Below are 62,228 nucleotides of genomic sequence, written 5' to 3' on the forward strand. Positions count from 1 at the left end.
CAAAAGGGCACAGAAATAACACGGTCGGTTATTTGTTGGCCGGATTCAGAGGAGTCTACGAACTGGGACAGCCTTCGTCGCATCGCTGTCATGTAATCAGTCTACAAATGTGTCCTCAGGAGGATGCCTATGTTTTGGGACACAGCTTATACCATGTCTGATGCCATACAGCAAATGCATGCAATTGATTTGATTGCTAATGGGTAATTGCATTAAACATTTTACGCATTTAAATTTAAATAGATGTCAACCTATATAGCCCTCCACCCTTCCATTTAATATTACTCCAGATCCATGCCAGTTATAGAGTTTAAAAATAAAGAAGTACCAGTTTTGTTATGCCTTACTGTTTATTGTGCCAGTTTTTTATCCTTATTTGTCCTTTGGTATCAATAGGGTATTTCTCATGTGACCTAGTTACTGCAAACCAACACTGATATTTGTTAGTACAATACACACGATACACACTTCTACACTTTTACCACACTTTCATAAACTGAATGATTCTCTTTTTGAAGCACTTGATGTGATGTTTTAGGAAACACTTATTTAATTCACTTCTTCACCAAGAACAAGAAATGGACTTGAATAAAGTTCCTGTCCTCAGAGGACACTAAAAACATTTGTCCATGCAGTATGACCTTGTGGAGGAAGTCACCACACCTCCCTCTGCTGGCTGGATTTATTACACCCATTCGTGGGCTGTCATTAACCATTTGTTGGCAGCTTTCTGCAGTCAGTGTTGCTAAAGGTCACCTAAAAAGTAAAACCTAAAAGGGCACCGACAGCTTGTCACGATTTCTAATGAAAACACATCATGCAGTACACAAATATCAACAAAATATTTTACCAGTATGCAAATGAATGGGGCCAAAAGACACTAATTAAATAACCACAGCGCTTTCTTACTTTATGTACACAGTATTTTGTTGGTTTAATTTTCATTACCATCAACCAAACTTTGTCACTCACACGTTAGTCAACACCACAGCTGAAGCTGCAGTAAATCTGGTGATTTTCTTTTTCTCTCTTTAAAAAGTTGTGAAAAGAATCAGTTCAGTGTATTATGATGTATTCCACTATTAATGTTCATGCTCAGAGCTTAAATAGCATAACTGCAGCATTTTCTTTTCTGCGTCACATACACAGTAAAAAACCAAGTGTAAATTTTACACTTAGGGAGTTAATTTCAACTCTGCTTCAGATAACATTTGGTCCCACTCAAAATTAGAGTTAAATTTACTCTATGGCCAGTGTTAACTTTTCAGTGTTAATTGTACTCAATTTAGTGTCAAAATTAACAACAAAATGTGTAAAAATATTTAACACTGAGGGTTATTCACACTGTTCAGAGTAATTTGATTACACTTTATAGAGCTATTTTTACTCCAAATTTAGTTTAATAATAACACTCTGATGTGTATATATCATTTTTATTTCTCTGTAGTGTGATTTTTTTCATATTCATCTTATGATGCTATATTACTAAATAACTGTGATCTATCCTACATTATGGAAATAACAAATATACAGGTTAAAGTAACAGCATTTATTATGTTTCTCATTTCAGTGTCATTTAATTAACGTAACAAACCTTTACAATTCACAGTTCTATGATGCTCACTAGAGAAAGCAATATGACATTTCCCCAATGTCGTAGTTGCAGAAAAGTAAAAAAGTTCGTCAGGGATGAACTGTATGATGTACCAAAGACATAATGGGCCCTAAAGAGTTCATCAGGGGCTCCTACAGAACCTGTCGCATTACATGGAAGTGCATGCTTCTCAATCACAATGAAGGTGTGAATGCTGCTTCTTGTGGATCCCTGAGTAAGAAGGTAGGGCTGACTGCTTCGGGTGATGTTGTCTAGATGCTGCTGTACACTGGTTCCAGCCTACAACAACACATTAAACAACAGTATTAAGTGACTATCCTCTGACAGTAGATTAGCTCAACTCACTGTCCATGAAAATAGAGGTGATGGAAAGTATATTTTAAACAACATACCTTTGGGAATTTGATGAGGTTATTGACAGCTTGAGATGCAGACATCTTTCCTGGTCTCTTTCGCCCTTGTGCAGATGGTGGTAGCAGATGTAGCAGCAGCAAGATAGTAGACAAGTCACTGTCCCAGCCTACAGACGAATAAATAAAGAATTATTCCAAAAATACATTGAATTGACAGAATTACCTATATAACCAACAATGGCAAATAAAAACAGTCACAATCATACCATTCTCAACTTCAGTACCTGACTCAGCATTGCACATTAACTCCAAGAGCTCTGAGGTGGGGACAAGTCCATGACTTTTCTTTACAACCTTTGCTTTGAGATTGGTGAGCCACCTCTCCAAGAATTTGCTCCCAGTGACCTCACAAAACAGGAGTCGGAAATCTTGTTCTATCAGTACATCAGTATCATTTAAATGATAAGTGAACTTACTTTTGGGAGATTTGCAAACTGAGACGCTTCTTTCCTCCACAGCTTTTCGTTGAATGGTCTTCAACCGCCATGCAATGTATCCTGAACTGTTCTCTGGATCGTAGTAATGTTTCTATGTAATTAAATAAATGAAGAAGGACTATGTTATCAACATTTCTGAGGGCAATTATGTATTTAATGTTGAAAAGTTCCCTTTACTTACATATCCATGTTGTGAATATGGGTCTTCCAGATATGGAGACAGAGCAACAATGCCCTGCGCATACATCACTCTTACGCTTTTAGGGGGAGATGTCCTAGTGTATAAATTCAATAATTGGCATTAAACATCACAATTAAAAATAATACAATGTTTAAAATGTTTCTTTATATCTTACATTTTTGATTCTTACCCATGTTATTCTGTCATCTCAGCCTCAAGTATGTTTCTCATCCGTCTTCTGGTTGCATCTCTCAGAGATTTGGTTTTTGCGTACTCTTAAACCTTTCTATAAAATAGAAACATTACTTAATATTACTAAACATGTCATTAACATTGCTATCAGTTAATTTACACAAAATACATATTTCTTACTAAATAATGAGCAAAACTCTAAAGTAGTGTATGCCTTTGGCATTTGCTTAAAATAATATAAACCAGTAAAGTTAACTTTATGGTAATGTTACCCACTTTTTCTGAAAGTATGTTCACTTATGTAAGCTAATTAGCGATTATTAGCTTACTGATAAACGGCAATTTAGTTGTTCAAACTGTGCGATTTGACATGTGACAATGATATTATTTAGACAGCATTTAGAAGAAATACATAGTTAAAATGTTTTAGGTTTATATTAACGCAGTGAGAAGATAACAAACATCTAAACTTTTAGCAACTGCTAGCATGTAGCTACTGGAATGCCATTAAAGCACAGCGTCTTACCAGTAGTTTTCTTGGTGACTGTGGTACCTACTACTTTCTGATCATTAAGAAGCTCTTAGCTTCTCACCAAGCTTCTTAATGATGGTATTGTAGTCCATTTCAGCCAAGTTTAAAGTCCCTGACAGCCAATCGTGGAACTCAGAATTCTGGCTGGGTTGTAGGGGATCAAACTCCTGATTTCACTCAGTGACATGCAGGTCAGTTTATACCTTTTCTTTAATGTGTTTTTTTTTTTTTGTTCTGGATTTTTGGTTGCTATTCTGTCTCTCTTCATTATAATTATACAATAAAAAAAGAGAGGCTTTATTTCCATTTGTTTGGAAGTGAGCAAGCTTATAAATTCATAAATAAATTCAGCAGGGGATAAACAATAATTCCCAATTTATCACAGCATAAACCAAACCCACTAAAATCCCCAAACCAACTTTTGCCACAGAGCTCCTCTGTTATCCATGCATGATTAAGGCCATGCCAAAACGGACTAGCTGACATTCTCCTTCATTATAATGAACATGACACATTCACCATCATGCTGCCAGAGAAAAAACCTCACCAGAATATCAAATATGTATTAATCCATGACCAAAAATAGTCCTTCAAATGTCCTTTTTCTTTGTTTTTCTTTCTTTTCTTCTTAAAAACTGCAGCACCCAGCTGTTACAGGAAGGCTTTCAATGCTAATACAGGTTAAAAAATAAAGTGTGGACTCTGATTTGCGCTGTAACTTTGCATGCATGAGTGTTTTGCACAGAAAAAAATAATTTATATACAGTATTATGTACTAAAGTAGTCTTCAGGAGTCGTTCTCCAGATGTCTTGAAAAAGCCCACCTTTGAAAGATGGCTGTTCTATTTTCTGTCAAAATGATCCCACACTGCTTCAATAATGTCGTTCCAACGAGCAACACCTGCAGTTGTGTGCTTTGTGTTTACATTTAAATAAGTGTATTTATGTCAATTCTCTTGGTAAGATTATCGTGGTAGTGCTTCTTTGGACATATCTGGTTGTTTGTCATGTTGGCCTTGTCTCACTTTGACATCAATTTATGCTCCTCTATTTGTAAAAATGTTGTTAAAAATAAATACATTTTATCTCAGGTTGTTCTTCTGTTTGCTTGGGACTTGTGGCCGATGGATGCCTTTAATGATGTTTCTTGGTCACCTCTAGAGGGGGCATAACACAAACAACTGTAAGATTTGTCAGTGGAGTCAGTCAAGAATCACATATTTGCTTGGCCTTGATTATTCTTCCTTTGGCTGAGATTTCTGAGGTTTAGTTATGATATAGATTTTGCTGTGTGAGCAATGACAGAAACCTACTTTTTCTTTAAACTTACACTACATAAAAGTCTGTGGGATGGCTGTCTGTATACATTACCTGACTTTACAGGGTTTGAGACAGAAAATATGGGATGAGCTTGTAAAATGTGCAAGAGAAGCATTAATGAATTAAAAATGCTCTCAAACCATTTGTGTGTTCCTTAGTTAACTTACAAAATGGTAAAACTCTGCCTATATTAGCTGTTAAACCAGTTTAAATTTACACATAGTAAATTTAAACAAGTACAGCGGTCCCTCGTTTATCGCGAGAGTTACGTTCTAAAAATAACCCGCGATAGGTGAAATATACGAAGTAGCCAGCTTTATTTTTTAGAGTTATTATAGATGTTTTAAGGCTGTAAAACCTCTCACTACACATTTTATACAATTTTCTCAGACAGGCATGAACATTTTCACACTTTTCTCTCTTGTTTAAACTCTCAAAGTTCAAACCTTCGCAGAAAAATAAGTCCAGTATTATAGAATGAAACCAAAGATCAAACCCTGTTTTAGGTCCAGAACATGGGAATAGAGCAGCTGCCAGAGAATTCAACATTAGTTAATCAATGGTACGAAAGTAGAGGAAGCTGAGTAAAGTTTGACTTATCTGACTGTTTTGTTTCGCTTAATGCACCTTATAATCCCGAAAAGTAACTTCTACCTTCCTTTAGCATGTCCAGAAGTCCAACTTTTTGTGCGATGGTTATCATCTTCCTCTGCCTTTTGGGAGCTACCGCAGGCGCCTTTGACGGTGCAAAATGTTTCGTCGACATTGTTGTGTTTGTTGGGGAGAAAACTGACAAACATACAGTGCAGCACTTCAGAGTCACACTGCTAGCGATCAAAGAGTTATGTACATTTGACAAGCTGAACGCATTCTGTACTGAACAGAAGACATGGCAGTAGACTGATTGACTATGGTTGTCAGTTTTGGCCGGCGGTCATAGGTTCTGTCCAATAATATGACGCGAGACTGGAGTAAAAGACATCCATGGTTTGGCACTTTATTAAAGAAGGAGCATGATAACAGCACAAACACTAACCACAACTAAACAAAATGGCTTCCTTTTATACTCTACCTTTTCCAGGTGAGCATCCGGAATAGCCCAAGTATGGGGGTTAACTAATCAAAATGAACACATAACCCTCCACACAAACAAACATACAATAACATTAAAGCACATCACAAACATATACATATTTCCAACACATACTATAAACAAACCAATAACATAAGCTTCACCCATTTCTATCTAAATTAAAACCCTCTTTATCCATACTCCCTAACCTGGCACACTGGTCTGCCCCAAGAGCTCTTAAACAGGTGATTGAGCCGCTTTCACTCTTTTGCTCCACATCCTGCAAGAAGCAACTAGGACAGGTGAGTACCTTTACAAGTTCTCATTTCGCATATATTTAGGTTATTGATAAATGATTAACTGCAAGCAGCTCTAACTTTGGCTCTTCTCCGACACAGGTAGGATGGCCAGTCCCACTGTCTCTTTTCTGTTACAAGCTGTCAATTTAATCGTATGTCAAATAACCTAATAAAAGACTCCATAAGAACTAATGTGTTTTCTTTATTACCCCATTTTAAATTCCCAATCCAACAATTTATTATTAACAATACCAACCAGGTAATGGAACCCCTGGTCTCCATTACAATGGTCTACAGCCAATCAGGACTCAGAAAACAATGCGCTGTTAAAAAAAACAAAAAACAAGCAAAGTTGCACAAAAAAATCCACGAAACAGCGAGGCCGCGAAAGGTGAACCGTGTTATAGCGAAGGACCGCTGTAGGTGTTTAAGAAAACTGCATGTAATCTTCTGCAAAATCCACAGTCACACATTGAGGCATCTAGAGGTCTGTACACGTGACAGAGAAAACAATGATTTTGATATAGCTCGCAGCTTTTGCCAAACATGAAAGACTTTTGAAAATAAGCATTTTGATAGTTTTCAAAGCGCTCAAGAAGCAAAACTGGTAAAAACCACTGTTAGATCATTCAAAGCTTCCCCCTCTGAAGCCTCTGAAATATTTAGCTCAAAATGGACACACAAAGTGTTTTGTGAGGTTTTGGATAAGGCCAGAATGGTGCAGCACTGGGGACAGTTTATTTGCTTTTCATAAAGTCAGAATCAAATCTAAAGTCTCCACTGGTTCAACGTTGTATTTGAAACCACCATAATTGAAGTTTATGTTTATGTTACTTTAAATAAGGGTCCATGATTAGTGTTTTCATGTCGTCTGGTGATCTCTGGTAAGAAAACAGACTGCAGGGCCCAGAGCTAAAGTTGTTGTGTAATCCCTGGAGAGCTGAGTAATGAGCATGGACTTCAGTCAGCCTTTAGTTCTGTTGCTCCTGAAACACTGACTGCAACAATAGCCTGTATATCACAAATGGATGCACGTTTTAGATGTTAACTAAAATGAAGTTGTGTAGTTTAAAAGTTTAAAATATTTAATTGCTATACTTACCGTAGCTATATCACAAATTGAATTTCTTCAACAGGTTTAGCCTTGTGCTGCCTCCTGGTCTCTCTAATCCCCAGTCACAGACGGCTGGCTACCACAGTCTGAAATAGGATAAGATGCTGGTATTATAGAAAACACGCTGTCTAGTTCCTATACCAAACATGCTGACACCATCTGAGTTTAAGAAACTATCAATCAGTTACTCTCACATTGTATGTGATCAAAGTGCTGGAGAGACTCCAGGTGAAAACATCTCCTGAACCCTTCTCATTTTTTTATACAGAGCAAATCGGTGAATGAATGAAGCAGCCATCCTGCAGAGAGCTTATGCTTATTTATTTTAGGTAGTAACAGCTGCACGATCCAGGTCACCTTCTTTGAGTTCTTAAGTGTATTTTACTAGGTGGGACCACATCCTCGTTTTAAAGTTGACAGTATTTGTAGTAGCTAATGGCTGATGGCATGAGTATGAATTGCAGTTGCGGTTTGAGGAAGGCCTCAGAGGGGAATGGTGATGGCTCCTGGCTAAACTATCTCCAATTAACACAAGAGAGAGAAGCAGCAGGAAACATCAGGAAACACATGGATGAACCATCTCATGGATCACTGACTACCAGACAGACAGACTGCACTGTGTGAGATTGGGCTGTTTGATTTGGTGATGTGCAGTTCAGGAGCTACACGGGGAACTGTGGTGTCTCCATTCCTGTTCACCTTGCACACCTCAGACTTTAAGACTCGTACCACTGACAGAAATGAGCAAGGCACTAGTGTGGTTGACGAGTTGACAATGACATTGTTTTTTTTTTTTTTTTTATCTGTAACGTTATTAGCTCATCCAGCAGGCATGTCCATCTTTTAGATACAGTCTGTGGTTTAAAACTACAGAGAATGTGAAAAGCTAGATGAATTAATGACATAAACTGAAGTTATACACACGCCGTTTTTAATCGATCCTTTCCCCCCTTTTTGTTCCGATTTGATCTAAAATTGTGCTTTAGTTTGTTTTCACGTGTTTTTACACACTTATTACGAATTTTAATTTCATGCACAGAAAAATAAGATATTCATCCAACAATTAACTTGTGTAAGTTATAAATCAACAAATCCATTTTTGGATCACATATTTAAATGTGTTCATTCTATGTAAAATCCCATGTGGAAAAGGAACAACGGAGGTTTGTGTTTCATGTGTTTTATATCCTCTTGCATTTAAATGACCTGAGAACAAGTAGATGAATGGATGGATGAATAGATGGATGGATGGATGGGTGAATTTAGTGTTACAGGTAACGGGGCTCTTGATATATTTTCTGGAATGGATAACCCATCATTTGACCAAATGCACTGAATGATGCACTTGGCTCATTTTTAGGTATTCTCTCTCAGTGCCCCATCCAATGACCTCTGGCTGCTTATGGACTTTGAAAATATAATGAGCACCCTCTCGAGCAAACTAAATGCCAGGATCACCTGAGCTGCACTTTAGATTCATTTAATTTGCCGTGGAAAAAATGCACAAAGATGAATTAAAATGACCCCAAAATTGAAAGTAATAAATGTAATGAGAAAATGCCCAAAGAAAAGCAGAACAGAAAAATTCTGTTAAGTTCACAGAATAGAGCCATATCTGTACTTTGAACAAAACTAATTATGATGTGACTGGTTGCATAAAGGTAACATGTTGCTGTTTGGCAGGTTTGGTTTTTGATCATTTGATTATAGACGAAGGCATGAAATTGACAATGTCTCATTGCAGCTTGAAGAGACGACTGATGAAATCACTTGAGATAATCTCTCGAAACATTTAGAAGAAGAACATGCAAAACCTGCAAAAATTGAAAAAGGAATGTTTTTCATTATTCATTGCATCTTTAAAGTTTCATTGAGCTTTTGCTGTTAAATGTCATCTTTACACGTGCCAAGTCAGTGCTACCATATGTAGAAGCGTCACTGTGCTCCTTTCAGATTAATCCTGTGGATTGAGGTCAAATGACCCAGATCGGGTGTGTTTGATGTCGGCCGTTTTGTACACACAAGAACATTTTAGAGAAAGACTAAAACCCTCACATCACAGAAAAAACAAAGGTCCCTGTATGCAGTAAATCAACCCTCCACTAATTTCAAATTTCAACTTGAGTTATTTAGTCATGTCTTACGTTCTTCTTTTTAGAATAATGGAATTCCACAAAAAACTATATATTATTTGATATAAACTTTTACAGATTATTCATAAACTGACATTTTTGGATTCCTTCCTCAGATTTTGGGTATATTTTTGAGGCTTTTCATCAGTACCAACACTTCCACTCCCCTCAGTAGTGACAGATATCAGCTTCTTCAGACACTGCCATTTTTAATGCCCATTGACTCTGGAACTGTTTTTCTATTGTCTCTTCAATTTGATCCACTAGTGTTGCTGATTTCAAGACCTTTGCATGCAAATTTTCTGCAGTGAGCATACTTTTGTAACGTTTTGGGATTTTGTAAGATTGTCTCTCTTACAGGCTGCACAGAAAAATGAAGGGAACACTAAAACAGCTTCTAGGAGCCTGGTGAAAGCAATGTTAAAGTTAAAATTTTTTACTGATACAGAGCAAAATGTTTTAACAAAAGTTCAAATCTGAAATCACAGACCAAGCCTGTTCAGTTGTGTTCATATATGCCTGACAGCCCCTGAGCATGTTTCTGATGAGACAGTGGACGGTGTCCTGGGGAATCTCCCAGAATATTTGGCAGGGTTGACACACTGAGGCCTTTCCCTTAGAGAGAGAGCAAAGAGTTCAGTCATTTGGGAGGGTTTTAGAGTAGAGCCGTTATTGGTCCACATTGAAAGGAGGAACCATCTCAACTACCCCTGCGATCTGGCCCCCGGATAAGAGCAAGAAACTCCGGTCACACGAGGCCAGGCATTGCCCTTTGTCGGGAATCCAGGGCCCACTGCATCAGCATAAACTCTCGATGATGGATTCCATCCCAGCACCGTCGAGTACTTTACGGTGGCACCGACCTGTGAGCACTAAATGCCACCCTCATGGATTCTGTATCTGACAGTTTATTTGAATCAGGCACCTGAGTAGCCTGCTGGAGGCCATATTGTAGGTCTCTGGCAGTGCTCCCCCTGTTCCCCCCACAGTTATTACAGTTTGAAAATGTTAAGCTTTAGTTTAGCGTCTATTAGTTTGAGTCTTAGTTTTAGGCTTTAATGATTATTTTTGTATGCAGGGAATATATCAGAGGCAAAATAGTACAGGTATTACAATAAAAACACACAACCTTTTGAACGCAGTTGACTCAAAGTGTTGCAGACGTCCAAAGTCTCAATAAATATATCTGTCAAAGCCTCACCAGGCAAGTTTTAATACATGTTTTATTTATGTATTTATTTATACCAAATTAATTAAATCATTTCAGTCCAAAATTCAAAATTTTATTTGTATTTTAGTTAACAATTTTAAAAAATATATATAATTTTAGTTTTTAGTTTAGTTGTAGTTAACTGTAATAACCTTGGCTCCTCCTCACACCAAAGAGCAGAGAATGGTCCTGCTGGTGGTGACAGTAGGACAATAATGGTACATCTGATCAAACATCTTCCAGTTTCAAACTACCTGCAGGAACACAGCATTTAAACACACATCTGTGATGTATTTTATTTGTCTGCTAATTTGAAATCCAAAGGTTTGTACATATGTTTAATTATCTGTGTGTGCACTGCACTGAGCAGAGGGTGAGGACTTGGCAGTGCCTGCAAGACTGTTGGGCACATGACTGCCACCTCCCTTATCACGGCCACCACAGACTGCTTTTCTTTACAATCCTTCAAAGGGCCAGAAACTTAGTCAGTTGACAGTTCTCAAAGAAGATCAGCCATAGAGTCAATTGGAATCTATTTGTTCTAGATGTTAGTAAAACTATACAAATCTAACAAATTAACTTTTCAATCATCACTATTTCTGAATACCAGTATGTGCATCATAGGTTAGTACTTACTGTGCTATATCATCATTTTCGAATGCTTGCTTACAGTCAGCTTAAGTTGTATCAGGTAACATCAGGTAGTTTTAAATGTTAAACCATACAGTGGTAAATGGTAAGATAATGAACTGTGCTCATTTGTGTCTTTTTTAAATGATCTGTTCCCAAACTTTCTGTCAGGTCCCTTTCATCACTGCAATTTTTAAAAAAGCCAACCAAACCTAAAAACCACTGTATGCTGTAACTTCTGTTATTGGCTCTACAGTTCACCTGTTGTCATTTTCATTTGCACCTTCATTCAAATGGACATGCATGAGCTTTCTTTTTTAAAATTTTATTTTTAGGATGTAGAGCTCTTCTCTTCCTCATTCCATGTCTCCTCCATCAAAGTGACCTTTAGACTGACACAATCTGTAAGTCTTAAGAAGTCAAAGTCCCAATTCCTAAAATGCGTCTGAAGGAAAGAGGGCGCACTGGTGTTATCCTTAGCAAAACTCTTTTCAGCACTACCAGTTATAAAAGAGGCGTGACTTGCAAATGTAAATGTATAAGTAATAATTATATAAAATGATTTAACATTTCTGTTACCGGTGGTAGAACAATCCAAATATCGATAGTAGCAATACTGATGGTGTTGGTGTTGAATTGATCCAAGCACGATAGGATCAATACTTTGTTTCTGTCCCACTGAATTGTGTTAAGTAAATTATTTTAGGGGGAATTAAAAAATATACCTCACGCATTCATTCTGAAAAATGCCGCCTGCATCTTTTTGTGATGTCATGTCTATTTTATTTGTAGCCTGTAGCAGTTTGAACAACAGAGGTTCACCCGAAGTGTTTTAGAGACATGTACATTTACATTCCAGAGCTTCAAAGAAACAAAACCCTGTTTTAGAATACATGAATAACTGGAAGGAGTGTTTTATTCTTTGTTGTGTTGTCTATTGTGGATTTAGTGGTCATTAAAATGTGTTCAGAAACTGATGACAACTCATGTAATAAGTCCTGCCACTCTGATCTCCCCAACACAAGCTGCTTATGATGGTTATCAGTATTGGTACTGGCAATACTTACTTCAGTACTTGGCATAGATCATGCCAATATTTGCAGTAACCCACAGCACTACTCTTATCCTTCTTTGTGTGTGTGTTTGTAATAAACACACAAAAATGTATAACATCCTCATTTTTTCCTTACATTACAAAGAGGAAATATAATTAAAGCTAAATTCATAACAATGCCAAGCTCATCTGACAGAGATTAAAGTGCAGCAGTAGACCAGACAGACATTTTCAGAAGCAATCCATATGAATTTAATATAATTAAATTATAACTAATTATTAATTATAATTAATTATTAAAATATTATATAACTATTAAATTATTATATTAAAGACATGTACTTTGTTTAAACGCTTAAAACGCCAGAATCTATTGTCTTTTTCTCCGCTGTGGTGTTTCCACGCCACTCCAAATCAGGGTCTAGGGATGGTGACAAAAAACAAAAAAGCTGGGCTGCTCGGATCACGATCTAAAACGGAGACGGGGCAGGCAGCGCCGCCCTCTGTGGTGCGCAACAGCTCAACGTCAGGCAGCGGCTCACTCAGGAAATTCAAATAGCGATCTGTCCACAACACAGCCGCACGCATCTTTATGCTCCAAGGTCATCGCAGCCGGCAGCCCGCGGAGGACACGCACGCACAGCCTCCTTCAGAAGGTAAAGTAACATCCAGTGGCCGGTTGTCATTGACTGCAGTGAAGGACGCGCCGACGTTGCCGGTGAGCCCGAGGATTAACCGAGCGATGCAGGGATGCGTGTGCGCTGCGGTGAATGAGCGCTGTAGCCTGTCAAGACAGCGGCTTGCGGCGCTGCAAGTGTCCCAGTCGGATGGGTGACCGCATTTTATGATGCGTTCAGGAGCCTTTGAAGAGAGGAGAGAAGGGAAACCCATCTGCCGCTTTTCTGTCAGTTGTCGCAGGTGGAAGAGCTGAGGTGCACAGTCCTAAAATATATTTGCACTGATTTTTGGGCTGTTTTGAAGCATCCGGTTTAGCAGGCCGTGAGCATTAAGACTGGCTTCATCCGGTCAATATCCGGTCTCAATCAGCAGCATCATATGATTAGGCTGCAGTGCTGAGGAATCACTCTCCGGTTCCTGCGCCTTTCCAGCTATAGGCATTTATGATCGAGTCGAACTTTGAAAGAGAAAAAAGTATATTATTATCTTAGGATGTCACAAGTATTTATGTCCACGTCAGGTCTGGTTCACTCCTGCTCAGTTGGTGATCTGTATGAATAACTTCACATTCTGCATGTGATGAATACCCTATGTGTATTTAGCTTAAATGGCAAAAAGCTTACACGACCCTAGTTTTAGGTTTGAGTAGAAGTGAAAAAATGAAGTCTGTAGTTTGTAATCTATGATCCTGTCGTGCAAGTTGGCTGTGACAGAGCATCTTAGCAGGTTATCAAATATGTGGTTGTAACAGCGCCCTCCGTGGTGAGATGCTAAAATGCTAAAGCACAGGCAGAGTTGTAAACTGAAGATCATTAAGTTCTAGGTGGCTTACAGTAGCTAGTATAAACCGGATTTATCAAACCACTTGTGGCCATAGGAGCAGAACTGAAATGTTCTGAGTCGAGTTTCAGTGTGTTAAATGTCTCATGAGTACAACTTTTCAGTCACAATTTGTTATTAAAAAGTAACGTCATTTTAATGACATTTTGCTAGCAGATGAAAAGGTCTTTTGCATCCATTATTTATTTGCATTAGATTTACATGGGACTATGCATAAACTTTAAAAAAAAAAAAAACTTTAAAAAGCTCACAATTTTTGGAAATACTGTTTTTAACTTTCTTGCTGAGAGTCTGATAATAATATTGTTACCCGCACCAAAAAAATGAAACTACCATCAGCAGCTAGTTAGCTTAGTATAGCATATAAACTGGTCAGCAGCTAGCTTGCTTTGTACCAAAGGAAAGAAAAATAAAACATGCTTCAGCTCCTCCAAAGCTCACCAGTTAACATGTCAAATCTGTACATCTGTGTTGTTTTATGAGGAGATGTGTGGGACAGTTTTTTGACCAGGTGCAAGCACGGCTAACCAGCGAAAACTTATAATTGCTATAAAGTAATACGTGTGATATTAGTCATCTGTGCTCCTTTAACTTACTTTACTGATATGTCCGGAATTTTCTTATGATTAGAATTTCCATTTTAGCTTTTTTTTAATATCCCAAGTTTGTCATATCATGCCCTTCCATCAGAAACGAAGTTAGCATTTTTCTCTATTTAGTCTCCGTCCTATTTTTGTTGCTTTTAATGTTGTCTTGTCTGTAGATTTAACCTAAACAGTCTGCAGTTGACAATGTCCACACTGTTTGTTTCTCCGAAAGCAGTGACCTTTCTGACCATGTGGGCAGAAATCTTAAAATGTGTGTTGTTGTTTGTTTTTAACTAAGTTACTCTTTGGCTAGCATTTATGTCTTTGCCCGAGGAGATTGTTGTTGTAAATGTTATACTTACAGTTGTGGTCAGAAGTTTACATTCACTCTTCATGAGCATGAATGTCATGGTAATTTATTTGAACTTTTTTGCTGGGTGGAATGATTGTACAGCATATATCTTTAATGTCTTTTAAGAAAAACAAGAATCAGGTGAACAAATTTGAATTCATTTTATATTTGTCTCTAATGCACACAGGGCCAGTATTCATAAAGACTCAAATATATAGATTCATTTAAATCAATTAATAATTGAATTGGTTCTAGGGCTAGGTTTCAAAGGCTTATTCAGTTTATCTTTGCGAGCATAAAACGTATTTGTTTGACAGCATTCCAATACTCAAAACAATGGGGAAGTCCAGCTAACTCCACAATTTTCAAACTGACACAAATTAGGAAAGTCTCTTGAGGTTCATAAGTACAAGTTGTTTTTATGTGTCATCACTTTTCCAAAATCTGCATGAAGAGCTAAACCGTCAATCTAAGGTGAGAGGAAATTGGTTAGGAGAACCAGAAACAATCCAGGAATCACCACGGCTCCGGCTTGCCATGAATTGAAAAGTGCTGAAACCCCACCATAACTGTCCACGTAGAAGTGAGTTTTAGATGGACATGGGCCAAGGGTGCTAACCAGCAAAAGAAACCCTTGCTCCAAAATACACAACTTCAAGCTCAATTGAAATTTGCAGCTATACACATAAAAAACAAAATGCCTATTATAGCTTTTTTTTTTTTTGGTCACATTAACAAGAGGTACAGTATGTTTGAATGGAGTTAAGGTGAGGCTGTCAAACCTGAGAACACTGTTCCAACTGGGATGATCTGATATCCTCGTGTCGATGTTGTTCCCAAATCATCATAATAAATGTTGTTCCAGGTTCAACATTGCAAGTGACCAATCACATTGTTGTGACGTCCCCCTTTTGTGCCTTTGAAAAATACCGCCTTAAAAAAATCTACTTCACTTGTGACAAGAGAAACCGCTTCTGTCCGCCGATCCAGGAACTTGAATTCTTTGCATTTCAGGATACTTTCCTTTAATAAACGGTAAGCATTATACATATTGTCCTTACAGAGGCGGTTTCTCTTCCCGCAAGTGAAGTAGATTTTTTGAAGGCGTTTGTTTTTTTTCGAGGTCGCGGATGACGTCAGCAGAAGGTCACTTGCAATGCTGAACTTGGAACAACATTATTTATGATGACGAGGGAACAACACGAACACGAGGATATCAGATCGTCCGTACCAACTGTCAGGCACGGTGGTGGTATCATCATGCTCTGGGCCTGTTTTGCACAGTGGATGGAATAATGAAGAAGGACCACCTTCAAATTATTTAACTTCACTTCACATCAACAGCTGGATGATAGAAACTTGGACACAACTGGGTTTTCTAACAGGACAGGACTGTTTTGGAAACCTGCTAAACCTCTGGATTAGGTTTCATTAGTATGACCTCATGAACACTAAACATGGCGTATACTCCACACTGAGAAAATATGTTACTTACTTACTGTTAATCACTTAACATCCAGAATAGTCAAACTACAGCCAGGCCTTGGGTTTCAGCATTGTTATTTTGTCATGTAAAACCCATGTAACTGCACTCTGACAGCAGCTGCCTCCTCAACAGTGTACTGCAAATCACGAAAACACAACAGTTAAGAATAAGTAAGAGGGTCAAAGATTCCAAGTACGGAGCAAGCCTCCAGACTCCACAGATCAGCTCGATAAAACGTCCACAGGATGTCCCTAAACATGGCCTATCCAGAAGCTTAACCCACAAGACCCAAAGGATCTGGTACCACAGGTCACCCTCAGAAGTTCCATACCTTGATGGATCAGCAGTACAGTTGCAAGGGTTTGAAAAATAGTGATAGTTCACAAATGAAAAAAAGTTAGCTCCCTACATTAAAAAGAGAAAAGAAAGAGCAAAGAGCAGACTCAAACTGATTCTACCTGATTCTTATTTGAAAGATGGAAATCATGCCAGATGTGAACCCACCCATGACACACCATCACAGAACCACTCGGCACTGATCAAAAACTACAAAAACAGTTTCTTTGGACTCTTATGATGGCTAGTTAAGTTTTTTTTGTACCCTATTCGTCAAGTAATAAGGTACAAAAAGTACAAATATTCTGAGCAACAGAATTAGTATCATTACATAACATTAGTATCCTTCCCCCCATACACATTTCTAGACATGACTAACGTTTGCTGTCTGACTACTAAATATAACATGATTACAGTTCTGTGACCTTCATGACATGGTCAGAGGTGTGTAGCGGAGAGCGAGCTCAGGATTGGATGTTTAATGTGGGTGTTGGCAGCCCATATGGAAAAGTGAATAAGCCTCCCAGCATGCTCTTGTGTCCACACATGAAATTTATTTTCTAAATCAAGGCATCCCGGAGTTAGTAAAAGGCCAGAAGCTGAGGAGAAAGGGAACTACAGTGTTAGTGTACTTTATGGGGAGACCCTCTGCCTGATGGCCTTTTTAATCAGAAAGCAGATTTTAAAGGAATTATTTCTTTGTGAAAGAATATGGGCGAGTGTGTTTGCCTGACTGCTGAAGTGAGATTAGATTGTTGTTGTGATGATAAGAAGATGGCATGTGTGCTTTAGTCAACATTTAGAGAGGTGTTTATTGGGTTAATAATGAACTTCTATTTTAACAATGGGTGTACTGTTACTTGGAGGTTACCTTAGAGCTAATCTTCCATTGCCATAACTTCAAGTCCCAGCATGAGGCTTTGGCGGAGTCAGGAGGAGGCGGGGGGCATGCTGGCAAGCTGAGTGTAGAGGTCAAGTTTCCTTTTGTACTTACAGGATATGTTCACCTGAATAGCTTTTAAGTGAAGCTTTTGAGTATTTCTTCTGTTCAAGGTCTTCACAAATACAGACAAATCCTACGCTTTAATTTATCTCCTCCAGGTAAAACCGGTGTCCTCTTGCTCCGTAACTCTGATTTAGTTAACCTTCTGTTGTCCTTCATTACAATTCAAGTCTTACAAGGCTCCACAAAAGCCCATTAAAAAACATTAGTAATTGACCACTGCTCAACCTTCCACTATCAGTAAAAGTGGAAAAAGTACTTCAACATATAAGAATTCAAAGAAAACTTTTAATTAGATGTGAACATGAAAATGTGGAATTGTTGCTCTTCTGAAGGATGTCTTTGCTGTTCTTTTCATCCTCCTTTAATGGCCCCTGAAGGCTACCTTTAAAAGGTGTCTGCAATATCTCTCTCAGGAAACTATAATTAACCTCCATCTAAAAATAATAACTGGATGTTGAAGTTGTGTTGGCAGAGTTTGAGAATCATGATTCCCTTAAGGAGATATTAAAGTTTAAACCTGTGGTAATCAGTGTTTTTGTAATAACAATAAATCAAGTTCTCAATGTGTTTTGTACAAGGAGTTGTTGCACTTACTGTTTTAGAGTCTTTAAGCTTTTGTAATGTGATTTTTTATGGCCTCTAGCTTTACTGCAGAGCCGATATAGGATATTTAAGCCTGATACAGATATCAATATTAGGTAATCTGATATAGGGGCATTGGTACACTTTTATTTACAAAGCTATGCTTGGATTGCTGCCTCCTTATATTTGTACTTTGGTCACAAGGACAAATAGTGGTTCTTACTCCTTGTGCTCAAATGATCAGCTGCTGTTGTCTGTTCCCCTTGTCCGCACAGAGCTGGGTAAGAAAGCCTTTGTCCACTCTGCGCCTTTTTCATGGAACATGTTACAGAAAGACTGGAAACTAACTGAATTGTTGTCTTTAAATGTTTTTAAAACTAAACTCAAAGGCCTACAGGCTGCCTCAATAATGTGTAATTGTTTTGTGTAATTTTAACTTTGTTTGTTCGTATGTATTTGTCTTGAAATGTGCTGCCTCTTGGCCAGGACTCCCTTGAAAAAGAGGTCTTTGATCTCAACGGGACATTCCTGGTTAAATAAAGGTTAAATAAAAAAAAATAAAATATGAGACAATATTATTTATTTTTGAGATACATCAAATAAACAGTTTTCACTTCAATTTGTTATGTTTAGTTATTTATTTACTCATTTTAGCTCTGCACCATTCTGCCCGGATCATCTGGTTGTTGTGTTTTTGGTGTGGATGACAAAGTTTTCAATGTCAACACACGTGACGTGGCTGGAGGATGTTTCTCTCGTCTCGTCTGCTTCTTCATCATTCAGTTATCGGGTGTTATAAATTCAGATACTAATAGATTGGCAGAATGCTAATGTCAGATTTGGATCTACACATGATCATATGTAGTCATTGATTTGCTGCTACTACCGTTAGCAGGAAATGCAGTAGGTCTGGTGTGCCAACTCAAAGAGGGCAAAGTTCATTTATTCCTCTTTACTGACATGAAATCCAACACTGAGTCTCAGCTTTGTCCTTGTTGTGAATGAAACCTGACATTCTTCTTCATGTCTTGGCTTCCTACCAAGGCACTAAGTGATGTCTTTCTAGGACACACACATACACATTCACACAAAAACACAAACACACAGATGTGAGCAGACCTGTTTGCACGGAGAACATTTCTTGTCATAATGCACAGTTACTGTAACCTTAACCTGTCACGACTAACCAAACTCTAACCTTACCCTACAAACAAAGACTTGTAGCTCAAACAGCACACACATTCTGTCCAGTATGTAACCCAGCTTTTGCCAGTTCTATGATTTGATTATAGAAACTCTATTTTGGTTTCTGCTCCCCTTGCCGTGTCCTTGCTGCCCCCTCCACTGAGCTCTGTTGTCCGGATAAGACTCATCAAGGTGAAGTCAGGTGGTCAATTCAAGTGCACTGAGATCACACAGGCCCAAAAAAACTCAGTCTGTTCAGCTTGAGCGACTCTGTGCATGGCTCCACACTTGTTGAGAAATGCGGTTTCACAGTCGCTCTGTAGAACACTTTCTAACATGGTGACTTGTGATGGATTCTTTGGGGGATTTATTATGATGCTTGAAAAATGCGGTTAATCCAAATCAGTGCCAGTTGGCCAATCCTTCCTCTTGGGTCAGAGTGAGATATCTTTAAAAATACTTGGCAGATATTACTGGAAAATAATGAATTCAGCTCATTTTGACTTGTCTTCTATTGCCGTCTTCCAATCAAGATTTCTGTTTACGTTGGTTTCTGCCAAAACACAAAGTAAGCTTCATGTATCCTTTGTGTTATTATTAGATAGCTGTTTCATGTCACTGAGCTAATGCTAGGTAGATAACATAGCAGTCATATATATATATAAAAAGCAAAAGAAGAAAAGTGCTAATATGTTTCCTAATCATGTTTCCTGAACTCAGTGGAAAACATTGCTAGGCCAAGGAAACATGCTAAAAAAACATATAATAAGAAGACATAAGAACTTCAGGAAAGATTGTGATTGAATCTTAATTCACTGACACTGGACCACTAAATAATATGACTGTGGATCTTTCTGACATGGTTCTGCTAGAAAATGGACAATGGGCTTTTCATAGGTTTGGGCTAAATGATCGATGACCCAGTGAATGTATACGCAGATGGAGGACAGAAGCTGCTCTGTGTCTAACATGCTGCTTTGGAAAGACTTCACAGCTACAGTCATATTTTATGACCACTGTAAACGAGCCCTTATTTATTATGTGAAACATACAAATACTCACCATGGCAATCAGCCCATCAGTGCTGGTACTTAGTCAAACTAGCATACTGGTCTGTAACTGCTGACCTCTGTGGAAGACAAATCTGAAAAAAATTCCAGACAGGAGTCAATAAAGTTTTATTAGCACCTTGACAATGAATTATGTTTGGTTGGTGAGTTGGAATGTTTTATTCTAAAAGTGGTCTTTCAAGTGGGTGTGGTTGTACAGTCCTGTTGTTGTCACCTGACTTGTTCCTTGGCACTGTTTTATAACCCACCAGCTTTGACCCAAGGTGCAGTCAGGGCTGTAGTAGCTGCTCTCATGATCACTGGTGTGAAGGGCACAGGGGAGACGGCACATGACACTGATCTGGAAGGAAGTAAGTGTTGACTTTGTAACGACCGAACAGTGACTTTACTTTGTTTGACTTCTTGTGTACTTATATGGTTGATCATAAACCAGATCCATCAAGCTTGTGCGGACAATTCCCTTTTTTTACCTACTAGATCTTTTATGACCAATCTGTTTGGAGCTTCATATTAACAGCCATCAATTTATAAGCTGCTTATGGGTTCTGAGGATCCTTCGTGCACTGTTGTCACGTTCAATCAATCAAAACTAGTATTTCCACCAATTGCCGCTCTGGACAGTCTGTAATCTGATTAGCACGGATTAGACCTACTATATGAAACTCCGGGAAGAAAGACTAATCTTTAACTTTGATTAAAGGGGCAATACAAGATATATATATAGAGGACAGTTTTTAGCACAAGTGATGTTTTGCTTAAATCATTCACTTATTTAAAACACAGTTCCACAACTATTGAATTCCAAAATAAAAGCAAATTTAATCATTCCCCTTTGGCTTTTAATTATTATTATCTGAACTATACAGGATTTTTAAGACCAGTACCAATACGATATCAGTTTGGATATCCAATATATCTGCCAATATGGTAAAGGAAAAACAGACAAAAGGAAGGAAAAACACAATATTCCTTTTGCTTGCTAGCCAGGTAGAGTCATTCATCCATCAACACAGTGCCTGTTTTTTATCACTTGAACACAGTGATGCACATTGAAACTAGTCAGTGCCTGTGTGGCTCATTTAGTCACAAAAGTCCATACAACATTGTTAGTATAGTTTACTTGTTATATGAGTTGAAAATCTACTTGGAGGAACTGTTCTAGTTGGCTAAAAGCGAAATGCATCTACTACACAAAATCTCTACAGACTTGCTACAGCCGCACGTCTCAGGGCCCCTGAAGTTTCTTATTTACTGGTGCGTTCCAGTTGAAGTGGAAAGTTAGAAATCCATAGACATCCAAGTCGAAATTCCCAAATGAAACACCGCTCCGATTCAGATTTCTTTCTGTGAACTTTTTAAGCACAGAACAGCAGGTATTGTGCTGTCATGCCAATAATGCACGGATGGCTCTACATTGCTAAGAAACAGAACAAATCCTGTTTGAACTTGCTTTTCCAACTTTGCTACTGTAGTTCGTTCGTTTTAAAGCCTTAAAAGTGTTCATTGTGATGTCACTCTCTGGCCTCCTGCCAAGAAATAATCTTGTCTTTTATTTCCTGCTTCCTGACTTTCTTTAGCTTTTCAAAATTATTGACAGTAGCAAATGTACGAGTCTCCACAACAATGCAGTCTGCTCATACCTGAGCTGGAACAAGGAAGCAGAGTGACATCATTTATTTACACTGGTCTTTACGAGTCATTGATGCACTCGGACAGGAGAACCATATGTTTCCTGGTTAAATCCTTTGATGTTCTTAAATGAAACTTGCTCTGGTAAGATGTCGACTCAGGGCCGGTACGTTTGGATCAGCCAGCTGAATATTTTCATGTAAAAGTTAAAAACAATGATGTTGTATTTCACTTAAAGTTGTGGTTTGAATTTTCCAGTGGTTGCCTGTTGTGTTGTAGAGGAAACTGTCAGAGCTGATGGTCGAGTCGCTTGATCAGATACAAAGCTGGATAGTGAGGTTTCGTATGATGTTTATGTTTAGTCAATTTTCTGCTTGATCAGTCAACTGGCACGGGGAAGATGTTATCATTAAGCGCACAGACAGGTGAAACTTGATATGCACTGTGCCGGTCTGAGTTTTAATCGTGACCATTGTTTTTTTTCTAAATAAATAATAAAACACTGACAATTATTTAGATGTCTGAGAAATAGCGGGTGACGGCTACCCCAGCAGCAATCTCTTCCCCTAAACAATGAATCAAATGCAGAATGCAAAAAACTGCAGTTCCTTTAATGGCCACTGGAGTCTGACTCCAAAAAGAACTCCATCCCCATAAATGCCCAACTTCAGCCACAGTCTACAACAAGAAACATTTTAGCCCTCGGTCAGAGAGGCCTAGAAACTGTCGCTAGGTAAAAATGTGGATTTCTTGGTGTGCAGCTGCTGGAGGTTGCTGGCAGATACCTGTACTGAATGGAAACTCTCTGCCTTATGCAGCATGCTTCAAAACTTGTAAACCTTACCTTGAAGCATGCTGTCCATTTTTGGTTTTGCAGCTTCACTACCACTGGACTGTAGATGGCCATGGGTGCCAAAATGAATTAGCTAAATACATAATTAAATAATGGATTAAATTACAAATAAAAGTAGAAAATAATTAATAAAATATTAATTAATTAAATTTAAAACATTTAATAATTATGTATTTATTTTAATTGTAATTCATTATTGACACATTTAATTAATTAATTCCTTCCAGTTTGAAAGAATTATAGACACGTTTTATGGTCTATTCATGACAAGTAGCTGGTAAGTATTAGCAGTACGCAACCAAAGTGCAGCACCACATAGCTCTTTGCAACCAGTTACACCTGCCAGCAACTTCCAGCAACCGCTCACCACATGTAGGAATGCAGCTTCCTCCCTAGAGACTGGTGGTTGCCAAAGGGACGCCGACCGTACTCTCGGCTTGTATGACTGAGACCTGAGGTCTTTATAGCTAATTTCCCCCTTACTAACAACTTCATGGTGGATTTAAACGCTTGGATTGTCTTTAAGCTTACAATGACTGTTCTGACTGGCAGGTATTCTAGCAACCAGCTATTGCTGATACCTGTCTGCTAGGAACAGGTCATCATTAAGCGATCAACAGGGAACCAGTTTGACTTTTAAACCTTAAAATGGGTCTCGCTCTCTAATGAAAACATAATAACACAAAGCTGAAGTGAAATCAGCGGTGCCAATTATTTCAGACTCGTACCCGGTAATCCGAGTCTGGCTGTGTTAATCTCAATAATTACTCACTTGTGATTCTGCACCGCTGACATGAGCAAACATGTTGACTCTTCGACAGGTTGCTCATTTCTGTGACGCCACACTAGCTGCCATCATCTCAGTGGGTGCCTCAAATTAATTATACAGCTGTAAATTATACAGCCTCACCTCTGACTGATGACAGAGGTGAGGCTAATGAGCTTACACAGAGCTAAAAACATAGCAGCTGGCCTTTTTGGTTTATCACGTGTCCGTGAATATAAGTGCATCTTTCTTTACTTGACTTGTAGCATCAGTACAGCGATGTGTGGCAGTAGATAGTTTCCATACTTGTTTTTTTTTTTTCCCTTACGTATAATTAGGTCAGGTTTACTCTGTATACACACCACGTGATTTTAAACTGCCACCACACTTCTGTAAGTCAAGCTCTACCCTTGTTTCATTAATGCCTGTGGGAAGGAGGTGTGCTCACGGTGAGCAGTGGGCGGGGGAGATCTGGCCTCTCAGGTATAATGAGTGCATGCCCTCTGGAATCTCGTGATCCTGTGTTTGCCCACACCCTATAAAGGATAAGGGCCTCTGGCATGTCCTCCTTGCTCTTGTGTCACATTACTGTTTGCAGCTGCGCATCTGAAAAACAGAGAGAACAAACATTTGAACCTCTTTTGTCATCCCACAGGTGTCTGTATACTGTCAATATGAGCTACAGCTTGTGATTTATCTACAGGATATACTACCCCTAATGATCGATGACATTTTCCTAGAAACAGAACTTCTCGGGTCATTTTTTCCGTAACCTTAAAGTTCTCTGTGAGTTTTGATATCCTCCTTTCTTTTTCCAGCGTTCAGCAAATCTGCATTGAGTTGGGCCAGTGATGCCAACCCCAGCCACAAGTCCTGCTGTGCCCCCACCAGATGGTGGGTGGGGGTGGGCTGTGGTACTTGGATCTTTCATCTCCATAGGATTCTCATACGCTTTCCCGAAAGCCATCACAGTCTTCTTCAAAGAAATCCAGAACATTTTCGGCGCCTCCTACAGTCAGGTCGCATGGATCTCCTCCATCATGCTCGCCGTCATGTATGCTGCAGGTAAATAACTGGTTAAAACAAAGGAAAAGCTAAATGAAATTTTTCTAACATAGTTAAACCTGTTCATGTTTCGAAAGCCTCTAATAATAATTTGGTATTCTAGAGTGGGGTTGTCATGGGTTGTTGCTACAGCAACTACACGACGTAAAACATAGATCATTTAATTATTGCATAAAAGTATTATGGAAAAGTTACAAATGAATTTTGTATAAGGCGTCATATTAGTTATGCTAAAGAAGACATAAAAACAGACCTCCCACTATGAAACTGATTGAACCGGTCTCTGTCTGCATTTTCAAACTTTAACCCAGAGAACGTTTAATTAAATCATTGTTAAAGTAGAAAAGAACAGGCTTGTTCTCCATATGTCCATAATCTGCTTTATCGTGGCTGCCTGCAATAACTATTTCTCTTGGATCTAACTAAAGTCCACTTGCTGCTCCGTTAACAATAACTGATGGCTAACACAGCTATGGGTTAATTGCTAATTGTTAAACAGCGAACGTCAACATGTCTGCCAGCCAGATTAAAATTTATGATAACTGTTTAATACTTTACTGCTGTTGAAACGAGAGCTTTACTGACTTCTGAAGTTCTTTCTAAAGTGTTGTTCAGTGTAAACTAGCAGCTGTTAGCTAGCAGCCTTGCTTTGGGTTGTTGTGTGTGAGCTGACGGAGGCAAAGATGCTATTGTTGGTATTGATACAGTTGCAAATTAGTATTTTTATTCAGTAATAATTTGTTATTAATTAATATCTGAGTACTTGTGTTTTTGTCAATGCTACAACCTAATAATGCTAAATAACTTGAATCTAGATAGTTGGAGTTAGCAGATGCACCATCTGAAATCTGAAAAGCACGATATGAGGAAAGGCACATAGGATGGGACATGGTTTATTCAATAGTTTCTCTCATCATTGTCACACTGTTTCTACCTGTAAACACAATATGCAGTGACAGAATTGAAATGGAACTAGTTTGTGTCATTGGATCATGACCTGGATTTGAATCCACACGAGATGCTAGCAAAGCATCACATGCACAGCCTGCAGATAACCAGAGAAATTGAAGCCGAACAACAGCAACAACAACAAATTGTAATTCCTTGTGAGTCAGAATCACTTACAGCCTGGAAATTGGGAAAAAATAATCTATTGGTTGTTGATTGGATTTTGAAATAAATTGATCTGTCTTCTGACATGGAAAGAGGCGAATTTTCATTTCACTGAGGCAGAATTTTTATTTCCGCGTACTAGAATTTCTAATAGTTTTCAGCCTCTAATCAAATTCAGAGCACGATTCAGACAAATCCTTTATCTTCTCAAAATGCTGCCACATTGCTGCAGCTGGCCCCTCATTTTGTTTTGAAAAAAGGAACCTTTGAAGGGTTGGAATTTGTTTTCAGCAGGTCGCCCTCTCCACCATATTGCTCTGATCACCTGCTGTATTTCCCCACTTTGGCTTCAAGCCTGCAGTTTCCCGGCTCGGTAGTGCCATCTGTCCACGCTGTAATCCTCCTGTCACTCTGTCGTGTGCTGTTGTCATCGTCAGACCCGCAAAGCTCATTTCCTATGTTGTGTTCAATTGAAAACAAATTTTCATTCAGTAACTATAAGGTAAAGTCTTCTGCTCAAAATTAAGTATTGTGGTCTCATAAAGTAATTTGGGATTGTGAGTAATTCTGATTATGAGTAAACACCTTATGGACAGGTGGCGTTCATCAGGCTGAAACAAGCCAATGGTTGCTGTTCTGGTAATGACACAACCTCTCTAGTGTTCCTAGCGAAACATATTTATCAAACAGTAAAAAACTTGAGTGGTTATTGCTGATTGTCTTGGCTTTTTAACCGATCGCTAACTGCTGCTTTAGCTTAGCAGTGTCTATATGCCGCTATCACGTGGTTACGGCATCAATACATGCGCTTACTGAGCGAGCCGCTCTTGTTTCTCATTCGTTCACATTGATCGCAGCCATTCAGCTATTCATTAAACACCTGCTCTCTTGTTCTGACTCTCACGCTGATGATTCAATCAGAGTTTAACACCTTTCTAATTCCCCACTGCTGCTTTCGTGTGTGTATTGGTGTTTGCATGGCCCTGTCATTACTGTGGAGCTGCCTGGTAATGAGCCGACAGCCCCAGACACCCACAAGTAATAATCTAATTGATCCAAATGACTGAAATGACCTTTTACTTATTACCTCTACCCTGAGCTACCCTGTGTCTCTTCAACCTGCTAAGCTTTTTGATGAACAAAATACTGAAAATGATGGTTTTGGCTCAGTGGATTATAGTTTATAAGCCAGTTAGGTCACATTTGTAAAGTCCCACACGACATGAGATGTGTGTGGAAGGTTGCTGGTTTGATCCCTGGCTCCTCCAGTCAAGGGCGAGATACTAACCCCAAGTTGTTCTGCGATGCATCAATCGGCCTATGAATGCTGGTGAATGATACATAGAAAGCAGTTATAGACAATGAGGCAAGTTGGGCTATTATTACATTCACAGAGAGTTGGGGAATGGCTGCAATCACAGAGATATAGGATGGTGACAGATGGACCCTTAGGCCATCTGTCACCTCGATTCAGAGATGGTCTTTCCCTTTAAACGTAAATGGCCTCCTTGACTCCGCCCTCAAACCAGCGTTCCTCCCTGTCCAGGATGTGTCCACTGGCCTGTAGGTGTAAATAGACTGTTTAGTCCTTAGCTCTTCTGTGTTGTGCCATCTGCTTGTTTGGTTTCCTCGATGTGTAAGACCTGCTGGCACTTAACATTGTACACTACATTACTCTGTTTGTGCCACATAAGGGATCACTACAGGTTTTCACTTAGGCAGGAATTATCTTTCTTCTCTCCTGGATCAGCTGGAGCTTTCTTTAGGCACCTTCCCAGCTTTGACAAATGTCCAGCTGAGATAATCACATTTACTCAGGGACTTCTTGATGTGATGTTCTTCTGCTTCCCTGGCCGCTGTGTCTGTGGGGATGGTGTTCGCTCTGTGTTGTAGCGTCCTGATGGCACCCAGTTTATCATCCACATCATGTCAACCTTAGCATGCTAAGCTATCCTTCTGTCAGAGGAGGTTAGCATTAGGCTTATACTTCAGTTTCACAGAACCCCGCTCCATATCGCCACTTTGGCTACTTTTTGATATTTGTATTGATCTCTTTTGTTGTTATTTTATAGGAAAAATCAAAAATAATAACTAAAATAATAAATAATAAATAATAAGCTAATCTTTCGCTGCGGGTCTATAGCCCTGAGCATTCAGTTATGGAACCAGACATTTTGAGTGGCAGTACAACTGTGTAGCTACATTTCAGTTTCAGTTTTTGCATGACAGAGCTTCCTCTACAGAAGCTCTACAGATATTGCTACTAAAAATTTGCGTAGTCATTTGCTTGCCCTGATGTGCATATCACCTGGCTGACAACATGTTTTCCAGAACAAAAGAACTATCGATGCTATTCTTTTGTTTCTCTGTAAGAGAAGGTGTGGTTAAAAGCTGTAAACCCAACATGGGAAATCTTTTGTGACGGCCTTTGGCATACTTCAGCCCTAGAGTGCAATCCTGCCTCGTATTACATCAGGCAGCAGTGAAGCAACCGCCAATGATCCACTCAGCACAGCGAGTGTCGCACTGTGATGATGTGTTTAATCTGCATGCTGTGTGTTTATGTTGGATTAGTGTCGCTAATCCACAGTGAGAGAGAGAGAGCGCTGACTTTGGCTGTGGAAACGCTGCACACTGTATCACTCTCACGGTTAGTCTTAAAGACAGGATACAAAGGCTGGTTTCTCATAAGGAATACAGCCAAATATTTTGTTTTTAATGTTTTACCTGGTCATTTTAGAAAAATATTAACAATAATATTGCTTATGATGATGAGTAAATATACTTTTATACATTCATTTACTCTTATTTCTCAGTGGAAAAAGTCAATGGGAACCTTGTTTCTTGAACTTGAGATGTCATTTCCACCTCATTAACACCTTAAGGTTGCTGTATTTGCTGCATGTCAAAGTGATTGAGCAGTCCTTTTTACCACACTGCACAGTAGCTGAAAAGAGAACTGTTGCCAGTGACGTGCATGAATTATCATTAGAAATGTGGATATTGTGAGGAAACATGTAAGTGTTGTCGTCTCTTTAAAAATGAGAACTTATGTAACTTATTCAGAAGCACCTCTGTGGTGAAAACTTTACCCGCCCTGACTGATCATGCCAGTGAATTTCAAGTACCTTTAAAAATCTGCATTTATTTTTTTTCCGGCTTAAAGCCACCGTGTTAGCATCATCCAGGATGTTGCTGCTTACTGCTCTACAAGTGTAAACTTTACATCAAAGCCTCTTGTGAGCCCGAAAATTTGGATAAACTTTTATCACATAAATAAACTGGGTTTCGGGCTGGTTCACTCTCCGTTATTTCCCTTAAAACATCCGTGTAATGGGTCGGCGGTGAGTCACTTCAAAAAACCGCAGAACAGCTTTTAAAAGTTGTTTGCCTCCATTTCTGTCAACTCTTTATCCTGTTTGAAGTGTGATGGATAGCCGGCATCTATCGTGAGCTGAACCAGCCTCTTCGCTTGCAGCTCACATTAAAGTCTCGTGGAAAAAAAAAAAAAAAAACCTGTTAGACGCGTCTCTATATGTGTCATTCCCTTTTGGGATCTAGGTGCTTATATTTAGTTTGGGTCTTTGTCCACTGTGTAATGAAGTCCACGCTGTGTCTGGCCAGGAGATGATAAGCCCTTTTGCAAGAGAGGTAATGTGCAGGCTCAGGGGCTTCCTCATCTTGGCCGATTCGGGTCCCGCCAAGCCCCCGAGAATACCGATCACTGCTGCGGATGCAAATGAGGGGAACTTTCCTCAAGGTCGAAAAAAGATTCATGCAGAGCAAATTAAGTGAGATGACTCCTCGCCCAGTGTGGCTTTTTAAATTGCATTGGGCCTGGCAGAAATATGATACACCTTCTGCCTGGTAATGAGAGCATTATTCAAAAAAAGAAGAAGAAGAAGAAAAAACATCTTTCATTACTTTTCTCTTTCTGTTCGATTTACACCTCCTGCACTTAAAATTCAGCAAAAAGGTTAGGAGACGGGGTGAGTTAAAAGATGCTTAGATTTCTCAAACAGAATCAGAATCAGAATCTGAATACTTTATTGATCCCTGGGGGAAATTATTTTTTGTTATTTTTTGTTACAGTGCTCCATTTTAAACCAACATACACTAACTAAGAATAGTACAATATATACATATATATACATACATACATACATAAGTCACTCATAAATAAATAGTTGGAAAAGAAACATGTGTAGTTGCAGCAGCAAACAGTGTGTTAAGTGGATGCGTTGTACAGGGAGATGGCCACAGGCAGGAATGATTTCCTGTGTCGTTCAGTGGTGCTTTTCGGTAATCTCAGTCTCTCACTGAACGTGCTCCTGTGACTGACCAGCATGTCATGGAGTGGGTGGGAGGTGTTATCCAACATTCTTAAACAAACAATTCTTATTGCTGCCTCATTATAAGCAGGGTGCTTTGTACAGAGAAAGCAATCAAATGTTCTCACACATCTCAAGTGGAACAAAATGTAAACAATAGAACATAAAGTGCCACAGCAGCAATATAATCGGAGTTGTTGAGTCAACCATTTTTAGCTAAAATCAGTGAAACGAGCAGCAAAGCAGAAAAATGTGAATGAAAATTCATTCCAGGCCCAACAGAGAATAACAAACAGTAAGTCATTAAGTTAGAGGAGATTTTCCCATCACTGTTATTAGAACGGAAATGGACTTTCTCTGCGGTTTTTTTTTTTTTTTTTTAATGCAGGAAGAACTAGATTTTAATGACAGCAAGAAGCACTGCAATAGCTTTGAAGTGCACTTAAAGCAAGTGCAAGATGCAGGCTTTTGTTATATGAATCCCATTTCAACATTCTTGACATCATTTTGTATATAATTGTTATTTGTTTATGTGGATGTAGTACATTTGTAGCATTCATTTCATTGTTTAGTAAAATTATTAGTAATGTTGTTACATATTGTTGGTTACAAGCTGTTACTGTAAAGTACATAACACCTAACCCCAACCAATCACGGCAGATGGCCCCGCCCCTCCCTGAGCCTGGTTCTGCTGGAGGTTTCTTCCTGTTAAAAGGGAGTTTCTCGATCCCACTGTCGCCAAAGTGTTCGCTCATAGGGGGTCATGTGATTGTTGGGTTTTTCTCTGTATGTATTACCTTACAATATAAAGCGCCTTGAGGCGACTGTTGTTGTGATTTGGCGCTATATAAATTGAACTGAGTTGAATTAGATAATAATCATAAACAGTGTCATTTCCTATATGTTGCTAATACGAACAAAAAGGCAGAATTTATTTTAAGCATAGTTTTTAAGATAAAAGATATAAACGTTTGACCTTATTTGACCTTGACCTTGAAATGTCATATGATTTTAAATCATATTTCGGTACTTTTTACATGTTGACAATACACACCACCTGCACCAATCATAGTTTATAAGTTACAAGGCTTTTTGTAAATTTTCCACCAATAAATCATTGAGTTTATTTTGAAAACCTTGGTGGATGCAAGCCAAATTTGGATGGATTGTGACCCCACTCTACTCCCCTTCAAAGTTTTATCTGAATTCATTCAAAGATTTTCAAGCTATTGTGTTTAGAGACAGAGTGACATGCACACCAAAAACACAACCTCCTTGGCGGAGATAATACAGTAAATACCTGTGGTTATCATCCTTACTAATATTTTAAAATATTTTCATTTTAACCCTGAATAATTTGATGATTTTTTTGTGTTGTTGACCCAACTCCAGTTTCTATTAGCTTAATAGAGCGATAGCTTCAATTTCCATCTTTCAACTTGTCTTACTTTCTGACTCTATACACTACAGCTATAGCTTCATGTTTAACTCTTATGAGTTTTGCTTCCATTAGCACCAGGCATCTATTTCCATTATGGTAACTAGTAGCATACAGTGAAAACTTTGTACTAACAGTTAGGACCCTGATTAAGCTGGCAAAGCGGTGAGATAGCAGTTAGCAGCTAGAGAGCCAGATATTTTCCTTCATGAGTTGCTGAACCAAGGCTGAGGGTTAATATTGGATTCAAATTTACTAGTCTACTAGTCTTATTAGATCATTATATGTCAGTAATGTGATTACATGGTGTCCTGTTGACCACAATTGTCCAAATATACTACAGCTTTAAAAATTAAAGCCTGACTGATGTGGAATTTTTGAGACTAATGACGATAATGGTGATAAAAAGAAAAAAATGATTCTTGTTCTTTCTGACACATGAAATGTAATTCGATTTCCCTAACATTTGTTATGTGTAGTTAAGCATTTGCTTGTTTACACTCTTCCCAACTCTGCTGGGATCAACTGCTTGTTACATTTGTAGCAATCTAAACAGTGCTTGAATGCTTGAAGGGTGTTTCTCCAGTCTCGACTTTTCAAAATTTCTTTGCCCACAATTTTGTTCTACATGTACAACAACAACAAAAAAAACCCTATTCTATTCAATTCTCTTCCATTATAACGTTGGCTGATAATATCGATGTGTGAATAAATCAGGCAGGCTCCACTGAAAGTCTTGCTCAGTGCTGGATTTCACATTGGAAGTGCATCCTGGCTGATGAATTCAGTGCTGAGATTCATGGATTTCATAATGAAGGTGCATTTGGAGATTTATTACAAGTCATACATACCTACAGCTCATAGCATAGTAAAACTATGGAAGTGCCTTTGTGAGATCTAATCAGTCTTTTCCTATTAACATTTGTTTAATAATATTCACACAGACCTCTGTTTTTTCTTTTCATTAAGTCATTTAGATAACATGGTTACATTAGGGATTTCTTATAACCTAATTAACCTAATTTAAGACTTTGGCTGTGAGCTTTCAGTGTCATTACATGCTGAAGTTGCATAATTAGTGACCTCACATGCTCGCAGTAGGCGACTCTTTTGTATCCCTTACAAATCTGGATTCAGTGAGTAAACTGAATGTTTTCTTAAGGCTGTTTGTTTGCACAGCCTCTAAATGTGCAGCTGGGAGAATAAAACATTAGTTAATGTATTTCAACACAATGCATTTTTTTACATAACTTAAACTTGTCAAATGGAATTTAAAAAGTAATTTTACATGCAAGTCTATTCTGTTTAATCACACTGTCACTTTACTTAAATTAATTTGACACACGATGGTGGGAGTGCCTCGTTTAAAAATTGAAACAACCTAGTTTCTGCTATTAATAGCTGCTGGGTTCTGGGTGGTGTTCGGCGCTAACAAGATTAAGTCATTATGCGCTCACTTTCAGTGATCCTGACAGCTGTAAACATGCAAACATGTGGTTTGATTTTCTGTCTTCTATATTTTGCAGGTCCCATCAGCAGCATACTGGTGAACACATATGGCTGCAGGCCCATCGTCATGATGGGGGGCTGCCTCTGTGCCCTGGGCATGATCTCAGCTTCCTTCTGCACTAACGTGTTGCAGCTTTACATCTGTATGGGAGTTGTTACTGGTAAGTCCATCTGAATCCGTTTAAATCCATTTTGGGTTAATTTGATTATTCATTGGAATCTGGTTAGAAAAGAAAATAGTTTGCTGTATATATTTAAGTCATTTTCTTTTATTTAAAATTTTGTAAGATTAATCATTTCCATATTTGGACGTGGCACTTGTTTCATGTTTTCCAGAAATCAGCTACAGTACAGTACAACAGTGTCAATACAGAGCATTAAAATGTCACAAATTTACCATCTAATGATCAATATTCACATGTGGGGAACAAACCATTTAGTGTCCTGTTGTACTGTTAAACTATTTAATAGCTTTTTAAATCATTCGCTCGCAATGCATTGCATTAGGAAGGGTTTTTTTCTTACCTCTTTATGAATAAAACTCAAGTGCAACTGAAGAAAACACCATCAAATAGAAAACTGTTGCAAAAGCATGAAAAAAACATACAAAAACAACAGAAATACTAAAAACAGCAACAACAAAAAAAAACCAGCTACACTTTCCATATGTTTTGTGATTTGTTTTTGTTTTTTACTTCCACTGTGTTTTATTCATTTTCCATTCTGTTTTTTTTTTAAAATATATCCAGTGTTTTATTCAAATTGTTGTGCTATTGCAGCATTTTTCTATTTGCTGGTATTTTCTCTGTGCAGGCAGTGTGCACACTGCTAATGCTGTTCCACAGCAGGGATAATGATGACCTTTTTCATTTCGTGCATTAGCCTGCTAATATCAAGCCTCCTAATAAGCACAAATTATAGTTGTGGCTGACAGGAATGTCCTTAGTTTTATAGATTCAAGCCAAACTGCTGCTGTAGCATAGCTATAAGCACCAAAGCAACATCAACAAAAATCCTTTTTTGCTTAAAGCTATTCTTATAAGTCTTTTTTTTTTTCAAACTTTATTTTAATTTTAGTTCTTATTTAGGTAAACAAAAAAATAAAAGTAGTATTCTGTAGTATTGATTATTGTAACTGCAGTTAAAGCACAGTTGTTTCAAGTTCAATGCCTTTCTTTCAATATAGGACTGGGGCTGGCCTTTAACCTGCAGCCAGCGTTGACTATGATAGGGAAATACTTCTTTAAGAAGCGTCCGATTGCTAATGGGCTGGCAATGGCAGGCAGTCCAGTCTTCCTCAGCACCCTGGCTCCTCTCAACCAGTATCTCTACAATCAGTTTGGCTGGAGAGGAAGCTTCCTCATCTTGGGTGGCCTGCTGCTGAATTGCTGTGTGGCAGGTTCGCTCATGAGGCCTTTAGGACCTCCACCTGGCAAGGTCAAGAAGGATGAAGAGTTGGCCGCCATTGCTACCACGAGCAAGGAGAAGCGCAGTTTTTTGCAAATAGTTAACAAGTATCTGGACTTATCTCTGTTCAAGCATCGTGGCTTTCTCATTTACCTGTCGGGCAATGTCATCATGTTCGTAGGCTTCTTCGCACCTATTGTTTTCCTTGCTGCCTATGCAAAGGACATGGGTGTAGATGAGTACTCTGCTGCCTTCCTGCTCTCAATCCTGGCTTTTGTGGACATGGGTGCCAGGCCTTCCATGGGGCTACTGGCCAACTCACGCTGGGTCAGACCCAAGATCCAGTACTTCTTCAGCTTTGCTGTACTGTACAATGGAGTATGCCATATCCTCTGTCCACTGGTTGAAAGTTACACTGGTTTGGTGGTGTATGCAATATTCTTTGGCTTTGCCTTTGGAATGGTCAGCTCAGTGCTGTTTGAGACCTTGATGGACCTGGTTGGAGCTCAGAGGTTCTCCAGTGCTGTGGGACTGACCACCATTGTGGAGTGCTGCCCAGTTCTCATTGGGCCACCATTAGCAGGTACAGTCTTTCTGTTTTTGAGCATATTTCATTCATTTACCTGTTTCCATTCAATTTAATGCTGTCAAGAACAACGAATGATAGCATCTATTTGCAGTCAATAGATCCTGGACTACTGCAGCTAGTTGAAAATGATACCAGTCCTGAAAAACACTTTAGTATTTTGCCCTCCACAAGTTAACCAGCTGATTGGTGGAATCCCAGAAATGGAAAATAAATGATTTGGCAACACAACTTTAAGGAAAACACTGACCGAACCCACAATTCAAAATTAAGTGACATTAGCTGAAACATGTTTTCGGTATAGTGTACCTCAGTTTTACATGTGATACTCTAAAATGTATATTATTTATATCTTAATATTTTCTGTTGTCTTGCAGGGAAACTGGTCGATGTCACAAAAAATTACAAGTATATGTATTTTTGCTGTGGAGCTATTGTGATTCTGGCCAGTATTTGGCTCTTCATCGGAAACTTCATTAACTACAGACTCTTAGATCGTGAGCGCAGGCGTGCAGAGATGTACAAACGGACTGAGACAGAAGATCCGGACCAAACTCTGGATCAAAAGGAGGCTGATGGCGAAGCCCAGGCCACTGAAGAACTGGTCGACGAAAGTCAGAAAGACGAGCAACCTATGCAGCGGGAAACCAACATCTAGATTGTACTACTCTGCAAACACCTCACTGTCACCACTGCTGCAATCTTGCCACACCCTCCACTATGATCAGACTGAGCTCCGAGCTAAGAGGTGCCTCCCGGTGTTCCGCCAGGCTCTATCTGGGGTCCTCTACTTCTCTAAAGCCAAAGCAACAGCAGTGTTGTAGGAGAGGCTGTGAGGGATAAATTCTCTTTGACAAAAAGTAAAGTGTAACATACTGTTTGCATGTGAAGAGGCTAAAAGTCAAAATGTTTGTGGTAGTACTAACTGTATTTTCTTTTTTCCAACATTGAGCTTGTATCGGAAATACTATAAACTGCGGCGTGTGGAGAAACACTCACATGACACAGTGGCTGTTTGAGTCAGTACAAGGGAATATTGTTTCTGTCCTATAAAACTAGGACAAGTGGGAGCAATTGTAGCAGCAAATTAAAAAAAATTGGCAGATAATTTTGAAACCTTCATCAAAGATTTATCTGCTGCCGTTTATTAAAATAATAATAGTACTGACTCTGTTTTAAATAGATTTTCTGTGTGACCCAACAGAAAATATCTTTCCATTCTTCCTGCTGCGTCTTCTGACCTGAATGCATCATAATTCCAACAGCACCAGCAACCACATGTTTAAAATAAATAAGCCTCCTTAACAACATAACTGGTAAATAAGATAGGGTTTTTTTGGCATTCAAAGACATTTCCGTCACTTAAACCAGTCTCCGTTACTTGTGATGTCTTGACCACAGACTGCTGATAAAAGATGGACATAACTTCTGATTCATAAACGCAAAGCCAGTATGGAAGTGCCTTAAATATGCATTTTTTTTAATGGCCACTGGGGGGTGCAAACAGTAGTCCAGTTTAATGAAGGTCAATACAGATCACTAGATCTTATTAAAATGACATAAATTTTCATTAATTATTGTGCATATAAAACTTAAGAGTATCCTTTTGGGCATGCTTTGTGATTGACACATTGTTACATTGCAGGACTTCCTTTTTGTGGGAACCAATCCTTTCAAAGCTCAAAGGTAGCGATGGAAAAAATGCTTAGCTCAAGGCTTCGCATTGGGACTTCTTTAACTGATGCTTAATGACATGGTGGTTAAATCCATCTTTTATATACAGTCTGTTCTTGAAGTTGAACTAATTTCAACCTCTGGCTTCAGCCAACAAGCAATTTCATTGCATTTTTTTCAGCATCTGGGTTGTTTGAGGTTCTACACCCATATTGGACAAGCTAAATGGAGGGTGCTAAATTGCTAGTGCAAATAGCTTACCAGAAAAGGCAGATGAAGGAATCACCTTTGGCCATAGTAATGAACACACCCATTCTACAAGTATCAACATTTAAATGCAAAGTTGTGAAGAATGGGACTGTACCTAATTGCACTGTGCTTTATATGGCAACTGGGTGCCCTAAAATTCCAACTTCCATAAATAAGGTACAGATGTGTTCACAGCTGGCGCCTGTGTATTATGCTGTCCATCTGAGAACTCTAACTTTATGCAGTAAAACCTGCCAAAAAGTCCAAGCTCTGATCGGGTCATAAAATGCTACGTTAAATGTCTTGGGTCCCATATTCTTATACTCACATATACCGTGTGCCGCACTAAAAGTGAAATGGCCACACTTCATTCCAGACTTCATTATGAAATTGCTGCAATTCAGTGAATTTAATTATGGTTGAATGTAATTTCCTCTGTGGGCCTTAAGAAGGTATTAATGACTAAAAACCATCGATTACGAGTGGTTTTCTACATATGAAGCCCATAAGCAATATGCTCACATTGTAACACAGCTATACAGGGAAACATATTTATAGTGACCATTGCCTCTCCATACTGTGATACATTGCCTTAAATCTAGTGCAGTCAGTGCAGGGGAGACAGTGAAAACTTGATGAATCTTGATAAATCTTTGTGTTAAACGTGGTCCACCTCTTTGGTTTGATTAACTTCCCAACTCATGAGAAATCAATGTAACGTGTGTATACTACGTGATAAAGCTTTAAGTAATTGTATTCTATATGCTGTAGTCATTAACAAACTAATTCACTAACAACCCGCGCACCAGTATGTTAACAAAATGAAGGAACACGTCACTAATTAAGAAAAGCTAATTGTGTCCAAGTGTGTCGTGTTCACTCAGATATTTTGGTTGTTATAAATGTCAGTGTTGTTCAGTATGATATCCATTACATGTGTATTTTTGTAAACGTCACCCTGCTGTGCTGCTGATCAGTTTTTGTCTGAAAACCTGGAGCTAAAAATGACCAAATGATATCCTGCCACAGATAAGAAAGCCAAACACATTTGCAAGTAATCATGAACATACACACTGGTCCCTTTATAAATGGTGGGATGTGTATTCAGAACTCTGAAATCCTGATATCAAGCTGTGTATCAGTGGTTCAACCATATCTTGTCTTTATCTAAGACTCATGATAATAGTGCTGTGATATCCTCTGTAGGTGGGTTTGAATCGGCTGCTGTTTTGCTTGTCTGTGTGAACTCTGGTATGAGTATTGACCACTGCTGTGTTCTTTGTTTGTTTTGTTTCTTGCAAGTAAGATTGTTCAGTTTCTTTGAGCTCTTTTTTGTCCTGGACTTAGTCTCACATATATTTTCCTTTAAGAATCACTTAATCTGAATCTCCTGTTATGGCCGCTTGTCTCCAGAAATGCACTTTAGTTCATCAGCATTTCATTCCCGTATCACACAGTATTTTTATATACTGTCATGTCTGTACCCTCCTACATTTAAAGTCTGTGAATGTTACTTTATTCAGCCTGCACTTAATTAGTGGAAAGAGGTTCACTATGAATGCTGCAAAATCACTTCTATCAAATAGCACTGCCCCCTGCTGGTTTCAAGCCACATGAAAGGTCAAGAAAGCCAGGTTGTTGTTTGTTACATTTACCTATTTATAATATCAAAAACAATTAATTTTTCATGGGATAAATGCATGAGCATTTTTCTTTTCTAAACTATATTTTCTTGATATTTATAGGTTGAATTATACACAAATAACAAAGCAAAATCTTGTCATGTGAAAATAAGGGGAATATAAATTAATTTCAGTTTCAGTTTCATTCCTATTTTTTCCAGTGCCCAATTTTCCCGGTAATTAAAATGATGCAGTATGGATAATGTTATTTATGCAAAAAAAAAAAAAAATCATATACCATTAAATTTAATGTGTGATAAGGTAAATAACATGCTTGGAATGTTCTTATATTTACATATTGACATCCAAAACAAGCATTTTGTGTATTTTTTTAAATTACGTTTATTATCAATTATAAGGTGTAGCATCTCAAAGATTGTGTTTATTTTCTTTTTATGTGTGTATATTTAGAAAGAAGACATTTATTTTGAAGTTTGCTTAAAACCAATTTTAGCAGAGCGATGACATTTAAGCGAATAATAATGACTCCTCCCCCTGTGGCATTATTTTTTTAAACACAGTTAACTATTAAGCAGCTTAATTTATTATCCTGGTGTGTGGAGGAGGTGTCACTTCGCTGTAAGATATATGCAGATGCTAACGTTGTTGGACACTGGACAGCACTTTGCAGCTAACACCCTTAGCTTGTTGAAATGACAGCAGATTGGAGCTTTTCATTCATATACTAAATAATATAAAACAAATCGTGAACTGTTAACTATAATGATCTGTTTTTCTTTGAATAATGTGTATTACATTTCAATAAAATTATTTTCTTTTTGTATGAGAATTTGGGGAATTAGAGGTTTATTCTCAGTTAAATTTGTCTTTTTGTGCATTTCAAATTACCTTTAAAAAACACAAGCAAACAAAATTCCAGCTTGCAGGTGGAATCTTCCCACACGTGTATCACACTGCTTTATGTTGATGTGGATATCAGTATGTGTTGCTGCTGATTGTATAGAAGGTCATTTGCTTCTGGGAGGAGGAGGAAATGTAAGCTAACTGTGCCTTATTGTTTTAAACTGACAGATATAAACATGGACAATAGTGCAACTTCTCCCCTTGCTTATGTTGTGTGTATGTTTACACATCACTGCAGTCCTTCTTTTTACTCTAAACGATCAACTTGTGTAAAGGAAAGGAAAAAGAAATTCACTCCATATTTAAACCACATATGAACAAATACGCTGATGATGTGAGAATGTGTATGCACTGAATCTGGAAAAGTATTTTTTGTCATTTGTCTGACAGAACTCACTATGTATTGTGTTTATGGAGCTTTGTACACATAGTCACACATCCAGATATTTCTGTGTATGTACACATGTACGTTTTTTTGTGCGTGTGGTGTGTTTGGACCTTCATACTGTAGTTTGTCTCAGCAGTAATCTCAGTGTCTTTCATCCTTCGAGTACCAGATGTAATATGCGCTTTCAATCAGGGCAACTATCCTGTACAACATGATCCTTTTTCAGATTGCGTCACTTATTTCCACTACCTCTGCAACTGTCATGTCAGAGTGGGGAACAGAACCACACGGGTATAGAAAATTAAATTATGTTTTTGTAACTAATATAAAGATATCACAAATCACATTAGCTAAATAAACTATGTATGTATTCAAATGAACGATTGTCCCTGACTTTGTTTATGATTTTACGTTTTGACTGATAGCTAATGAAAGTTAAACCAAGCCACAGACTGGATATAAAGATGGACATAATGTAGCCTCCACCTGTGAGGTTTTTAGCAGTATTTTACCTGCACTCTCTCTAATGGCCAACAGGAGGCGACTCCTCTATTGTCAGAAAGAAGGCTAGTTGATCTAGAACATAGTTACCTTTCCACGTGACTTAAATTAGCTCTTCTGTAAGCAAATGCAAAGACATCATTTTATCACAAAGCTATAGATCTGTAGATATATGAAGTCTGGCAAGTGCCGAGTGATGTTAAAGGGAGTGAATGCTGACGCCAGCCGAGCAGCTGAATTCAACAGGTGACAAAAGCAGGAATGAGCAGTCATGTAGCTATAATGCTACATGTAGCATTATAGACTCCATTTCTGTCTGATTCTGTTGATACAAGAGTTGCTTTTCCTCCTTCTTTGGAATGTTTTTCACCAACTTTTATGTTTACTTTGTTACACTTAAGGATTGTGTGTGGCCTGATTAGGGTAGGAATTATCAGTGATTGGGACTGTAACTATATTATACTGTTAATTTTTGAATTATGCGATTTTGTATCTCAGGTCATTTTGCAGGGTGACATAAAAGTAATGTAATGAGTAGTTTAATGAATTAGGCTACGTCCACACGTACACGGGTATTTTTGAAAACGGAGATTTTCCGTTTTCGTTTTAAAAAATAATCCCATCCGCACGTAAACGCAGAAATGAAGGAAAACGCTGCTATGAACATGCCAAAGCAACAGGTGGCGATATATTCCTAACCGTGTAGAAATGTTGGCCAATCAGAAGTCTAGAAGCCTCGGTGGGAAATAGTAAACAAAGATGGGGCATAGAAGCAGAACCGAGTCGTATGTGTGGAGGGACAGTAACTGTGTGTGTATATGTGAGCATTTAAACACTGCAGAGAGTACAAGTAACAGTATTGTAGAAATTAATTTCACCGAAACAATAACGTGGCGCACAGTGTGACGTCAAAAAAGGCGCACACCTTTGACGCTGCGTTTTCTCCGTTTTTCTCGTCCACACGTAAATGCAAAAACGGAGTTTAAGAAAATCTCCACCCTGGCAGGTGTTTTTAGAAATCTCCGTTTTCAGTGACCGAAAACGCCGTTTACGTGTGGACGAAAGGTGCAAACGCATAGAAAAATCTGCGTTTGCAAAAATACCCGGGTACGTGTGGATGTAGCCTTAGTGTCTATAGCAGGGCCGATATCCTGAAACTTTTCCATGTGTCCGTGCTGCAACACACCTGAATAAGATTTGTAGGTGATTAGCAAGACTTGACTGCATGCTGAGGTGGCAACACCTAACCTTACTTACACTTTTATTTAAATGTACTTAAGTTTTTTTTTTTTTTTTTAAAAAGCACTTCTAAAACTAGTTTTATTGAACCATATTCATTCATGAGCTGCTGTAACATGAATCAAATGGCTGAATTGCCACCTGCAGTCAAGTTCTATAGAGTCTTGCTAATCACCTACTAATTTTATTCAGGTGTGCTGCAGCAGAGACACATGGAAAAGTTTAAGGATACCGGCCCTGCTATAGACACTAATTCATTAAACTACTCGTTACATTACTTTTATGTTACCCCGCAAAATGACCTGAGATACAAAATCACATAATTCAAAAATTAACAGTATAATATAGTTACAGTCCCAATCATTAATAATTCCTACCCTAATCAGGCCACACACAATCCTTAAGTGTAACAAAGTAAACATAAAAGTTGGTGAAAAACATTCCAAAGAAGGAGGAAAAGCCACCTGTGGTCTGTAGGAAGCAAATAAGTAACATAACCCAGAACTTTTTAAATCAGCATGTCAGTGACATAGTAGTACATCTGCCTCATGATCCAAACCAGTTTCACCCAAACTGTAAAGACCACATGTGGTCTTTACAGTTTGGGTGAAGACATATTAGGCAATCATTCATTATATGCACATTTAATTAAGTTCCTTCCAATACTGCAGGAGGACTAATGATTCTCGTGACTTGTGGAAGGATGTAATTCATTACTTTCTGTTAAGTAAAACTTTAAACACTGTCCAGCACGTACAGAACATGGCATGAATATCCGTTGCAGCTGGTGGTTGCAAAAATAATAAACTGGAAAATGTTAAAAAGCTCAGAGCTTAACAGAGTGACTCTGGACACATGAACATACTGATAATTATATCAAAATATCAATTAGTGCATCTTTAATTTATTAAGTGTTACTTATATGTTTATGATAATGTTGGCTGTGGTTTTCTTTGACAATAACACAGATGTGCACTACCAGTCAAAGGTTTGGACACACTTTCTCAGGTATTGTTTTTTCTTTATTTTTACTACTTTCTATATTGTAGATACAAACTGGAGACATCAAATATATCATGCAAGATATATGGAATTATGTAGCAAAGAATAAATTCATAAATAACTCTACATATGTCTTATATTTTAGATTTGCACAAAGTGCCACCCTTTGTTGACAGCGCTGCAAACCCTTGGCCTTCTCTCAATGAGCTTCATGATGTTATCACTTGAAATGGTTTCACTTGACAGGAGCACCTTGTCAGGGGTCAATTGTGAAATTTCTTGCCTTCTTAATGGGGTTGGGACCATCAGTTGTGTTGTGCAGAAGTCAGGTTGTTTCACAGCTGACAGCCCTGTTTGACAACTGTTAGAATTCATATTATGGCAAGAACCAAATTCCATTATTACTTTAAAAGCTGAAGGTCAGTCAGTCTGGAAAATTGCTAAAACTTTGAATGTGTCTCCAAGTGCAGTCGCAAAAACCATCAAATGCTACGAGGAAACTGGCACACATGAGGACGCCCCAGGAAAGGAAGACCAAGAGTCACCTCTGCTGCTGAGGATACATCTGAGTCACCAGCCTCAGAAATCCCAAGTTAAAGGCACCTCAGATTAGAGCCCAGATAAATGTCACAGAGTTCCAGTAGCATACACATTTCTACATCAGCTGTTCAGAGGAGACTGTGTCAGACCTGAATCAGACCTTTATGGTCAAATAGCTGCTAAGAAACCACGACTAAGGAAAAGCAAGAAGCAAAAGAGATTTGTTTGGACCAAGAAACACAAGGAATGCACATTAGACCAGTGGATATCTGTGCTTTGGTCTGATGACTCCAAATTTGCTTCCATCTGCTGTGTCTTTGTGCGACGCAGAAAAAGTGAACGGATGGTCCCTACATGCATGGTTCCCACCGTGAAGCATGGAGGAGGAGGAGTGATGGTGTGGAAGTGCTTTGCTGGTGACACTGTTGGGAATTTATTCAAAGGCCCACTGAACCAGCATGGCTACCACAGCATCCTGCATTTAGTTGGACCATCATTTCTTTTCCAACAGGACAATGAACCCAAACACACTCCAGGCTGTGTAAGGGCTATGTGACCAAGGAGAGTGATGCGTCAGATGGCCTGGCTTGCAGTCACCTAACCTATGACAATGAACCGTAGACTAACGGCAAAGGTGCCAACAAGTGTTCAGCATCTCTCCTTCAAGACTTTTGGAAAACCATTTCAGGTGATGACCTCGTGAAGCTCATTGAGAGAACGCCGAAAATGAGATGAACAGAATCAACTTTTGGGGATTTACTTACCTGGATGACTGAACATGCATCAAGACATTAATATTCCTAATTTTAATTACAAGTATAATTATATATTGATTCTAAGTTATAATCCACCAGACTCTCTTTGCTATATTAGTTTGATCCCATCAAAAAAATGATCAGTGGTCTCATTAGTCTGATGCCCAGCTTATAAATTGTAAAAGTTTTTCAAATATCAAATTTCCTGCTGACACAGAGGCACAAAAACAAACCGCCAAATGAAAACAGAACCTCCAAGGTGGAGGCAATAATGCTTCAGCAAGTCAGCAGAATGAATAATATCTCAGTGTGTCTTTCCATTAACAGTCAGCACACAAAATCACCTGGATGGGACCAACAACTCTCACTGCACTCACAGTGCAGCTCCTCCTGCATCAAACTCAATAATTAACTCACTAATAATCACGCATCATTCTCATATTAATTCTGGTTAATGGTGACCAATGAAAACTCACACTTCAAAGATGCCCCCACCCCATCCTGTCGCCCACTCCACATGGCCCGCTCCCCGCTGTCTCATTAGTATGCAATGCATCAGCGAGGCTATGCGTGCCGATGATGGCTGAAGACCCTCAGGCAGAGTTTCAGGCTAGATTTTAATGGGGCGGTGAGGGTCACCAAGCAAAGAGAGAACAATACGCCTCTCCAGTTTCCTGTGATCGCCTTTTCAGCAGGATGGGGCACCCCAGGGGGAAGGACCTGTTGGGGTTTGAATGCAGAAGAAGCTGACCTTCAAAACAGTGTCAAACCATATTCCCTGTAAAGCTGCAGAGTTTCAGGTCAGCCTCCTTTGAGTGCTGCCGGTTGGCAATTAGCTGTCATACTAGTGCTCAGGCTAAGCGCACTTCACTAACAATGTTGTGATATTAGGTTAAACACTGAAGGGACACGGGCGGCCCAGCGGATATGTAGCCATTCTTTGATGTTGCATTGAGGCTGTAACCGCAGCACATCCAGCTGCTTCCAATCCTTTTTTTATTCCTACGCTTCTCTTGTCTCTCGCCTTTTAACAGGACTCTATAAACACACTCCAACCACTTTTTTTATAACCTTATGAAAGGTAGATTTTATGCAGCAAATGTAAAATATGCCTCGAATGCGAGCAGCAGCCAAATATTTATGGAAAAATGGGGAAAAGTTAAAGATGTATAAAGCATTCACTGGTTTTATATATTATTCATGACTCTGAATGTTTTTCATGCTTTATGAAAACACTCAAGAGGAGCTTCTATCCCCAAGCCATCCGTGCCCTAAACACACACACCCGCCCTCTCACATCATCTATAATTGACTGAGACAGGACTCTCTTCCAGACACTAAACCAAGGAACAATGTACATTTCAAATTCCTTTAATTTTAAATATGTTTATATTGTCTATCCTGTAAAATAGTCAGATGTCTATTCATATTAATGTACAGAATTCACCTGCTTGCTGCTACTACTGCACATTCACCCAGTGTATATACTATATGTATATATATAATGTTCTTCCTCTACACCCCCCCCCAATTTTTGCACATGTCGAGGAGCGTGTCAGGCTACATTTCACTGTGTGTTATACTTGTATAACTATGCATGTGACAAATAAAGAACCTTGAACCTTGAACACTAACTACACAAGATCTGTGCTAAACGTCGCAAATCTCTCACGTCAAAACACGGTGTCACTCCTAAAACTTCCCCCTCCCTAAACAACTAAATGCCATGTTGCCATATCATTTTTTTGATTGGTTGACATGGTACATTTTTCGACCAATAGGAAAGGGTGGGGTTTTTTTGGTGTTGTTTTTGCTCACAGCGGAGCTTTGGAGCGTTTTCCTTATAAAACACAGTTTTTAGTTTCTTCCCGCAGTAAATATAAACAACGATAGTATTCAGGAAGAAAAACAAACATTGCATATAATTTTATCATAACCGATCAACACAATTTAAAAACTGGTATAAAATCCACACTGTGGTGGGGGCCGGTTTGCAGCATAATTTGCATAGTACAGTTTTCTGGTCCGTGTCATACTTTTCATAACCAAACCATGTCCATGCTGCAGAGGTAGCCCCACGTTTAGGAATAAGGTCCTCAATGTATTTGGACTGGTCCTTCTGTTTGGACCTAACTGGTTCTGCCTCATCTTTACTGGCCATGCTGGTATTCTCTGTGCCTGCATCCACGTGGTGACCATCCAAACGATGAAAAAATATTTCCGTAAACAGTGTATTTTGTGACAAACGATAGCCTATAATATGAAACAATAGATCTTTTAATTTTGTCATCGAATATATTTCGTCATATCGAACAGCCCGACCGAAATCTCAAAACTTTGTGATAAACTGATAAAGTCACACAAAAAAAGATTAGTTCACATTACTGCTGCTAAAGGCTACAAGCTACTGAACGATAGTGTACTTGGTTTTTTACAGCGCTGTAGTTCTTAGTAAGACAAAAGCATCCAACTGTGTTCATTCCTGCTCCCTCCTCTCGTCTTTACTCGCCTCATTCAAATGTTTGTTTAGGTTGTAGGAAAACATATTCATTGTTAAAGATGAGGTAGCCTTCTGTCCATGAAACAGAGAATCCAACAGCACTGAACAACTAGCACGGTGTGCAGATGTGAGAGGGACTGTTTAGAAAAGATATGAACAGTTTATCCTTCATAACTACTAGAACAACAAGTCCTTGTTTAATCAAAAATATCAGTATTTCACAAAGTCCACTGGATCATGCACACACTGAAATACCACATAAAATTTAGTATAAAATGAACCTTGATACCATTCACATGCACATCCATTAAATGTAAGGCTTTAACCAGATGCTGTTAGCTTAGCATAATGGAAGCTAGCTGTTTGCCCAGAAGCAGTGGCGTACTCTATTCAGAAATGGGAAACACATTTCCTGATTTGTCATACTTAAACCTACATACCACCAAATAAATCCTTACTTATCATGTAAAGCAGAACTAGAAACCCCTCTTTTAAAAACAGAAGCTTTACTGCAGCGTTTCCAATCAGTTTCTTTGTGTCAGCGATCCCTGAGGGACTCACATTGTATTAGATGTGGTTGATAGCAGCTGCCTGATATCTAATGCATATAAAGCCAATATTGTCTGCCCCTCATATCACAGTCTATGCATTGATGCTATATCAGAGGAAAATGTCTCTCAAAGCATCAGCTACGGAGCGAACCAAACCAATAAAAAGATGGCCCGGAGGCGTTCTGACCCAAACTGGACCTCAAACTGATATGGCCAAAAGCTACAAGCTGCTCTGGTGTCTCAACAAGACACACATTAACCTTTCCTCCGTTATTTTTCTGTGGAGATCTCCCACTTTGAAGTGCTTCCATTTAACCTTCATTTAACTTTTGTGTCATGCGCTCCCAGGCGCCCCATTTTGACAGCGGAAGCCTTTAGAAGTCAGAAAAGGCCTGCGGCTATAGATGGCATATCAGCACATCTGTCTGCTGCAGTGCCAGGTTGGGGAGTGAGGAACTGGCTGTTCGTTCTTCCACAAGTGGTCTGTCATTTTCTGGCTAGATCCCTCTTTAGCTCATTGTCAGAAAGACACTTTAAAAAGGCATAATCCTGATCTTACACTACCAAGGAGTCAGAATTTTCTAGGGCTTATTCAGACAGCATGAAGCCAGGCGAATATGAACTAAAACTGGCATTTCTTCCAGTGGTCTATTTTAGTTTGAAACATATTTTTAAAAAGAAAACCTTTTCTGACTTGTCTGCTTGGGGGACACGACTCTAGAGTCGCCCACAGAAGGAGCAACATTAGCACATTTGACACTGTGTTTTTAATCAAGGTCAAAAGTCACTCTCATTTTAACTCTGTTTTGGTCTCCACCGATTTCCAAGGGTAAAATATTTAACTGTTGCTCACTGAGTGTTGAACAGTTAGTCAGTGACTTTTGGGGTTAGTACAAATTGTTGTATTTAGCAACTTTATCTAAAAAGAAAGACTAAAAGGCTACAAACAACGAAAGACAATCAAATGCTTTTTTAAAACTGCAGAGTGCGGTTGTAATTTTCTGAAGGCTTATTGCAATCCGGTTGTTCAGTCTGACGTCACTAGCCGTGTCTGGGCCTAAACTCCGCTGCAGGTCCATATATCAAACGATCACTATGGCATTACTGAGAGTTGAAAAACTGTCTAAAGTCTTTCATCTTTAATAAAATGATCAGCGTTCTGCTCTACCAGGTGTAACAATTGAGTTTAACACCCAGGCATCCATGAAAACGGAATTTATGACATTTAACGGAGTTAGAAGTTAGCAGGGAGTTAGCTCGCTAGCTTCTATCTAAATACAATATAGCATGTCCTGACTGCGGGGTTTTGGAAACAAATTAAAACGTACAGCTCTGCTATCACTTCCAGCATAAATGAAGACAGAAAACTAAACAGCAGTGACGTTTGTAGGGTTACTGAAGTTGGGCTAGCTGGTATATAATGATGTGCTACGTGACCGCTAGCGACACAGCTATGTTAGCATAATATAAACAAGCTAACTGTTTTTCCACTCGATAAAAGTTACCGTGAGTGTTCTCGGTGGTCAGGAACAAATGTAATCGCATGGCAGGATGCTGTAAAAGGACCAAACTTCAGCCAGGAGAACAACTGAGATAATCCATCCACAATACGAGGTTAGTCATTCATATACTGCTGCATGGGCTGGGCTGTAGTTACATCCTAAGGTTTTAAAAACTGAGCTTAAATAAATGATTAGTGGTAATAAAAGCCGAGGGAGGTCAACAGTGATCACTGACTGTTTTAGGAGCTTTTTGAGATCAAATAGAAGAAAATACATAACATTAAACATGTTAACAACACAAAAGCCATATTAAACGCAGACTACTTTAGACCCGGAAGTAGGATTCGTCGCGGCATCACTGAACAACCGGATAAAGAGCTGTTTTCCGTTACACACAGTCATTAGATAACATAATTACTGACAGGTGGAGCTTTAAAAGAAGAAGAAGAAAATTCACTTCCCCCATTTTCATATATTTTGGGAAACTGACACAAGTTTTAGAGCACGAAGGTACTATTAATCCTTTAGCTTGACAATATCAGTAACCACTTTATTAGGTACACTTATCAAATCAGCTCTAATTCAGCAATTTTCCAGTATGTATTTTTATTTTGGGTTAACAAACCTGCGGTCCATGCATAGATGGCACAGTGGTGAAGTGTTTAGCACTGTCATCTCACAGGAGAAAGGTTCCTGGTTTGAACTCCAACTCTTGAGTCTGCATGCTCTGTGCCTTTGCAGGTTTATTCAGTTTTCCAGCTTCCTCCTGCAGTCCAAAGGCATGCCTGTGAGGTTAACTGGTGATTCAAAATTGTCCAGCACTGAAAGGTAAATAAAGTGCTTCAAGTGTAAAGAATGAAGCATTTTACAAAGTATGAGAACAAGACACTTTTAGCCAAAGCACTTTGTGTGGTCAGTAATACTAGACAAACATTATATATGTATTTACTTATGTCTGTGTTGTTTTCTGCATGAGGACACTTGTACTGTGCCAGTATCTGTCAGTTTGACAAAGGTCATTTGCCTGAACTGAATTTGGTAAAAGAGCTTTTGTCCATTTAGCACCGTCGGCTTGGAACAAACTGCAGAACAAAAATGACTGAATTCATTTCATGAAGTGCTTTTAAATCTAAACTACGAATCCTTGAGGCCAAGTCCATAACATGCAACTGTTTCAATTCGATTGATTTTAACTGATTTTTTATTTGAACTTTATTGAATTTTATTGAATTTTATTTTTTATTTTTTCGCATGTGTGTTGTTGCTGCCTGTGCTTAATTGAGTAATTTCTGTAACTGTGAGACACTTGCTGCCTATCTTGGCCAGGTTTTTAATCTCAATGGGATCTTCCTGGTTAAATAAAGGTTAACAAGTAAATAAATAATAAAATGAAACATTTAACTCCAAATACTTTGATAATTTATAGTAATAATAATAATTTTAATAAAATGGTTTCTTTGCATTTCTTTGTTCATTTTGAAGGCATTTAAAATTTCACACATTTTTTTTATTACCTCACAAATGTCAGTTTTTTCTTGTGATTGTCTCATTAGCATGGGGCTAGTAGCCCATACAACCATGCACTCACATAAAATACATTATGTAGGCAATTATATAGTATTTGTATAGAGTATGATCCAGTCGTGGGGGACGAAGGGAGAGGAACACTATTTCTACAAAAATGGCAATAATATAATTGCCTGTAGCGCCAGTCTTTAACTTGGCTTTAGTACAGCCAATAAATGACTGCATGTTCAGACCATTTGATTTTATTCAGCCAGCACACAGCTGTGTGACTTGGTCTGTGGCTGGTTGTACAATTCCAAAGGACACATAGTATGGTCCAACCACATCTTTAAAGACAAACAGATAATCACAAATAATATTTGATTTTTATATTCAGGAACTGAGCAGAACACACAGGTACAGGTGCATTGTTCAAAAAGTGGATTTTATTTGAAAAATACCAAACAACTGCAGGTAAAATAACCAGAACGCTGCTTTAAACAGACCGTGAACTTAAACTGACCAAACCAAAGCAAGAACTCAGCCTATGTAGCAGAGCAAACCACTGTAAACACAAAGTGATTACACCACAGCGCGAATAAGTAAACCAGGCACAAAGAACCCTCCTTCCCTCTGTCATGTCAGCTCCACCCTCACGTCCTCTTTTGTTCAGCCAGGACAGACCGGAGCACCAGATACATAATAGCACATAGAGATAAGAGTAATGGTGACAAACCAATATAAATTTAGCACCATCACTGTGCATCCACTCGCTTCTGCCTGGACCTATCCCAGCTGTCTTAGGGCGAGAGGCAGGGTACACCGTGGACAGGTCACCAGTCTGTCGCAGGGCTGACACATGGACAGAGACAACCATCGCACTCACAGTCATCTCCACTTTCACACCAGTGGGCAATTAAGTGTTTCCAATTAACCTGTCCCCACTAACTGCATGTCTTTGGAGGAAAAATATTTTTTATTTACAAATATTAATGTTGTTATCAAAATGATAGATATCACTTATTTACTAACAAGCAAACAAACAAGATTTCTATTGATTTATTCAGTACATGTGAGGTTTTTTGTTTTTGTCATTTTACATTTTCCTGTTTTTCTATACCTGGTTCATTTATTTATTTATTTATTTATTTATTTATTTTCCCATTTGATTCACCTTTTATTGTTTATTTTATTTTCACTTACTGAACATGGGACAGACTTGACTGGGGGAAAGAAGGGGAGAAAGAAAGAGGGAAAGAGAAAAAGCTGAGAAGAGGGACGGGGGAGAAGGGCAAAAACCAAAAACCAACAGAATGAGCAGAAAAAGAAAAAAAAGAAGAAAAAAAGAAAAAAAATGCATATATCAATCACCTGGGTCACCTGCTGAGAAAGAAAAAAGAAAACAAGCAGAAGAGAACAAGAGTAATAGAATAAACAACATCACAATGATATATGGGAATATGACAGTAAATACTAAATATTAAACATTATTGTGCAGCACATAAGATCAACAGAACACAGTGTGCTTTGAGGTAGGAGCCAAAAAGGGTGTAGTTTGTGGGTGTGAGCACCCGTGTGTACACCTGTGAGCATGGACGCGCTTGTTTTTTGTTTTTTAAAAGGTTCCTTCATGTAATGATCTGCTAGAGGGTGTGGGGGGGCCACAGCCCCGTCCTCCAGGGCATGAAGCAGGTATGGAGGAGATCAAAACTCCAGACATCCAGAGGCCCCCAGAACACAAGAGACCAAGGAAGACCAACAGAGGGGCAGCTGCGCCACTGTCCCAGAAAGAGCTGAGGAGAGTCCCAGATTAATGTTGTTATCAAAATGATAGATATCACTTATTTACTAACAAGCAAACAAACAAGATTTCTATTGATTTATTCAGTACATGTGAGGTTTTTTGTTTTTGTCATTTTACATTTTCCTGTTTTTCTATACCTGATTCATTTATTTTTAATTAATCAACTTATTTGTTCGTAACCAGGTTAAGACTGTCATTTATTAAAATGTGTTGAAATATTAAAACCGTTGAAATCCATGTTAAAATGTAAACTAATAATGGTTAAAGTATTTAGTAAACCTTTAAGAGGACTACAACATAGTTTAAAAGAACATTTACATTAAATATGGCTCGTTTTTATTTTAGTGAGGTTTGTATCCTGTTTTATTGTGAAGAGGAAGTCAATGTGGTTGTGATCGGTAGTTGTGCGTATGCATGAACTGGGCCCTGTTTCAGGAAGCCGGTTTAGAAAACTCAGAGTTAAAAATGATACGCAGGGTTGAGTAACCCCGAACTGTCCAACTCGGAATATTCGGTTTCAGAAAGGCTGATAACAATTAGTTCAATCAACGCGGAGTTGCTTTAACCCCAAGTGAAGCGCGCGGACGAGGATACATAAAGCCCTGATAAGCGGAGCACAGATTAAGCGAGTCACCATGGAGACGGAGGGAAAGAAGGCGCGGTCAATGTATTTCACAGCGCTTGAGGCCGAAATTCTGATGGCAGCATATGCCGATAACATGCAAATTTCTCAGAAAAAAAGTAACACAGCCTCAGCTGCAAAACAAAGGGAGCATGCATGGCAAAACATAGCCGACAGAGTCAATGCGTGAGTGTTAATTTAAACATTGATCTAGGGATTTCCACCCATTTAACACGTTATTTTATCATATGTTATTTTATTTGTTATTTTATACATTTTATTTTGTGATGTGATGTGAGCACAGGTGCAACCCAACAGGCCCCAAACGTGCCTGGCAGCAAGTAAAAATGAAATATAAAAATATAGTCCAAACAGGTAAGGTGTAATTGTATTATGAGCCATAGTGCTTGGTCTGTTTGTCCTATATAAATCAATTGCAGTTAGAGGCTACATTAATTTTCTTTCTGTAAGCACTTATTGAAATTATCTGAGCACATTACAAGTACATATTTGCTTACTCTGTATGCTCAAATGTGGCCCGTTATAGCCAACAGAAAAAAAGCGGAGGCCCGAAAAACAGGTGGGGGTCCTCCACCACCACCACTCACAGAGGCTGAGCAGTTGGCCCTCAGCCAAAACAGTGGGCGCCCTGTGGCCGAAGGCATCTCTGCGGGGACATCCTCTGAGTCAATAACCCCGCAAGACACAAGTGCCTACATAGGGGGTAAATTCAAAATAATACATGATGTGCATACATCCTTTCTTCACAGTCACCTTTGCAGTGCTACTCATTCATTTGATAAACTCTTTACCATAATGGATTATTTTGTAGTGAAGTTATTTTCCGACTGATTTTGCCTTCCCTCAGTCTTGGTTGTCTTTGAGAGCATAATGACAATGAAGTGTAAGGTGACTGGTATGTTTGTTAATTGCCATTTGGTCCCTTGTAAGTTATAAGTGACCTGTATAAACCTCATATTCTATCAGTTGATGGTGGTGGTGTACTGCATCTGGTGCAGCCTCCTGTTGAGCCACACCAACATGCAGTTGTGAGTAATACTCCACAGATTATATGAGTTTACAGTAGAACAGCAATGTTGTTTATTTCTTTACTACAGGAAAATAATGAAGAAACATTGACAGCTGTTACAGAGGAGGAAGCAACAGAGACACTTTATGAGGTTTACATCTTTTAATACTTTGTGTACAGGAAATACAGGCGACCAATAAAGCCAGTTGAACAAAAAATCTGTTTATTCTTCTTTCAACATGTTGAGGTGATGGGTCAAAAGAAATGATTGTGACATATGGTGTCTCTGACTGCGCTTCCATCTTGTATGTCCGTGGGAGGGTCAGGATGTTCATGGTTTGGATCACTGCTGATGTTTGGTTCAGAAGGACAGTGTTCTCCTCTAATTGTGGCAATGTTGTGAAGAATCACACATGCCACAATAATGTCACATGCCCTTTCTGGGGTGACCCTGAGTCTTTGCAGGCACTGGAACCGGGCCTTAAGCATTCCGATAGTCATTTCAATTCTGGCTCTTGTCCTGCAATTAGCCAGATTAAATCTCTGCTGTGGGCCCGGTTCAGGGTCAGGGTAAGGGGTAAGCAAATAGGGTAAACATGGATACCCCCTATCACCAAGCAAGTAGCCAGTGAACTCTCCTAAGACAGAAGGATACACTTCAGTTCAAATGTCCCTGAAGCAATTGGTCTTTATATATTTTAAAGTATTCTCAACTCACCATGTCCAAATTTTGTGCTCAGTGTACATTCACGGAATATTTGTGAGTCATGGACAGAGCCTGGCCACTTGGCTTCCACATTTGTGATAATGTTGGCAGCATCACATATGATCTTCACAGTGCAGAGAACACGAATTAGCATCCATTACTATAATGAAATAATTTGTTAGTTTGAAATGCTACAGGGAACTATGTACCTGTACATTAATGCTGTGGAAAGACTTCCTGTTCACATAGTCTCCTTCATTTAATGAAGGAGCAATGATTGGAATGTGAGTGCCATCTGTACAGCCAATCACGCCTGGGAACCGTGAAAATAAATGTAAAATTTAAGTAGTAGTCCAAGTATCACCACATCATAAATTAAGTTTTGGTCATCCTGATACCTGCAATTTTGTGGCATCCCTCTTTGATAAATCTTGTGGGTCTGTGACCGGGGAACACCACAAACGAGTACAGGAGACGTTTCAGTGCAACTGTAACATTCCTGACTGCCCGACAGACGGTAGCCTTGGAAACGTGCTCAGCGTCACCAATATTATACAGAAAGCTCCCGTTTGCAAAAAACCGAAGTGCAATACAAATAATACGTAATGAACTGAGAGCATGTCCGCGATGTGTCACATGCGTAATATATGGCCTGAGGATGTTATTCAAATAAATTATAGATTGTGCTGAGAAATGGTAACGTTCACACAGAAAATCATCAGGAAATGATAAAATGTCCAAACGCGCTCTGATCACTCTCTCCCGGCGGAGAGCTCTGCGGAGAATTTGTGCTTCACGATCTACTGGCTCTTCAAGGAAGTGGCACGCCATGTCTGACACTTCCTACTGTCAGGTTTCCGACAAAGGGGCGGAGACAGTCAGGGTTAGTTGTAGTAAACCTGCTAGGGGGCAGGTTAGCTTCACGGAGTGTGTCGTCATAGTGACTCACTGAGGCTTCATCTGAACTCGCTTTGTGAAACCGAAAACCCAGAGTTTTCGTTAACTCAGGGTATACTTACTCAGTTTGCACTAAACCGGCTTCCTGAAACAGGGCCCTGGACTATCTGCTCGACAGTCTTTATCGATGCACACATTTTGCAGACTGCCTATGAGAAGCTGGAGACGTCCACCGTGCATCTGCTCACTTGGAGATGTCCGCTGATCAGTCTGCATTCCTTCACACATAACTGTTTCTACAGAGCATATACATGTAGAAGCATTTTAAAAATGAGTCTGAGTTTGACAATGAAAAGATATTCACAGCAACCACATCTGGACAATAAATAGCCCGCCCACTGAGCTCCTACTTACGTCAACACTAGAAGTTCAATAGACGTCAAAATCCGGTCTTCAAGTCTCACATCATTATCCATTTCCATGTCCAAACTCTGTTTCAGGTCCAAAAGTCAAACAAACGCTGCAGCTTCACTGAGAGTTAAACACTGTTATGTGAAAATGTGGTTTAAACAGCAACTTAGTCACAAATACAGCAGAACAAGATGAAGCAGAAGACTTACTACCCGCTCTTTAAGTCTGATGTCATTAGCTGTTTCTAGGTAAAAACCTTAACCTTAAACATCCACAGCGATAATATTGATCCACATAAAACTGACAGGGAAGATTTTTTTCTGCAGAACAAATAGTTTTATTTTTGATACTTTGATAGAGTTGTGATTTATATAATTAGCCAATAATGCAGTTAATTTACGGTTAGTTTAATTGCTACTATTGCTAAAGCCACCACTTGTTATTGTCAGATTTAGTACTAGATAAGCAGTAGTGCAGGACTTTCTGGATCAGGAGCATATCGTGACACTTCCCTGCCCAACTGCACTCATCTAGTAATGGAGAGCCATTCCTGAACAAGAGATCTGGATACATGTGCAGAAGACATCGTACCTCATAATAAAGAAGTTGTACATACATATATTATACTGCCAAATACACTAATTATTACTATGTAACTCCAACAAATGCAGCAAAATTAAAGTTAAATGTGGTATAAATGTGTGATAGTGTGACATATCAGCCTTTACATATGATTGAAACGTTGAGTGTGAAATGAATGACTATAATAATTATCATGACTGTGAATAGAGAAACGTATCCATGTAAAACAAAGGTAAAGAAAATTTTAATCTCTGTTCATATTTGATTCATTTCAGTGTTGAAATGAAGTAAACAGGATGCTTACTGACTGTGAAATCCTTTAGCCTCCTTCTGTTATCAATCATTACTTTTTGGTGCATTTCATTCACATTTTTGTGGTTAGAGCGCTTTCTCACAGTCTTTTTTTACATTTTTATATCAACACAATTAATTTATCTAGTGAAGCTACAGCTATGCTATAACCACTCTATACCCTTCTTAATTGAATCTACACTTAAACAGACAGCTTACTCTCTTAAATTTGCTCTTGAAAAGGCACATCTTATGATTTTTTTTGGTAGTGCACCTGTTTCCTTGATATTTATAGCTTCTTTTCATGCGGCTCTTAATTGAAACGGTTTGTCTGCGGTTGACAAACCCTGTCTTCATCTGGCTGGAAGGAATCAGCTGGGATTTTGACACGAGTCCAGATTTTCTGTCTAATTGCAGTTTTTCTGGCCTTGTAATTGACTTATTAAGCGTTCTTCAAACGGAGCACTGATTTGAGTTACACAAGCGTGACTAGTGTGTGTACCATCATCTGGTGCTGGAGGGAATAATTAGTCCGGAAGGAAAATCGTTTTTTGAGCATCTGAGGTTGTGACAGGGTTTCTTGGGCTTTAGCAGAGATAAACTCAGACAGTGAAGATCTGCCTCGCCTCTTTGATCTGGCCTGCCTTCCACTTAACTTGTGATGACACTGCACTTAGAGAGGGCACAGTGAATGTGAAGATTTCCCTCTGACTTTTACCTCAGGTGCGCTTAATATTGAGCCCACATGGAAAAAAAGGTGCAGTGTCTCAGCTGCTTAAGAGTCCGGTAGAAAGGAAAGCATTAATATACATCAATATTTGAGCCAAGTCATTGTGCAGCAAATAAAGCTCAATATCTGGGAGACGAGCCTTATTCCTTATAGTCACTGTATATTTTGCAGCAGCTCTGCATGACTGTATGACACATTTGTAGTCATAAAGCTTCAGCCTGCACATAGAGGGCACTCTTAGCTCGGTTTTCTCTGCAGCCCCTCTATGCAATACCACTGGGAAGTTATTTATAGAGGCTGGCTTCAAAGGAAGAGAGAGCAAGTTTTTATTGAGGTGATTTTGCTTTTGTGTTAGGGAGAAAGGACGGCTTGATGTCTTTTGTCTTCAACTTTACAGACTGCCACCACATTTCCTAATCTGTGTAATTTAGCAAATTGAAATCATGCATTGCTAATTTTTGATGGCTCCATAAGTTGTGAAATGTGTCCCATTGCAGCGAAAGCCCAGGCAGTGGAAGTCCAAGCTGATTTGCTGTTGGACAGTTCAGTTAAGATGAAGAGACTCCAAAATGTGCTGTCATCACGCACATGCTTTCTTTGGCTTTATTGACAGTGAGTGGGAGACCAAAATTGTGGACTCTTGTCAGCGCTGAGGATGAATTTTCTGGTTTATGGGCAGATTCTGTGCTGCAGGACTGACAGCCTGACTATGAATTCAGATGGGGGCGTAGAGGCTCTCAAAAAAGCAAAAAGTAAATGAACTGTCATGAATCTACCACAGTTGGGCTTTATGAGCAGTATTTTTCAGTCACTAATTACAGTATGATCTTTATCAAATCAACTAATGTTCCTATTTTCGGCACCACCACAGAATCACAAACCAGCACAAGGTCTGGCAGCTTCTCCCTGAATATCGCCAAAATTTCTCTCTCAGAAATGTGCCTTCCCTTGGCAGCAAGTCCTTGTTTCGTCCTCGGTGTGCGCCGTCTCTCAGCTTCACAAGGAGATTTTGAACTTTAATAACGAACAAGCAGAGCATACAACAAAGTATGACACATTTGTTATAAAGTTATTAGTGCCGTGGGCTGGGAGAAAGAAAGATTATGCTGGAGTTTGTTGTTTATATAGAAACAAACTTTTCTTTTTTCCCAGATAAAGGTTTTTTTTCAGTGCATAATATACGTATATATTCCAGTACAAAGTTTTATCTTTGTGTTTATCTTGTGCCATAGAACAAGATGCACTCCCCCAATATTATACGTTTGTACAATTTTTAACTAACTGTCCCTTCTTTATTTAAACTGTTTTTGTTTCCATTTTAGAGACACACATTGTCTTGAACACAGACAGTCCTTTCCACCCAAGCTGAATGGAAGTGCAGACAAAACCCAAACAACAACAATATGTAGTTATGAAACTTAAAGAAGTCCAGTTGAGTTCTTTCCAGGCTTCCTGGCCAAATAGCAATAGAAATGTCTTTATTTAACTTAAAAGGAAGACAAGACATTATTCATTCACTGGGGTGAAGGGAGCTGTTAAGGCCACGGTCTGGAGATAGGTCCACTATAAGAGAGGAGAGCGGAGTTAATAATGCTGAACTAGACAAAAGTGCGAGGCTCTACATTTCGAATTAGCTCTATAAACCAGGAAACTCTGTGAAACGACGTCACTTCCTTGTTACCCAGAACCAGAAGCCCGAAGGCATCAGCTGTCAGTTTGACACGAACATATTCTTTTCTTTCTTTTTATACAGTTATTACTTGCTAGAAGGCATCCAAAGCTGAAGAACCTAACACTAGTTTTGTCACGGTGGTTAGAGAGTAGACTCAGGCGCGGAGCTCAAAAATAATGACAGTGCATTTATTTACAGTGCAGCAAGGTGACAACAGTTCAAATGTGCGACAGTGGAGATAGTGCGTCCCTCCTTCCGTGTAAGCCCGTGCGTAGTAATGAGTGCCCGTCTCTCCTCCAGGTGCTTCCCTTGTGTCCGTGAATCCTCCGTCAATCCCTGGGTGAACACCAACACACGACAGCAGAATGAGTATGACGATCGGACAGCACTACAATAACATTTAGCGACTCAACGACACTACCAGGCTTAGTGCAATACTCCAGCGCTGTCTGTCGCTCAGCCACACCATTAAGTAGTCCTGCTGAAGATGGAAGTTGATTGGCAGCAGCTGGTGGCTTGACTGTAGGTGTGGCAGGTCCGGGCGACAGCACCTCCGGGTTGAAGGTAGCCCGTTGCTAGGCTACCCCCCAACACATCACAGCGGAGCCGGAGGGGAAGACAGAGCGACAGGAGAGACACATACACACGCACACAGAAATACACATACACACACCGGCAGGTCGACCGGTCAGGGCACCGTCAGATCCTGACAAGTTTGCTCAAGTTTGCTATACATTGGTGGCTCACTGATCCTGCCATCTACATCCAGATAACAAGGAAATGATGTATTTCACAGACCCTAATGATTGGCAGAGCTAACATTGCTAAGTTAGCTAACTTACTAACTGAGAAGATAAACAGAAACTTTGGCATATTAACAAAATATTTTGATATATATATATAACTTGAAATTTCAAGTTATGGATGCAGATTTTTTCTTTTTTTATGACAGAAACATAGGTGACTCCTGCGTGGAAGTAGGTGGCTGGTTTGTTGGGTTAAAGGCAGGTATGTGCTTGGAATGGAGTTGCTAGGACCAGGAGGAGAGAAGCATTAGAACACATGTGCAAGAAGATTGCAGGAGAAACATTGGAGAGCTCATTTACTATTCTGATAGAGCTGAGTGTCTGGTGAAGACTCAGGGGCCCATGCAGGTCCTTAAATACAGCTGATGAGTTCTGATGAGTCCTGATGGGAAACGGGTCAGAGCGGCTGTGGAGCAGGAATCCACACTCTGCCGCAGAGAGTGGAGGAAAACCAGTCCAACCACACCTGGTCTGTGGGTGCAAAAACATTTCCAGACCTTTCAGCCACCATCTTAGTGACTTTCATGGAGGTTATAGGCCTGGTGCTAGCTCCGAGTCATATCACATAAAATGAGTCCATGTTGAACGTTTTGGCCATTTTAAGTCTCATACAGAAGCAATATCTCCAGTGTTAAATTAACACCAGAGAGTGTCTATATGGGTCCACTCCTCTGAGTGTTAACCTTCTAAGACCTGAACTCTTCCACAGCAGCATTTTAAATTTCTCGTTGATATTTGCGCTGATTGGGACCTGATGAATGTATAAACAAAGAATCACAAGATTTTTTTTTTTTTACCCGATTCTTGTTTCTAAGAGAAATGAGAGCCACATATGATGATATTCGTTTTAAATTTTCATAAAACAGAGGCAGTATGTCCTCATAAGTGGATATCAGGCCCTTGTAGAGCAAAATTTAGTATATTGGTCTAAATAACCCAAAATGTGATGTTCACATACGTGGACGGCAGGTCCTAGGAGGTTAAATATAACACTTTTGACAGTGTTATATTTTTAAAAGTAAAAAGTAACCCAACACTGGAACATTTCTAGCATTTTGAGTTATTTTCCAGTGTTAGAAAATCAGCACTGCTCAGTGTTAGTCATTGTTAATCTTCAAAACTGACTAGATTACGTTTAAAAATATAACACTGTCAAAAGTGTTCATTTAACACTCAACAGTGTTGTATTTAACACTCAGAGGCGTGGACCCATATAGACACTCTCTAGTGTTAATTTAACACTGGAGATTTTGCTGTGTATTATTTTTAATCCGAGGAATCTGAAGATTATTCTTTGCTGAGACTTAGCTTGTTGGCTAATAACTAGTGACATGTTGTTAGCAATGAGCATATGGATTCACAGCCAGATTCACCCTTCTCTTGTCACAGCCAGTATCAAAGCATCAAGATGATCATCTCAAGGCTTCCTAACACTTCACAAATCAATGGGTGACATCATGGTAGCTACATCTATCTTTTATACTGTCTACAGAGCTAATAGCTCCTTTACCACCTAAGACTTTACATGCAATATATTTGAACAGCTTCCTCTTCAATACCTCTTGAATGTGATGGGGGTGAAAAAATCTCTCCGCATCTGAATCCGAGTAACTCAGAATTGTGTAATAAAATAAATATGTAACCATATTACATTTTTTCTGTTCTTGTAGTGAGTGACTGGTGGACAGAACAGGGAGTATTTAGTATTAGTATTTATTTATTTATTGTCATTGTCAAGAACAATGAAATTGCGTTTGGGGCTTCCATACAACCCCCAAAAAAAGAAGAAAATAATAAATACCCCTTAAAACCCAAGTGTACATATTTAACCCAGTGTGACTCCAATGCAATAAGACAATCCTTAGCAATAATGTTCGTAGAAATTCAGACAAAGACCTGAGAAACATGACAAAATACAACAATGCAACCCATTCAATATTATTGTACTGTGAGATATGATATCAGATATGATAGTTATCTATTTAAGAAAGAGGGGGGGGGGGGGCAGGAGGGGGAAGAGAATAAAGATATGATGCACCAATGCAGACCAGTTCATTGCTATTAAGAAGTTGGATATGGTTATTGTCCGTGAGAGGGGGGCAGAGAGTTCAGGAGCCTCACAGCCTGTGGATACAGGCTGTTGGCCAGTCTGGATGTTCTGGCCTGTATAGACCTGTACCTTCTCCCTGAGGGCAGCAGATGGAAAAGGTGGCGCGCAGGGTGATGTTGGTCCCGCAGGATACTGTGCACCCTCCTCAGACAGCGAGTGGGGAAGATATTACTGATCTCTGGCAGAGTCTTGGCTGGATTACCTGGATGTTCACTGGCTGCACTGGAAGCCACAAAAAGAAAAACGTAAGGAAAGAAAATCAAAACGATTCAAATCAAAACTTAGAAACAGAAATGATCTGAAAACTGGAACAAAATCAGGAAGACAGCCCAGCAACACTTGCTGACAGTATAATAAAATTAATGTTAATATTGAAAGAGATGGTAAAGTAGGACACGCAGAAGCTGGCGGGACACACACCAGGAAGTGTAGCGAGCAAACAGCATAACAAATAAGACCAGAAACAACAAGGACACCATGAGCACCCGATTAAGCATAAACTATCTGCTGACGCTGAAGCGACGGGGGAAACAGAACAATCTCGACAGGTTTTGGCAGCGGAAATTCTTTTTTTTTTTTCAAATGCACTGACTC

General features: G+C 39.0%; 2 protein-coding genes across 3 annotated transcripts; one reads left to right on the forward strand and one right to left on the reverse strand.

The window, feature by feature from the left end:
- Window positions 1-1,603: 1,603 nt before the first annotated feature.
- On the reverse strand, window positions 1,604-2,712 carry LOC146555901 (uncharacterized). The gene is made up of 4 exons (XM_085251096.1): window positions 2,647-2,712; window positions 2,235-2,556; window positions 2,008-2,135; window positions 1,604-1,894 (listed from the first exon to the last, which is right to left on the reverse strand). Exons 1-4 carry the CDS (start codon window positions 2,710-2,712, stop codon window positions 1,604-1,606), a joined length of 807 nt encoding a protein of 268 aa, XP_085107222.1.
- Window positions 2,713-12,689: 9,977 nt separating this feature from the next.
- On the forward strand, window positions 12,690-40,257 carry LOC146555902 (monocarboxylate transporter 2). Of its 2 annotated transcripts, XM_085251577.1 has the most exons (5): window positions 12,704-12,857; window positions 24,390-24,636; window positions 33,045-33,188; window positions 34,214-35,017; window positions 35,398-40,257. In XM_085251577.1, exons 2-5 carry the CDS (start codon window positions 24,423-24,425, stop codon window positions 35,676-35,678), a joined length of 1,443 nt encoding a protein of 480 aa, XP_085107703.1. In that variant the 5' UTR covers window positions 12,704-12,857; window positions 24,390-24,422; the 3' UTR covers window positions 35,679-40,257. The 2 variants fall into 2 exon arrangements, with proteins under 2 accessions (XP_085107704.1, XP_085107703.1); XM_085251578.1 differs by lacking the exon at window positions 24,390-24,636 and having other exon boundaries at window positions 12,690-12,857.
- The last annotated feature ends 21,971 nt before the right edge of the window (window positions 40,258-62,228 follow it).

The sequence above is a fragment of the Mchenga conophoros genome, linkage group LG17 (genome assembly GCF_057382185.1).
Source record: "Mchenga conophoros isolate Kocher_MC1m ecotype Shallow Benthic linkage group LG17, M_conophoros_male_GT1.1, whole genome shotgun sequence".
NCBI classification, from domain to species: Eukaryota; Metazoa; Chordata; class Actinopteri; order Cichliformes; family Cichlidae; genus Mchenga; species Mchenga conophoros.

Bases quoted from the DNA above. Each gene is read 5' to 3' on its own strand.
- LOC146555902 (XM_085251577.1), top strand. From the start codon at position 24,423: ATGCCAACCCCAGCCACAAGTCCTGCTGTGCCCCCACCAGATGGTGGG. The intron at 33,189-34,213 runs GTAAGTCCATCT...CTTTCAATATAG, and splicing joins CTGTATGGGAGTTGTTACTG to GACTGGGGCTGGCCTTTAAC. The intron at 35,018-35,397 runs GTACAGTCTTTC...GTTGTCTTGCAG, and splicing joins CATTGGGCCACCATTAGCAG to GGAAACTGGTCGATGTCACA.
- LOC146555901 (XM_085251096.1), bottom strand. From the start codon at position 2,712: ATGTATGCGCAGGGCATTGTTGCTCTGTCTCCATATCTGGAAGACCCA. The intron at 2,557-2,646 runs GTAAGTAAAGGG...TTAATTACATAG, and splicing joins CATATTCACAACATGGATAT to AAACATTACTACGATCCAGA. The intron at 2,136-2,234 runs GTATGATTGTGA...ATTCGTCTGTAG, and splicing joins AGGTACTGAAGTTGAGAATG to GCTGGGACAGTGACTTGTCT.